The sequence below is a fragment of the Zea mays genome, chromosome 8 (genome assembly GCF_902167145.1).
Source record: "Zea mays cultivar B73 chromosome 8, Zm-B73-REFERENCE-NAM-5.0, whole genome shotgun sequence".
Lineage (NCBI taxonomy): Eukaryota > Viridiplantae > Streptophyta > Magnoliopsida > Poales > Poaceae > Zea > Zea mays.
Genome location: NC_050103.1, coordinates 73,273,410 through 73,345,049, shown reverse-complemented (window position 1 = coordinate 73,345,049; position 71,640 = coordinate 73,273,410). Strand labels below are relative to the sequence as shown.

Sequence of the window (71,640 nt, the reverse complement as noted above, 5' to 3'; positions counted from 1 at the left end):
ATCCAACTTCGATCCACCAAGCGACCCCGCTTCGGTGAGCGCATTCGCGAGGGCATATCCTGACCTTCCAGGGTATCATATGTGGTCATCTTGGGACTAACTGACAGTCGTCTCAACCTCCGGACCCACGGGTTCCGAGGAAGACGACGACCCCGACTTCGGTTGGGATTTCTCCGGACTTCGTGATCCCAGTGCCATGCGAGACTTTATGTCCGCATGTGACTACTGACTCTCTGGCTGCTCTGACGATGGCCACAGCCTTGGCGATGAGGGTTACGACCCAAGTCGCGAGTGTTTCCACATCGATCAGGGGGATCATGACAAAGGCAACCACCTCAGCATGCCAGAAGATGACAACGCCCCTATGCTTGCGTCTCGTGTTGACATCCCGCGGGAGCTAGCTGTGGTCCCAATCCCTGCGGGGGGTCAGGACACACAGCTCGAGCAATTCCGCGAGATGCAGGCCAAGCTCGACGAAGAAGCGGGGCGGCTTGTGCAGCTCCAACAAAACATCGAGCGGGAGTGGGCAGGCCGAGCACTTGCCGGAGGAGCGCGTCATCGGGCCCAAGACGTCCAGCGCCGTATCGTTGATGATGCCAGGGCAGGGCTGCCCTCGGCCTTCAGTGGGGTCGGCCAGAATCTAGCTGCAGCGGCGATGCTACTCCGAACAATGCTGGAGCCATCCACCACCGAGGGGCGGCGTATCTAGGGCAAACTAAAGGGTCTCCTGGAAGATGCCGCAGTCCGACGAGCCGAGAACTCTACCTCCCGAAGGCAAGGGTGTCCCTCGGAGCATCGCGCAACGCCCTCCCCACGCATACGGGAAGCCTCGGTCTACACTGAGCACACACGGGACGGGACGCCCGCGGCCCCAGATCGCCTCGGCGACGAGCAACACCGCGGCGACCGTCATGCCCGCCTCGAGGAAAGGGTGCGCCAAGGCTACCACCCCAGGCACGGAGGACGCTACGACAGTGAGGAGGATCGGAGCCCCTCGCCCGAACCGCCAGGTCCGCGAGTCTTCAGCCGGGCCATACGACGGGCGCTGTTCCTGGCCCGGTTTCGAGCCCCAACCATCATCACCAAGTACTCAGGGGAGACAAGGCCGGAGTTGTGGCTTGTGGATTATCGACTGGCATGCCAGTTGGGAGGGACGGATGACGACAAACTCATCATCCGCAACCTCCCCCTTTTCCTCTCCGACGCTGCCCGGGTGTGGCTGGAGCATCTGCCTCCTGCGCAGATCTCCGACTAGGACGACCTGGTCAAGGCCTTCATTGGAAATTTCCAAGGTACGTATGTGTGCCCTGGGAACTCATGGGACCTCCGAAACTGCCGCCAGTAGCCAGGGGAATCCCTGCGAGAGTACATCCGGTGGTTTTCGAAGCAGCGCACCGAGTTGCCCAACATCACCGACTCGGACGTCATCGGGGCATTCCTCGCCGGCACCACATGCCGAGACCTGGTGAGCAAACTAGGGCGCAAGACTCCCACCAAGGCGAGCGAATTGATGGACATCGCCACCAAGTTCGCCTCTGGTTAGGAGGCGGTCGAAGCCATCTTCCGGAAGGACAAGCAGTCTCAGGGAAGACAGAAGGAAGACGCCCCCGAGCCGTCCGCCCAGCATGGTACGAAGAAGAAGGCCAAGAAGAAGGCGCAAGCAAAATGCGACGCCGCTAACGTGGATCTCGTCGCTGCTGTCGAGCACAGGAACCCTCGGAAACCTCCCGGAGGGGCCAACACGTTTGACAAGATGCTCAAGGAGTCATGCCCCTATCACAGGGGTCCCGTCAAGCACACCCTTGAGGAGTGCAACATGCTCCGGCGTTACTTCATCAAGGCTGGACCCTCGGCAGAAGGTGGCAAGGACCAAGGCAACAACAAGAACGGGGCGACAAGGAAGAGGAGTTCCCGGAGGTCCGCGACTGCTTCATGATCTACGGTGGACAGGTGGCGAACGCCTCGGCTCGGCACCACAAGAAGGAGCGCTGGGAGGTCTGCTCGGTGAAGGTAGCGGCGCTGGTCTACCTAGACTGGTCCGACAAGCCCATCACCTTCGACCAAGGCGACCACCCCGACTGCGTACCGAGCCCAGGAAGGTACCCGCTCGTTGTTGACCCCATCATCGGCAACGCTAGGCTCACCAAGGTCCTCATGGACGGAGGCAGTAGCCTCAACATCATCTACACCGAGACCCTAGGGCTCTTGGGAATAGATCTGTCCACGATTCGGGCCGGTGCAGCACCCTTTCACGGGATCGTCCCCGGTAAGCGCGTCCTGCCCCTTGGGCAACTTGACTTGCCCATCTGCTTCGGAACTCCCTCCAACTTCCGAAAGGAAACCCTCACTTTTGAGGTGGTCGGGTTCTGAGGGACCTACCACGCGGTGCTAGGAAGATCGTGCTACGCCAAGTTCATGGCCGTCCCCAACTACACGTACCTCAAGCTCAAGATGCCAGGCCCCAACGGAACCATCACTGTCGGATCCACGTACCGCCACGCTTACGAATGCGACGTGGAATGCGTGGAGTACGCTGAGGCCATCGCCGAGTCCGAGGCCCTCATCGCCGACCTGGATTGCCTCTCCAAGGAGGCGCCTGATGCGAAGCGCCGCGCCGGCAACTTCGAACCGGCCGAGGCGGTCAAGTCCGTCGCCCTCGACCCCAGCAACGACGCCGACAAGAAAGTCAGGATCGGCTCCAAGCTCGACCCCAAATAGGAAGCAGTGCTCGTCGACTTTCTCCGCGCAAACGCCGAAGTTTTTGCGTGGAGTCCCTCGGACATGCCAGGCATACCAAGGGATGTCGCCGAGCGCTCACTGGACATCCGAGCCGGTGCCCGACCCGTGAAGCAGCACCTGCGCCGTTTTGATGAAGAAAAGCGCATGGCCATAGGCGAGGAGGTCCACAAGCTGATGGTTGTAGGGTTCATCAAAGAGGTATTCCATCCAGAATGGTTAGCTAACCCTGTGCTTGTGAAGAAAAAGGGTGGGAAATGGAGGATGTGCGTAGACTACACTGGTTTAAACAAAGCATGTCCAAAGGTTTCCTACCCTCTGCCTCACATCGATCAAATTGTGGACTCCACTGCTGGGTGCGAAACCCTGTCTTTCCTCGACGCCTATTTAGGTTATCACCAAATCAAGATGAAAGAGTCCGACCAACTCGCGACTTCTTTTTTCACACCTTTTGGCATGTATTGTTATACTACTATGCCATTTGGCTTGAGGAATGCTGGTGCAATCTACCAAAGGTGCATGAACCATGTGTTCAGAGAGCACATCGGCAAAACAGTTGAGGCTTACGTCGATGACATCGTTGTCAAGACAAGGAAAGCCTCTGACCTCCTCTCCGACCTCGAAGTGACTTTCGAGTGCCTGCGTGCAAAGGGCGTGAAACTCAATCCCGAGAAGTGTGTCTTCGGAGTCCCCCGAGGCATGCTCCTAGGGTTCATCGTCTCCGGGCGAGGCATCGAGGCCAACCCGGAGAAAATCGCGGCCATCACCAACATGGGACCCATCAAGGATTTAAAAGGAGTACAAAGGGTCATGGGATGCCTTGCGGCTCTGAGCCGCTTCATCTCGCGCCTTGGCGAGAAAGGATTACCCTTGTACCGCCTCTTAAGGAAGGCCGAGCGCTTCACTTGGACCCCCAAGGCCGAGGAAGCCCTCGGAAACTTAAAGGCACTCCTTACTAACGCGCCCATCTTAGTGCCCCCCGCTGCGGGAGAAGCCCTCTTAATCTACGTAGCCGCAACCACTCAGGTAGTCAGCGCCGCGATCGTAGTCGAGCGGCAAGAAGAAGGGCATGCACTGCTCGTCTAGAGGCTGGTCTACTTCATCAGTGAGGTGCTATCCGAGACCAAGATCCGCTACCCACAGATCCAGAAGCTATTGTACGCAGTAATTCTGACACGACGAAAGTTGCGACAATACTTCGAGTCTCATCCGGTGACTGTGGTGTCATCCTTCCCCTGGGAGAGATCATCCAGTGTCGAGAGGCCTCGAGTAGGATAGCAAAATGGGCAGTGGAACTCATGGGCGAAACGATTTCATTCGCTCCTCGGAAGGCCATAAAATCCCAAGTCTTGGCAGGCTTCATGGCTGAATGGGTCGACACCCAATTGCCGACAGCTCTAATCCAGGACGAACTTTGGACCATGTACTTCGATGGGTCGCTGATGAAAGCAGGAGCAGGTGTTGGCTTGCTCTTCATCTCACCCCTCAGGAAACATGTGTGCTACGTGCTGCGCCTCCATTTTCTAGCGTCAAACAAAGTGGCCAAGTACGAGGCTTTGGTTAATGGGTTGGCATCGCCGTCGAGCTAGGGGTTCGGCGCCTCGACGCTCGGGGCAACTCGCAGCTTGTCATTGACCAAGTCATGAAGAACTCCCACTGCCGCGATCGAAAAATGGAGGCCTATTCTGACGAAGTTCGGCGCCTGGAAGATAAGTTCCACGGGCTGGAACTCAACCATGTTGCTCGACGGTACAACGAGACCGCGGATGAGCTGGCTAAAATAGCCTCGGGGCGGACGACGGTTCCCCCAGATGTCTTCTCCAGGGACATATATCAACCATCCGTGAAACTCGACGACGCGCCTGAGCCCGAGGAGACCTCGGCCCAGCCCGAGGTACCCTTGGCCGCTGAGGGTGAGGCCTTACGCGTCGAGGGTGAGCGGAATGAGGTTGCGCCAAACCAAAACTGGCAGACCCCGTACCTGCAATATCTCCTCCGAGGAGAGCTGCCCCTCGACAAGGCTAAAGCTCGGCGACTAGCTCGGCGCGCCAAGTCGTTCGTTTTACTGGGTGATGAAAAAGAGTTATACCACCACAGCCCCTCAGGCATCCTCCAACGATGCATATCTGTCGCACAAGGACAAGAGCTGTTACAAGAGATACACTCGGGGGCTTGCGGTCACCATGCAGCACCTCGGACCCTCGTCGGAAACGCTTTCCGATAAGGTTTCTACTGACCGACCGCGGTGGCCGATGCCACTAGGATTGTACGCTCCTGCCAAGGGAGTCAATTCTACGCGAGACAGACGCACCTGCCCGCTCAAGCCTTGCAGACATTACCCATCACTTGGCCATTTGTCGTATGGGGTCTAGACCTCATCGGTCCCTTACAGAAGGTACCCGGGGGCTTAAGGCACCTGCTGGTCGCCATCGACAAATTCTCCAAGTGGATCGAGGTCCGACCCTTAACCAGCATCGGGTCCGAGCAGGCGTGGCGTTCTTTACAAATATCATCCATCGCTTTGGGATCCCAAACTCCATCATCACCGACAATGGCATGCAGTTCACTGGGAAGAAGTTCCTGGACTTCCGCGAAGACCACCACATCCGTGTGGACTGGGCCGTCGTAGCTCACCCAATGACAAATGGGCAGGTGGAGCGCGCCAGTGGTATGATTTTGCAAGGACTAAAGCCAAGGATCTACAACGACCTCAACAAGTTTGGCAAGCGATGGATAAAAGAACTACCCTCAGTGGTTTGGAGTCTAAGGACGACGCCGAGCCGGGCCACGGGATTCTCGCCATTTTTCCTAGTCTATGGGGCCGAGGCCATCTTACCCACAGACTTGGAATACGGTTCCCCGAGGACAAAGGTTTACGACAACCAAAGCAACCAGACTAGCCGAGAGGATTCATTGGACCAGCTGGAAGAGGCTCGGGACATGGCCTTACTACACTCGGCGCGGTATCAGCAGTCTCTGCGACGCTACCATGCCCGAAGGGTTTGGCCCCGAGGCTTCCAGGTGGGAGACTTGGTACTTCGGCTGCGGCAAGACGCCCGAGGGCGCCACAAGCTTACTCCTCCCTGGGAAGGGCCCTTCATCATCGCCAAGATTTTGAAGCCCGAGACATAAAAGCTAGCCAACGACCGAGGCGAGGTCTATAGCAACGCTTGGAACATCGAACAGCTACGTCGCTTTTACCCTTAAAATGTTTCAAGTCGTTCATGTATCTCGCTTTTCTTTACATGCATAAATAAAGTCTAACCGTCAAGGAAGGATCAACCTTGCCTCGGCAAAGCCCGACCCTCCCTCGGGGGCTAGAAGGGGGGAACCCCCTCTGCATCAAAATTTTCCTCAGAAAAGTCTTTTACCAGAACGTATTTCGCGCTTTTCGACTGCGTCGATAACAGAATCCTAAAGACGAGCGAGAGAGACCTTGAGCGGCAAGGCCGACCGAGCTGAGGGACTCCTACGCCTCTGGGATACGGATACCTCACTCATCACCTTCCGCAAAAAGTAGCTCACGCTCGGATAAGCAATTCTGCTACCGAACAAGTCCTAACGCTCGAAAACTTTTCTACTAAAAAAACTTTCGTGCTTTTCGACTATATCGATAACAGAATCCTAAAAACGACGAGAGAAAACGTAACCGGCGAGGCCAACCGAGCCGAGGGACTCCTACGCCTCTGGGATACGGATACCTCACTCATCACCTTCCGCGAAAAGTAACTCACGCTCGGACAAGGGATTCCGCTACCGAACAAGTCTTAACGCTCGAAACGAGAGAAAAGAAAACTTAGCTTTATAATCCGACAATTAAAATGTTTAGGCCTCAGCGGCCACAAAAAACATACGCATACTTAAAGCAAACTATTCCTGCAGGCTCAGACATCGGCAGGGGGAGGAGCGGCACGCTCTGCGTCATTTCCACCCTCGGCAGAATCTGGCACGGCCTCAGGCGGCGACACTGGCGGAAGGATCTCCACCTCAAAGGAGGAAGCCAGCGCCGCACTCGGGCCCTCGACGGCCGCGTCAAGCCTCTGGACCTTGGCTAAGGTAGCCTCCTCTTCGTCGGGTAAGTAGTACCCCTCGCTGACCCGCTCCAGATCCACGTCATAGTGGGAAGCGAGAACGGCGAAGGCCCACCTAACGCCATGGTGCAGCGCCCCGCGGAGTCTGTTGTGCACATGGCCGCCCAAGGCCCGCAGATGACTCTGGGGGGAGCTACCCGAGGGGACGCCGTCGAGGCCGAAGGCCTGGCAAAAGGCCGAGATAGCCTCGGACATGGCCACACGCTCGGCCTCCTTCTGCTCAGCCGCCTCGGCAAGCGCCTTGCAGTTCTTGACGGCCTCGTTAAGAGCCGTCTCGAACCCTGCAGACAGCAGGACAGTGTCCTTCAGACGCAAGAAGAAGAATGGAGACAAAAAAGTCAAAAAGTGAGCAAAACATACCTTCGGCCTGGGCACGCTGCTGCGAGGTCTCGGCTTGGGTGGACTGGGCAGACCCGGCGGCCATGGCCAGGCTCTCCGCAAGGGTCCCGGCCCGAACGGACGCCTCGGCCAGCCGCTCCGTGGCCTCAGCCAGCTGACCCCTAAGGGCCTCAGCCCGGCTCACGGCCTCGGCAGCTTGGCTCCAAGATTGGTCCCACCTCGTACCCCGGCGGCGGAGTCGGGTCAGCCTCGCTCGCGGGGGCCATCCACTCCGGCTGCGGCCCACCGGAGAGGGGACAGAGAAAACCATCGGCAACAAGGGCCTCTAGATCCTCCACAGCGACGGTGGAGAAAGGCCACGGGTCGCGAGGCGGAACGATGGTCACCTTGTCAGCCATCGCCGAACGGAGGTGGTGGAGGCGGAAGGGATGAGGTGCGCGGTTTTCTCTTCTCTGTCTATTCTCTTAGGTTGCGGAAACCAAAGCAGAAGGCAAGCGCAAATAGCAGGGTAAAGAACCACCGTCGGCCCCTCTTCCGGGTATATAAAGGCCCGGGCGGGATCCACCCAAAACTTCGCCCGAACCCGTCGCGAAATTCAAAGTCGAAGGTGAAACGGTTCTACCGTTCCTCGAACGGCTCACGCACGCGCAACAGACGCCCCACAAATCGCCCGTCCTGTCGCATTAACTCCTTGGCAGGGCAAGCGACACCTCCAGCAGGAGAAGCGGGCGCTGTTTCACCTCCGTCATGATGGCCGCGTCAAAAAAAGGTGCGCCACATTATTTAAATTCATAGCCTTTTCCTTTTCCTCTCTCTCTCTCTCTCTCTCTTGCCACAGGGACCGAGAAAGGGGATATTCCGAAAAGGATCCTTCTCAGCGAAGGAAACGGGCCCCGAGCCCTCCTACTGATCAGGGGTTCGAAGGTTGTGCCCTCCGGGGTTCGACAACCGCCCCAGAGCACTCAGGCTCCGAGCCCTTTACTGATCAGGGGTTCAAAGGCTGGCCCTCGGAAGGGTTCGATAGCCGCCCCAGAGCACGCAGAGTCAGGGATGACCCTGGGTACGTCCGTTACATGGCCGAGGCTCGGGCTACGCTCCCGAGGTACCCTAGGACATTTCCGAGACCAGCGGGAACAATTTGTAACGGAATCCCACCGGAGGGAGGCATCGAGCCCTCGGACCCTATCGAATGGGTCCGGGTCCGGCAAATCACCTGCAGGTACTTTTGGAGCACGCCTCTGGGCCACTAGCCGACCCTTATCGAACGGGGCTCGGGCGTCCACTCGGATCACCCGCTAGCAACTCACTGGAAACACCATGTTCGGTGCCCCCCGAGGGTAACATGGCGCTTTCCCCCCTTCCTCCTTGCGGAAAGGCGACGAAGGGGTGTACAATCAAAGTCGAGACGGTCCTTGCATGATCGTCCTCTCGCTCCGTGCAGGGGCTCGGGGGCTGCTCTCACACCAGGCTATGGCCGAACCGTTGACCACGTCAACAAACCAGCGTGAAAACTCGGAGCCTGACCGTGCACCCGGGCAACGGCCAGGCCGCATGAGGGAACAACAAGGCCGACCGAGGCATCGCAAAAAGAATTAAGACCTCAGAGGAGTCAAACCACTCCTCCGAGGCCTCGAGGGCTACACCCGACGGGTGCGCTCGCGCGCACCCATCGAAACAAAATACGACCGAGAAGGGCCGGTCCCCTTGCAAAAATCTAGCAGAACCTCCAAGCGAGTGCCCACACTCCCTTTGAGGCTCGGGGGCTACTGTCGGGGACCGTAATTAGGGGTACCCCCAATGCTCCTTAATCCAGCTGAAAAACATCTTCGGAACAAACCATAAACAACTGATAAAGCGTGGTTCAAGTCAAGGCCTCATCTACCAAGGGACGCCACCTCATCCGAGCCCAGCCTCGGCCTCGGGCGGGAACAGTAGTCCCAGGCAGATTGACGCCTCGCCCGAGGGCCTCCTCAGGCAGTGAGCGCACCCTCGGCTCGCCTGAAGCCCCGCTTGGGCGAACTTTGTCGTGCAGCGACCTCGGCCGGATCGCCCTACCAACCGACCGTATCGCATGCGCATTTAATGCGGAGATCACCTGACACCTTATCCTGACACGCGTGCCTCAGTCGGCAAGGTCGAAGTGACCGCAGTCACTTCGCCCCTTTACTGACTGTTCTGACAGGGAAACGGCACTGTTCGCCCCGCTCTGGCTACTGTGCCAACCACCAGGGTGAGACTAGCAACAGTAAGTCGTGACCTCTCCCAAGTTCAGCCTCAGGCGCAACAGGGAGCTCCGCCTCGCTCGATCTCAGGCCTCGGCCTCAGCCTCGGCCTCGGGAGAAGGTCTCCGCCTCGCCCGACCCCAGGCCTCGGCCTCAGCCTCGGCCTCAGGAGGAGTCACAACCTCGCTCGACCTCAGCCTCGGCCTCAGGAGAAGTCTCCGCCTCTCCCGACCTGGGCCTCGGACCGACTACGCTACAGGGGATACATCATTACCCTACCCCTAGCTAGCTGCCTCAGGCTGCGAAGGAACAGGACCGGTGTCCCATCTAAGGTTACTCCGGTAACAGGTAATGATGGTTCCCCGTGTGCGCCCATGACGTCGGTTGCTCTCAAGCCCCCTACGGAAGCAAGCAAACGTCAGCAGGATCCATGCCGCACCGCCAGTTATGCTTCTACAGGGCTCAAGGCACTTCTCCGACAGCAACGTTAGCTCGTGTACAGGGCTCAAGGCGCTTCTCCGCCAGCCACGTTAGCACATAGCTACACCCCATTGTACAGCTGGGCATCACCTTGTATCTATAAAAGGGGATGTCCAGGGCCTTCCTAAGGCACATTGATGATGTTCAGGTTCACACGCTGAAACACGTTGATGACGTGGACACACGTTAACATAGAGGGAGACAGAGCAGACGAGATAGGTAGAGACGGACGTGCACAGGGACTCTCTCTATCTCTCGCTCTCGCCCTCGCTCTCCCGCGATGCTTGTAACCCCTACTACGAGCACCCTGGTGCAAGATAATATAAGCCTCATTCCCCCGCTTGTGTTCCATCTTGCATCAACACATCTGGGCAGGGGCACACAGCAACAAATTCACTAGTCGGTTGACGGGCCTCGCGGGTCTGAAATGCCGACAACTTCATTCCGAGCACCTTCGGCTTTGTCATCAGACATTTTCCGAAGCCTCTGCTTTTTAGGTCTGAAGGTTGGATCGACATTGAGCGAATGTTCAATGACGTCCCTGTTGACGCCATAGAGATCGTTGGCTGACCATGCGAAGACATCTTTGTTGTTGAACAAAAACCTTATTAGAGTTTGCTTCTGCTCATCAGATAATTGAGATCCCAGTAATACCTTTTGCTCTGCTATATCTTCACAAAGAAGCATGGGCTTCGGCTGATCGGCCGAAGCAGCCTTCTCCCTTCTGTACTTATACTGCTCACAAGCTTCGACTTCATCTATATTATGGATTGCTTTTGAATCTATCCAGTTTCCTTCAGCCTTTCTGGCAGCTTCCTGACTTCCATGAATAGCAATAGGCCCTTTATCCGAAGGTATCTTCATGCATAGATATGTTGGATGAAGAATTGCTTCAAAAGCATTGAGTGTCCCACGACCAATGATTGCATTGTAGGGGTACTCCATGTCGACAATATCAAACACAACTTGCTCACTGCTCAGTCCTTGTATTGTTGACAAATCCGAAGGTCACTAGCATCGTGATCTTGCCGAGTGCTACGATCTGCCTTCCTCCGAAGCCACAAAGAGGGTGTGTAGCATCATGAATCTTATCCTCTGGCTCTTGCATCTGTCTGAAGGCCTTGGCAAATATAATATCCGCTGCACTGCCTGTATCAAACAGAACATTATGGACCAGAAATCCCTTGATGACACAAGAAATGACCATAGCATCATTGTGAGGTCCACCTGGGAGAAGGTAATTGGGATGTGGGACCATTTCGACTTGATGAAGGGTCCCTGCACCCCGACATGCTGTACCCTTCTCTGAGCCTCCTTCTTCTGCTTCTTGTTGGCCGGCTCTGAACATGAACCGCCTGTTATCGAGAGCACCAGCTTCGTAGCTGAAGCAGCTTCAGCTTGGTTGTTGAACGAAGCCATCAGCTCAGAAAGTGGAAGTGAGTTCACCAGAGTGAATAGTACGGGGGTACTGTTCATCTATTTATAGGCACAGGACGCAGCCTATGAGAAATTACATTCATGCCCTTTACAAATGCTTACAATCATAATACAAGCTTCCACGGGTTGATTGGTCATTTCATCTTTAAGTCGGTTCACTCCTTCGTCTTAAGATATGTCGCTTTTGAGTTACAGCTTCGGCACTGCTTTTGAGAGGATCTGCCGAAGGTGTTTCTTCTTACAGGATCTTTGGCGACGAAGCATACCCCCAACAATGGGGGACTTAATTTCTTGTGTTGGTTTCGAGATTATGTAGATAAAAATGACAATATACACCCGGACCTTCAACAATTATCCCTAGGTTGTTGCATCTCATATCGCACGAAGCCATGTATTTGCTTGCTTTATTTAAAACATTTCATGTAGGTGTCGGTGCCGTGGATGGCCACCCGATCAGACGGTTATCGGGCCTTGTGCAGATGGTGGGCTTCCCCTGAGTTTCGTGCCATTTCCGAAAGGAATAGGGGAAACCGTGGGACTGAGTCGTTCCACAACTACGGCGGTGATGGTCATGTGCGCTTGACTAAGCGAATGGTAAGTCACAGTATGTTGTAACTTTGAATTACATAAAAATGTGTCATTGTAACTTTTATGTACAGGAAGTCAAATCCGGCCGTACGCCCATGGATGTGGAGGTGTATATGCAAGGGCATAGGGGTTCTGATCCTCAGAATCCTGATGTGTTATGCACTCAGACGGCCACCGACCGTCTAGTGAGTTTTTGGTACTCTATTATGTGTTTGATATTGTTTGCAAGGGCATAGGGGTTATGCACTTATATTTGATATTGTTTGCCTCCAGGCTTCGTATGGGCAGGAGATGGTTCAACGCCATGGGCAGGAGTACGATTGGAGGAGCCAGCCAATCAACCCTCAGGCAGCATATGCTAGCGCAGGAGGACAAGCCCATGGATGGTGGGATTATTTGATTTGGATTTCAAAATTGTCATCATATGCTTGCGATTCAACTGAGCCATGAGTTACTATACTAAGTGCATGGTTCACTCATGTAGGTTGGGTATTTTTGATTCTACGATTGATTCCAGAGAGCTGAGACATCGTGGACGACAGTCCACATCGTCGTCTTCACAGTCGTCCCGTTCACGATCATCCGCCCAGGAGATAGAGCTTGCAGTGTTGCGTTAACAAGCAGAGTACCATCAACCAGTCTTGAGGGAACAATTGGAGTACCAGAGGCAACAATCTGAGTACCAGAGACAACAAGCCGAGTACCAGAAGAAGAGGGACGAGTATTATGCAAACCTCCAGGCCCAAAATCAAGCTCTTCTCTTGGTAAGTTGAAGTAACATTTTGTAGCTTATTTTGCAAAACACATGATGTGTATCTTATTTGCTCAACAATGACTTGTATATAATTTGTAGCAACTAGCCCAACAAGCGGGCGTCCCGATGCCCACCTATGGGATGCCGCCTCCGGACTTTGCACTGCCGATGCCAATGCTTGCGCCTCCACCTCCGCCTCCGTCACAATTCCCTACGGTATGTACACATATACGTGTGTGACATGTTCATAGAGGTCTTATGTGTTTAAATGAAAAACTGAGTGGTTACAATTTCATGTGCGTGTGTTATAGGGATTTCAGACACCCCCCGCTTCAGTTGTAGCACCAGGAGATGGGTCTGGTCAAGACGACGCATCGCATTCTTGGGTGAATAACCTTTTCAACACGCATAGTCCAGCAGGAGGAGGTGGCTACTCGAACCATCCAGGAGATGGATATGATTGATGTGTCATTATGTTAATTTGTGAAACACTTTGCAACACTTGTTTGCAACCGTGATTACAACACTTGTTTGTGAGACACAATGTCAGTTTGCAACAACCGTCGGACCTATATGTTGATGTTAAATTTGTGAATGTTAATATTTGTGTGAGAATATTTGTGATTGTGAATGTCAATACTTATGTGAATGTGTATATTTGTGATTGTGTATATGTGCATGAAATCTGTTTTTGTTTTGTAAATGTCAGATTTAAAAAAACAGAATTTTGTGTAATTTCTGTAATTTATTATGTCCGACGGCCTAGCGTTAGCCATCGGACATAAGGGCTGGTTATGTCCGACGGCTTTATAAACCGTCGGAGATAAAAAAACCCCGTATGTCCGACGGCCTAGCGCTCGGCTGTCGGACATAAGTCTGTGGGCCCCCACCGGCTGACCGGTAAAACGGTTGGTCTTTATTACTTCCGATGGGCAGTGGCGGCCATCGGAGATAGCTTATGTCCGACGGCGGCCGTCGGACATAATGCTATTTTCGACGCCTTACCTCCATCGGCTTAAAGCCGTCAGAGATATGTTAATGCCATCGAACATAACCTATCTCCGACGGCTTTGGCCGTCGGAAGTTGTTCCGTTTACTGTAGTGCTTGCGCGTTGAAGAGGTGTTTCTAGAGCTTCCAATGGGGTCCATGCTGAGGTAGGCCTCGCACGGCGTGATGAAGCATGCTATGTGAAGGATGGTGTTCGGGTGAAGATTATGCATCTGTAGCTCGTAGTAGAACAGGATCCCCCAGACAAACAGATGTAGGGGAAATCTAAAGCCACACTCATAAAAGGAGACGAGAACCACCACCTTATCGTCCCGCGGCACTGGAGCGCCGCCTCCTTCCTCAAGGCACCACCTAGAGACCGCCTCTGGGGGAGAGAAACCCTTTCCTCTCCAAATCCTCGAGTCGACTATGGGTTAGGGTGCAGGCAGGAAAGGAATCCATGGTACCAGCGAGGGGCGAGCGGAGAAGGAAGGAGAACTAGGGAGCACAAGAAGGCTTCAAATGAAAGGGAGAAGAAAAATGTTGGGGCACGAGTCTGCGGTAAGCGTAACCGAACAGAGGCACCCTTCCCCTCTATTTTATGTGCAGGAGAAGGAAGCCCAGGCAGTGCTTGGGAGGTGGGCCCACACAAAATTCTTGTAAAATCAGTCGCCTGCCGCCTCAGAAACCGGGCGGCAGACTGTGTGTTTTACAGGAAACCAACCGCCTCAGAGAAATCACCGAGAGAGCACGCAACGGGGAAGGCACGGGTAATGGGCAGAGAGGCACACCACTTGCGCGCGATCGTTTCACATCCCATCGGGATGCCCACGCCAAGTGGCGTAATGATGACCTCGCATTTTACCGCGTCACCACGATAATTACACCGCGCCAACCAGGTAAAAACTAAAATGCACTCCTACTTAGCATGCAGACCGAGGGTGGACCGAGCAAACTCCCAGCGAGTCGCAAGCTAGGTGACTGGCTCATAGGTCATTTGCTCGGCACCACATCCAAGGTCGTACCTCAAATTCTCCCATGGAAACTCGGCAGATGGGGTGGCCACAGGGCCCCCTTTGGTAGGCCATGCCGACCAGAGGGCTAGAACGGGATTGAATAAGGAAGGACTCAATGAGATGCCCCAGCGGGTTGAGCACCCCTAGTGGGATAACACTGCCGGAGGGTGATCGGATCTCACTTGGATAATCCTCTTGTAGCTTTATGGTCTCCCTCCCCGCGCCGACTAGGTCGAAGGAGGAAGGCCCTCCCCTTGAGAAAAAGACTTTGGGGAGAAGCCGACCTAAGGGTAGATACATGCACACAAAGGAAGGAAGTAGCAACCGGAAGGATCGCCCTTGAAGACAACGACTCAGTGTCAAAACAAATGGGCTCACGCCTAACACGGAATACCATCATGGATTGGCCCTTGAAAATGCACACAAATTGTGTAAACCCCAAAGCAATCCTCGTGGATTACTTGGGCGCACCGAGAAATTCAACTCCTCAAAAGAAAGCCTTTGCATGACCACAAGTGATCGCACATAGGCTCGGGGCCTGCTGTCGGGTACTTGGGAATGAGGTACCCGGAACAAGCCCATAAATCCATTTTCCGGTCCAGCACGAAAAAGTCCCCGTTGAGCAAGTCTGTGAGGTGGGGCGGACGACCAAGTCTCTCACCGAGCAAGTCTGTGAGGCGAGGTAGAAGACCAAGTCCCCATCGAACAAGTCTGTGAGGCAGAACAGGCGACCAAGTCCCCCGCCGAGCAAGTCTGCGAGGCAAAACGAGCGACCAAGTCCCCTGCCAAGCAAGTCTGCGAGGCGAAACGGCTGACCAAGTCTCCCGCCAAGCAATCCAGTTGGGCAGAAATATCGACCAGGCACCTGTTGGGTGAGCCTAAGCACTAGCCAGGGTCACAAGGATACGTCAACCACAACATGGCATATCGCCAAGAGCCCACGCAATAGTCGCAGACACGACTGTACGTACCTTTCATATAATAAGCATACCACGTTGTCTGATGGGACGAGGCAGCCCCGGTCCAAGGCGACCTCAGCATCGGAGCCTCCATAGTAGTCGGTATGGTAGAAGCGACATGACGAGGCGCCATACCGAATGGGCGAATCCATGCGCGCGGAAGGACAAAGTAGAGCCCACGATGACAGGACAAAGCCACGTTGTATCCACTGAGCCCCGAGGCAAAACCATGTGACCCGCCACACATTATCGCAGATACGTCAACCATGAACCCGCCACAGGAACGGGAGTGACGGGTGACGCCATACCGAAGGCACTACTTTGCACGACCAGATGAGGGGGTCTGCCACGACAATCGAAGGACTTTGTCTTCCTCTACTTTCTCTCTCTCTCTAAGAGAGACAACAATGTAAGGCCTGCCCCTTGAGATATAAAAGGGAAGGCCCCTCTTCCTCTCACACACAAGCACACCAGTTGTAACACGCTCCAAGTAATACTACGATCAACACTACACTGGAGTAGGGTGCAAACCCAAATTAGTATAAACCCAGTGTCTCAGATTTCTCTCCGAGTTCCAGCGATTCACCATTCGGAGTGAGTCCGCGCTAGCACGCCTACCGAACACAAATCTTATTGTCCCTCGGTTTCCGAAACCACGACAGGGGGATACTGAGATTTTTCAAGACGATGAACTACCGAGCACCTTTAACATAGACACTGCGATGTTGGAAGAATCCTTGATTGGAGATTGCAACAATCTATAAGTTTCCTCCCAAAGAATAAGTGTCGAGAAAGAATAAAGTTATGTGGCGTCCACTAAATCAACAAAAATAACTTAATCCTGATTTTGATTATGAATGACAAGTATGCCCTTGTACTTTATTCATATTATTTTGTATCTATAACACTATATAATCCACCAGTTTAAACATTGCAAAATGTACCCAGCAAAAGCACCCCCACACTCATAACCTCCACGAAATCTACCAAAAAATTGCACCCAGACTTAGTACATCATCAAAACCAACGGTTCAAATCGCTCGATAAAATCTTCTTCCTTACTCAAATCCAATAGCTAATTGTTGGCTCCGATTTGGGGCCAAACACTATGGGTGTATCACCTGGCGATGCCCTCTACGACAGTTGTATTTTTTTTATTTTGGCTCTTTTACGAAAGATTCTCACATATATGACCTTTTCGTTTTGATTTCAAAAAACTGACCCTTACCTCCGCGCATCATTATTGGCGCCGAGGTTACACGTTTCGGCACCAAAATAAATGGCGCCAAGATCTCTATTCTAGACGATGAGCTGGCGCTTGTGTGGCAGGGGTCGACACCATGATCATTGGCGCCGACCTCCTTTTCCATACGGTCGATCAGTCAATCTTGACCTTTGAGTTCTTAGTTTCTGATGAAACACAAACGAACGCATACACTCATCACATTCTCTGCAATCCCTCTGCCTCACTATCTCAGCTTTTTTGAAGGAAAGGCATGCTTATGTGTTGGCTACAGGCTACTCATGTCAATTCGAGTAGCAAGCTCTAGGTAGTCCTGCAACCTACTCACGTCAATTCGAGTAGCTAGCTCTAGGTCCAAGCTACTCACATCAATTCGAGTAGCTAGACACTACCACCTATGCTGCGCTGCTACAATACTACTACATGGCTTTTTTAAAAGTCATTTCAATATTATTGGCGTCCTAAAATAAATATTTCTCTTATTTCTAAAAAAATCACATAAATTCTTTTTCGATCCAGAAAATAAATACATGACGGTAGAAAAGTGGATCAGCAGAAAATCAAATAAATACTTTTAATGCACTTTTCTGATTTAGACGATCAAATAAATACTTCTCTTGTTGCCGATTGAAAGTGACATACTTGATTTGTACCATCTAAGTGGATTGCCGATTGTATTCTTCTCTCTTTTCTGGATCGGTTAAATAGATATAGAAAAATAAGCATTGAAAGTGATATAAAAAAATTTAAAACTTAAGAGTTCCCTCCGCCTTGCGTCACATATCCTGAAGGTGTCCTGCTGCTGTCCATTGCCTAGGGCGTGTCCATCGTTTTGGCCTTTTGGGCCTGCTGCACGCCATCGCCTATGAGTAGATTTTTAAAATTATGGAATATCAAAGTATATAAGTAGATTTTTAATTCCTCCAAAATAAAAATATCCCAACGGACGCTAATAGAAATCGGAAGAAGTTGAAAACAGATTTCAAAATAACCTTGCCTCAAGGTAAACATATCAAATCAACATAGCATTTGGCGGGTACAGGAACCGCTCCCTTGAGCTGCGTGCGCGTGCATGTCCACAGCACAGGGCAGTCATCCTCTGTTTCTATCCCCTAAACCGTAAACCCTATTCCTATTGTTGACGTGAACAATATAGCCACATGCACGTCTGCAAAGCTGACCCGTCTCCTAGCTGCAGCGGCAGGTGAGTATGAGGTGAATCACGGACTTGGGAAGCTCGGTGCCAAGATCCACGATGTCAAGCTAGGCGTCAAAAGTTATGGTGCCAAGGTATGATCACATAGACGCTACGTCGGCGCGCCGAGCAGAGATCTCGACGTCATTTATTTTGGCGCCGAAACGTGTAACCTCGGCGCCAATAATGATGACACCGAGTTCATTTTCCGAAATCAATCTGAAAAGAGTATATATGTGAGAATCATTCGTGAAAAGGGCCAAAATGTAAAAAAGACGGCTACAACGGTGTGAATTGTCCGTGACCTCGTTGTAGGAGCAGGTCTCCTCTCTACTTCGCTCCAGACGGTCTGTGCTCTGGGCCAAACGGTCCTCAATGGCACAGAGTCTTCTTCTTCCTCGCATGAACCTAGATCTCACCCCTTGAGGGAGAGATCTTAAGGTGCTCCAGGGTTGGTAGGCCACCCGAAGCGTCCCTAGGCAACGTAGAATCGCCTAAGGATTGAGAAGGTGCACTACCGGACACAGCTCCTTTGCCGAGTGTCTCAGACACTCGGCAAAGGCTATTTTACACTCGGCAAAGGCTTTGCCGAGTGTAACACTCGGCAAAGAACGCTCGGCGAACTGTACATCGGCAACGGCCTCTTTGTCGAGTACTTTTTGTCGGGCACTCGGCAGTGCCATTTGACACTCGGCAAAGAAAAGTCACCGTCACGGCGCCAAGTGACGGTGACGGATCCTTTGCCGAGTGTCTTCTTTGGCACTCGGCAAAGAGGCCAAATTTGCCGAGTGTCTGCTCTCACGGCCCTCAGCAAAGACGGGTCCAGTGGGCCCCACCGCCAGTCCCTGTGCCGAGAGCTCTCGTAGGCACTCGACAAAGGAGGCTTCTTTGCCGAGTGTCTAGTGGACTGGTACTCGGCAAAGAGTCCTCCAGTGGGCCCCTTTGCCAGTCCCTTTGCCGAGTGCCTTGACCACAGCACTCGGCAAAGATGGCTTTACCGGTTCCCAGGTTTCCTTCTTTGCCGAGTGCCATGGTCAGCACTCGGCAAAGATGGCTTTACCAGTTCCCAGGTTTCCTTCTTTGCCGAGTGCCAAGGTCATAGCACTCGGCAAAGCTACCCTTTGCCGAGTGTTACACTCGGCAAAGTGACCAGGAAGTCCCTTTTTTATTTGTTTTTGTTGTTCCATCCAAACAAACAAAAGATATATATCATGCGGCCTATACATATGATATCATGACCTATGATATCATGACACGTGGACAAGTTTCACGATTTTCTGACTTTGTTTGTGTTTTATACAATTTTTAAACATGTGGATGGCAAGTTCACGGCCATGTTTAGTGAGCATGTTGCTCGAAGTTTCCGGTCCGCTCCTGGAATCGGTCGTAACTTATGCTAAGTAACATGAATATCATTTTTGCATGCACGGTTTTCCAAGTTTCGAAAGACCTGCAGTTCAAATCTGAATTTTTCAAAGAAATTCAAATAAACGAACTAAATCTACTAACGATTGAAAACTCTGTTATAATTGTCCACAAATGATAAATATAGGTCTACATAGTGTAGGAACATACCACAAAAAGTTTGGGAGACAAAATAAAAAAAATAAAAATATACTTTGCCGAGTGTCTAGAGAAGACACTCGGCAAAGCGTCCTTTGCCGAGTGCCCAATATGTGGCACTCGGCAAAGACTGACGGTCGTCAGCTGTAGACGGCCGCTAACGGCCCTTTGCCGAGAGCTGTCTTTGCCGACTGTTTGACTCTCGGCAAAGCAGTCTTTGCCGAGTGCTGGGCTGTGCCAAGTGTCCCGCACTCGGTAAATAAGATCTTTACCGAGTGTAGGAATTTGCCGAGTGCGGCGCTCGGCAAAGCCGCCGTCACTCGGCAAAGAGCCGAATTCCGGTAGTGGTGGTTGTGGTATAGACTTAAAGACATTCACCCTCTTAGCAGATAACTAGAGATAGTTATCATGAAGATAGCGATGAGCTCCTCCAGAACCTATATCTTGTCCCCCACGGAAGGAACCCTATCAGGGAGGGAAGATCTAGGGTTGTCTTGGGGTCGGCAGACCACCCAAGATGCCTCGAGATGACGTGGAATCGAAGCGAGGTGAAGATTGAGATTGAGAAACTACAATTACGGATATGCTATGTCTACTCCTAAGGCATGAATGATAAAGAAAGTAAATTGATTGGTTCGATTAAAATGTGTTCGGGGTTCCCAATCCGTCGTAACCCTTTATATTTATAGGGGAGGAGGTTTGGACCTTTTCTTAGGCGTGATCCAACAGATTCCCGTGGATAGGTTAGGATGATCCCGCATGGGATAACTACTCTCGCCCGTGTTAATCTGGCCGTGGAGGCGCGGACCATCTGGGCCACATGGCTGAACCGTACGGTCATACCCAAATGCCAAATATGATGCCCAACACTATTATTGTTGAGATCATCCTCATCCCTCTTCCTCCCCTCCCCATGACCCTGTTGTCGACCATCACCTCGCACTCCCCCATCCCAACGTGGTGTGGATGGATATCACGACCCACCCGCCAGCATGGGCACGAGACCCAATGCTGCCAGCGCCACAAAGGAGAAAGGGTGGTACTAGGGCACTGCGTGGCACAACAAGAGCATCCTGAGCTGGTCTGTGGTGAGGTTGGACAGCGGCCCCGTTGACGTCCTCGAACGTCGCACCCTCGGGCGCGGACACAGTGACGTCCAAGAATGTCCCGTTTGGCCCCGCGAGGGCAAGTAGCTCGATGAGGTTTACGTGGTGCGGTGCCGACGTGGGCACCGATGTCTCGACTACTAGTGGTGTGTCCTAGGACAATGCGACCAGGAGCAGCGCCAAGCACAGCGTCGTGATGGCAAGGACGACTGAAGTTTAGTATATGTCACATCGAATGTTTGAATGTTAAATATGAGTATTAAATAAAGACTAGTTACAAAAATAATTATATAGACTAATTAATCCATGATAAGCAAATATTTACCGTGGCACTATATTAGTGAATCATAAAATAATTAGACTTAATATATTTGTATTGTTATTTAATTTTTATATATATAATTAGTTTTGTAATTAAATTGTATTTCATATTTTTAACTAACATCTAAGCATTCGATGTGATAGGTGGGAGAGGGAAAAGCTTCATCATTGCCAAACACTGCAACCACGTGACAGAGGAGCAGACGAAGCTGACATAGTGGCGAGTAGTGAAAGCATCCGGTGTGATAATTTGTGGGAAGCGTATTCACCTCCGTGGAGGCCGCATGTGTTAATATAGGCATAAAGAACCTCTGCCATGGCATACAATCATGATCCGAGATTTGTTGAGAGAGCATCCTTAATTACAGGGATAGCTACAGCCTAAATCTTCAAGGATGCAGTCCACCACAAATCTCGGTCAGGTTTGTTACAATGTGACTTGCACATACATGCATCTATCTATCTGTCACACCCTTCCTCAATCTTAACTGGGATTTCTGAGGTTGAGATTCTTCACATATTCATAATGCTTCCAGGACACCAATTGCTTCGTGAGTCCATCAGCTATCTGATCACCGGTGCTAATAAATTTGATGTGAAGCTTCTTTTCTACTACTCTTTCTCTAACAAAGTGATAATCTATCTCTATATGCTTCATCCTTGCATGAAAAATAGGATTAGCTGATAAGTAAGACTCTCCAAGATTGTCACACCATAATACCGCAGCTGGTGGAGATCGTATGCCAAGTTCTTGTAACAAGGACTGGATCCAGATAATCTCGGCAGTAGCATTAGCCATTGCCTTGTACTCAGCTTTAGTGCTGGATCTAGCCACTGTAGGTTGTTTCCGTGCACTCCATGAGACCAAGTTCCTTCCAAGGTAAATAGCAAAACCACTTGTGGACCGTCTGTCATCAATGCATCCTGCCCAATCTGCATCAGAGAAACCACTAACAAGAGTTGACATGGACTTAGTGATTTTCAAGCCCATATGCAAAGTGTGCTTGATATATCTCAGTATTCTTTTGACTGCAGTCCAATGATCAGTAGTGGGTGCATGAAGGAACTAAAAAACTTTGTTAACAACAAATAAAATATCTGGTCTTATAAGAGTGAGATACTGCAATGCTCGTACCACACTCATATACCTGGTTACATCATCACCACTAAGGGGAGTCCCTGCATAAGCTAATAGCTTTTTTGTAGTTGTCATTGGAGTACTGCACGGTTTGCAATTCAACATCCCTGTCCTTCTAAGTATATCATTACTATATTTTCCTTGTGAGAAAAGAATGTCATCTTTCATATGTGATACCTCAATACCAAGGAAATAATGAAGCTCACCCAAGTCTTTTAGTGCAAACTCAGACCTGAGCGCCCGACGTAGCCTTGTTGTCCCCTCTGGCTAGATCTAGCGACTATGATGTCATCAACATAGACAAGAACATACGTGGCCAATTCTGCCTTCTTAAATATAAAGAGTGATGTATCACCTTTAGATGGCTTAAAACCGAGTTACTGAAGCTTCACACTCAGCCGAGAATGCCAGGCACGGGGTGCCTGTTTTAGCCCATACAATGCCTTCTCTAGCTTACACACATAATGAGGGAGATTCTTATCTTGATACCCAGGAGGCTGTCGCATATAAACTTCTCCCTCTAGAATGCCACGAAGAAACGCATTCTTCACATCCAAATGCCTTAAACTCCAACCACAAGACATAGCAACAGATATCACAAGTCAAATGGTTACAAATTTAACAACTGGACTAAATGTATCTTCATAATCAAGACCATACCTCTGCTTGAAACCTTTGGCAACTAGGCGAGCTTTGTAGCGTTCTATAGAGCCATCGATATTTTTCTTGATTTTATAGACCCACTTGCAGTCAATTATATTTCGTCCTCGAACCTGTGGAACAAGCCACCAAGTCTTGTTGCTTTACAATGCCATGAATTCTTCATCCATTACTCTCTTCCAATTTGGATTCCCAAAAGCTTCATCTAGATTGTTAGGCTCACTTGTAGTGGTGAGAAGGCCATACCTTACCGTGCCATCTTTAAATTGTTTGGGTTGTCGAATACCTGCTTGCAGACGCGTTCGTGGTCACAAGACAACAGGAGCTTCAACGCCACGTGCAGCATCATGCACTCCAGGTGCACGTGTGGCCTCATGATCAACAGTCGCACTCGATCCACCTGTATCAACCTCGTGACAAACGGACGACACACCGGATCCGAAGACTCCGTGTGTGGCACGCGATGGAGAGACGGGATTCTCAGAAGATCCCGGCACTATTTCCCCCCCCCCCCCCCCATGCGCGATAGAGTGTTGACGCGGTGGATCCGGGGACACACCCTTCAGGTGTTGACGCAGGAGAGGCAAGTGCAGTAGTTAGAGACGTCACAGGTGGTGACCGGACATCACGCTTGCCACACGTTGATTGCGCAACAGCTGGCGCAGAGTTGAAAGACGATACACCGGATCCTCCGAGTGGCAGACGAGCCACATCAACTCCGCGTAGGACATATGAAATACCACCATTTTCGGTAGGAGTTTCGGCTGATTTTTCCTAAAATATTTGATCAACATTAGTAGCACCTGCAGATAGGACATCAGGCACATGATCATGTATTGACATACTCCCGGAAGAAAGAATAAGCAGGGATTCACTGGTAAATCGGGCGCCAGCATTGGAATGAAGCTTGGAGAATGGAAAAACATGCTCATCAAAGATGACATCTCGAGATATATATATATATATATATATATATATATATATATATATATATATATATATATATATATATATATATATATATATATATATATATATATATATATATATATGCGACCAGTGGGTATATCAAGACATTTGAAGCCTTTATGAAGATTACTATACCTAAGAAAAACACATTGCTTTGAACGGAAAGCAAGTTTATGGGTATTATAGGGACGAAGATTTGGACAACATGCGCAACCAAACGTGCGGAGCGAGTTATAATCAATTTGTTGCTGGAAAAGTTTGTTTAGAGGCGTCATGTTTTTGATCACATGACTTGGAATCCTATTTATCAAATAGGTAGCTGTTAAGAAGGCTTGGTCCCAAAATTTTAATGGCATGGAAGCTTGTGCCATTAAGGTGGGAGCTCATGTGAAGTGTAAGGCTTACCAAAGAGGATGGTTAAAGCTGAGCATTGCTTTTAAAGTTGGCCAAAATTTTATTAGCGGTTACTAAGTATAAGTAAATACCAACCCAATTAACTAGTAGAACAAAAGTGATAACAACACCTGCGATGCAATGCATATGACAAATTGAATTTAGTTCCATAAGTTAATCATGTGAGTGTTCGAGCTGCTCATGACCGTGAGCACGGCTAGTATACCAGTTTTACACTCTGTAGAGGTTACGCATCTTTACCCACAAGTCATGTTACCCATCTGCCAAGGGATCGCGACTTCCCATACACCTCTACCGAGGAGGCGAGGCAGGGTAACACTACGAGGCCTTTACAAAGTTCCACTAGTTTCAGAAAACCCGCTATAGTTTCTAGGAAGCTCCAATGCAGGGACCCCTCGCCTGACCACCATCGTAGCAAAATCAACCCAAGGGCCTCCCTACACTAACCACTCCCCTACTGCCATTGCCCCTTTCGGGCAAGGTAGTCCTCCACTAGCTTTCCTGATTAGTCAGCCAAGGGCGTCCCATACCACCCTTGTGGTAGCACTGTTTTCCCGGGTGGTTCTCCATGTTCCAATTAACATAATGATCTTATCATGAACAGTAAATAAAAAACTGATAATAAAAGTGTGATCATGAATAATGTATATCTCTATACCCAAAACCACATAATGCAATAACAGGTACTACCCAAAAAATCAGTGGTAAACAAGGTATAAAGACAGCCAAACTAGGGTAACCTATTGGGTCCCATCAAAATTAATCTATGCAGATCATTATGATTAGAACATGATTGGGTAAAAAGAAGTGATCAATAGCACAACTTGCCTAGGACTTGAGATTCCAGGTATTAACTTGCTCTTCAGGTGACTCGTAACCTCGCTGCTAGTCGTAGCAATACAGACAAACATGGTATAGGCAAAATTAACATCACATCAATCATAAGCACAAACTGAATAATAATGATCTACGCGTTGTAACTAGATCATGGGTTCTAGAATCGCTAAATTCGGAGCTACGGCTATAAAGTTATGCTTTTTCCGATGTTTCATGTGCTTAAATAATAAAACTATATTTCATTAGTGTAAGTTATATGAGAAAATATATAACTATCTTTGCTCAACTTTAATCTAGGTTATTACTTGATTATGGGTTATCTTTTAGTCAAACTATATCCGTAAGATTAGAATATTATATTAATGTTACATAGGCTAATGCAATAAACATAGATTAATCAAACTAGTTTCCTAATTATAAAAAGTATGTGATATGACAAAACTAAGGCTATCAATGCGTAGGTATTTTTATTATGAGACTATCGCAACTTGAACGGGTCAAATCAGAGTAAAAACGGAGAAGATATGAATTATGCAAGATTATGAGTTTTTTTTCTACTAAGAATCACTTTTCTAGATTTATTTAAATGATTTACTAAGGTCTAGGAGCGTCGGGTACAAAATTCTGAGAGAGCGTAAAACTAAGGACTTGGATGCAAGGATACATTTACCTATGTGCACAACGGGTTAACTACGAAAAAGAGCAGGGCTCTTTATGAAAATCACCCGCCGAAGAGGTATCGACCAATCCTAGCCGTCCGATCATCATCACACCGCACAGATCTTATCAGCCACGCGCCTGAATCGGTACGCCCCCCTGACCGCACGATCCCAGATGAACACACCAGATTCAAAGTGTGCCAAATCTAACCTAGCTCGCCCACACAGCGATCAGCGGTCAGGATACGAAGTTCAAATCCAGGCCACATGCACACGGATCAATGGTCCAACTCGACCATGTTTTTCCGGTCACCAGCCCCGGTGGCGCGCCCGACAACGGCGGTGGTGCCATGGCCGCAGTCCATCAAATCTCCACCTAGAAGTCCTAACCTCGACGCGGATGGTGCAACACGAAGAGAACGACTAGGCGCTCGAGGCAATGGGACCCATACCACAGCTCGCGCCCCCAAACACACCAGCCACGGCAAAGTGGGGTTTCGTGGCGGTGCACGAGCTCCGGTGACAAATTCGTGTCGATCCCATGACCCAGCGCCCAAAATTTATCTCGCCCATCTTCCTTACATCACCACAAAGCTCCATGGCACGAATATGGACCCTGAACGGCGGCGTACTATGGTTTTGCCCGCGGCGGACCCGCTGTATTTCTTCAACCCCACGGCAACGGCGCCCAAGGTATTCCTGAAGTATGGCCCGAGGGGGCATGGTTATATAGTCGCGGGGAGATGCAATCAACCGAGAATCTCTACGATTTGGTTGAGGAGCCCCTGGATTTTGTGCGACATTGATCGGCAATAGCATCACACCGAAGTCCGAACACGGCGCGAGATGGACGGAGCTCCCGACCTGATGACCCCACAAGCCAGTGAGACCAAAACGAGGCGTGGTCGGGAGACGATGGTAACTGGGTCCCGCATGGCGGTGAACGCGACCGTGTGAAGAGGCTGATCGAGATGGCCCACCCGTCAGTTGGCGCACAAGCGCGCGAAGCGACTGACCCGCGGGTCCCGCCCGTCGGCGCGGACGCGCGACCGGGTCAGTTGGGCCAGTACCAGGTGAAATAGGCCGGTGTTTGGGAAAAAAATGGCCCACGCAGGGTTTTCTCTTTCCTTTTCTTTTTCCAATTTTCCTTTTCTATTTTCCTTTTCTTTTCTCTATTTCCAATTCATTTCAGATTTAAATTTCCCAATTCCCAAATGTCAATCATATTCCTAATTAAAATATAACAAATATTATTTCCAATATTATTATTTTCCTTATCATCTATTTATGGGAGGAATAAATGGTTTCATAAACGTTTTCTTTCTCATTTTCTACTTTATGTTTTTATTTAGAATTGGCGGTCAAGTTTATGTTTTCCATAAAATACATCACCACAAATTCATCATCTAGAGATCAACCTTTTCTTTATCAATTTATTAGTTACTTAACTAATTAATATTATTGTTTGAATATGAGGAGGGAGAACCCTAATAGATTTCAAAGGTCTTCAAAAATTCTCACCACACTATTATATATATTTTTATCTCTTTATTTTATTAATTCATGATATATATTTTTTCTACCAAATTTTGGGCTTTACAAATCCTACACCCTTACAAGAAATCTCGTCCTCGAGATTTGTAAGAAAAAGGATATAGGAGGTTTCGTTTGTATTTTACTTCTAGTTTTCAATTGCTTTTAGGTGACTAGGATAGCATGGGTAGCTTATAATCATGTTTTAGCTATTGGTAAGAGAATTGGGGTAAGAAAGATCAAGATGGGTACAACAAAAAAATTTGGCAAGGGCAGACTCCATCATGCATAGTGGGTCTTGATTCATCTGATGATCCAGCTTGGTCTTTGAAGACTTGAGTTGGTGCTTATCCTTCCTTGATGGGGTTGACCTTTTTCCTTCTTCGGCTTAGTCTCATTGCTTCGGGGTTAGTGTATATCATTAGGATTGGGGAATATGGTTAAGATAGATATGGATGAGATAGACTACATGATGTTGGTCAAAAACTTGTTTGATGTTAGGTGGGGATAGACAGATTATGCAATCCATTATGACTCTATTGGTTGGGTTAGCTCTTCTGCTCATGGTTGAGTTGGTCTAATATGCTAAGTTAAGTTAACACCTGGCTAGTAGGGTCTAATCTCTTCTACCAGTATCACTAATCTATTTAAGTAGACCACATTAGATTAGTTTAGTAGATGGCTCTGAGTTAAATGAGATTAGTCAGAATCTGGTTTGGTTGTTTTTCTTCTGAATGGTTTGGATAGGTTATGTAACCTATTATGTAGGTCAAGTTGTTGGGTATGGCCAAGTTGATCCAAGTCACCAATTTAGGCATAAGTGAATTAGGAGTGTGGCCTTATCTTTTGTACCAGCATTAAGTAACTCACTCTAGATTAGATAATAATAGATTAGATAGAATCTAGATTAGGTTGGTATGACTAGATTAAACTAGTTAAGATCTGATTAATTTATTTAGGGACAAGTAGGTAGATGTGGGTAGGATGAGTTATGATAGTTGAAAATCTTGGGTGCTTATAATTTTATGTCGGTCTATACAGATTTTTGCAACCCAACGCATAAGTCAAGTTCTTGTATATGGCTGAGCTGGTATAGGGAACCGGTTTAGGTTAATCATGTTTATAGGAGTAGGGTCTAATTTATGCCACCAGTATTATCCAACTTGCTTAAGCAACTTATATTAGATTCTATAATCCTATTTAAGAATATCATTTAGTTAAGCATATCAAGCTGACTTTATTTCTATGGAATTCTATATATTTTTTTCTAAGTGGAACTTCCAATTAGTATATTTTTATACACTTAGAATTCTTCATGCCATTAGCAGGTGTGGCATAGAAAACAAGGGTACATCAGATTTTAGCTATTAGGTGAGTGTAGAGCAGATTTGGAGAATAAGGAAGAGTTAGGTAAGGGAGACTTTTATTCCAGATGGTGGATCTTGATTCATCTGAAGATCTGTTTCTACTCATATCCTTCATTGTCGAGATTAACCTTCGTCTTGGGTCTGATTTAGGGACCATCGGTCGTGGTGTTAGATGCCTTTATCTGAGTTGGGATAACAATTGCGGGTACATGGGGTAGGTAGGTTAAACAGAGTTTTACTTTGCTTTTGGGATAAATGGGTTGGGCAACCTATAACATAGGCTAGGTCGTGGTTTCACGGAAGAGTTGGTCTAAGATACCAATTTAGGTTTAAACCCCATTTATCAGAATATGGTCTAATTTATGTTACCAGTATTAACTAGCTTGTTTAAGTAACTCCCTTTAGATTGGATCATATTATATTAGGTAGGGTCCAGATTAGATTGGATATAACTAAATTAGACTAGTTTAAATTATATAGATCTACCAGGGTAGGATATATATTATTAGGATATGTTAGAATCTTTTGAGATAGGATGGATTATATGGTGTAGGAAGGTCAGAATCTCTGTTAGGTTAAAACAGAGGGGTTATGCAACCATTAGATGGTTAAGGTAGTTGCATGAGGCCGAGTTGGTCTGTCGTTCTTAATTTAGTGCATAGTGAATTAAGTTAAACATATTTTATAGGAGTAGAGTCTGATCCATTTTATCAGTATTAACTTTCATGTTAACTAACTTACATTAGTTTAGCTCAACTTGAGGTTAGCCTTCGTTAGGTTAGATTAATTTGTCACATTAGATCAGATCTAAGTTATATTTGTGTGACTAGATTAAACTAGATAAGGTCTCATTATTTTGGGTTAGATCCTGGTTGTTACTTTAGGATGAGATAAGTAAAGTGGTTAGGATACGATGATTCCTTCAAAATAAGATGAATCTATTAAGATAAGAGAGAGTCTTTTAAGATAAGATGGATCTATTAAGCTTAATATATTTTAGTGGGGGATAATCTAAGTTGTCTAGTTACCTTATAGACATAATAATAATTATTATTATTATTATTAATATTATTATTATTATTATTATTTTGCCTATGTGTATATGTAGATGAAATTGCGAATATTACTCCACAACCCATCACACTCAATCAAAGATCCAAATCAGACAAGTATCATAAGCACAAACATTCAAGCACGTAGATAACTATAAAAATAGTTTTGATTTGGTTCCTAGGATTATGTTTCCTATTCCTAAAGGACACTTTAGGTACAAGATTTCAAAGTGTGAAATCCACATTTGTCTTTAGAAAGAAGAGGTAAAAAATATCAGAGTAAAGCGGAATAGATGAGAAAAGATTAAGAAAATTTTAGAAAAGAATCAGAGTAGCAAAGGTAAGTAAGTATTGGTTGTCCAGTTCTATCTAGGTTTCGTCCTACAGTCAACATTACTCTGATACCACTTCTGTCACATTCGGATTTCGGGGGCACCAAGACCCGGGCACGAAATAATCACCAGGTGTGCTGGGACCAAGTCTCACACATATGATGAATAGTGGTACATAAACGAATGTCACATCTTTACTATATAATAAGAGTTCTATACAAAATAAAAAATTAATTACATCATAAGGAGACAACGATCCAGCAACCCAAAGTTGACTTGGAGACGACGACCTAGACCTCTAACGAACTCGTCACAGCATCCTATGTGCGCCTCATCCTGCGGTACCTGTTCTAGACCTGTGGGGGTGAGACAGCAAGAGTGAGCTTACATACGTTCATCGCTCAACAAGTTGTGGGGAGTAATGTGCATGAACTCGCCAAAGGTGGGAGCTCATGTGAAGTGTAAGGCTTACCAAAGAGGATGGTTAAAGCTGAGCATTGCTTTTAAAGTTGGTCAAAATTTTATTAGCAGTTAATAAGTATAAGTAAATATCAACCCAATTAAGTAGTAGAATAAAAGTGATAACAACACCTGCGATGCAATGCATATGACATATTGAATTTAGTTCCATAAGTTAATCATGTGAGTGTCCGAGCTACTCATGACTGTGAGCACGACTAGTATACCAGTTTTACACTCTATAGAGGTTGCGCATCTTTACCCACAAGTCATGTTACCCATCTGCCAAGGGATCGCGACTTCCCATACACCTCTACCGAGGAGGCGAGGCAGGGTAACACTACGAGGCCTTTACAAAGTTCCACTAGTTTCAGAAAACCCGCTATAGTTTCTAGGAAGCTCCAATGCAGGGACCCCTCGCCTGACCACCATCGTAGCAAAATCAACCCAAGGGCCTCCCTACACTAACCACTCCCCTACTGCCATTGCCCCTTTCGGGCAAGGTAGTCCTCCACTAGCTTTCCTGATTAGTCAGCCAAGGGCATCCCATACCACCCTTGTGGTAGCACTGTTTTCCTGGGTGGTTCTCCATGTTCCAATTAACATAATGATCTTATCATGAACGGTAAATAACAAACTGATAATAAAAGTGTGATCATGAATAATGTATATATCTATACTCAAACCACATAATGCAATAGCAGGTACTACCCAAAATTCAGTGGTAAACAAGGTATAAAGGCAGCCAAACTAGGGTAACCTATTGTGTCCCATCAAAATTAACCTATGCGGATCATTATGATTAATAAGAACATGATTAGGTAAAAAGAAGTGATCAAGGGAACAACTTGCCTGGGACTTGAGATTCCAGGTACCAACTTGCTCTTCAGGTGACTTGTAACCTCGCTGCTAGTCATAGCAATACAAACAAATATGGTATAGGAAAAATTAACATCACATCAATCATAAGCACAAACTAAATAATAATGATCTACGCGTTGTAACTAGATCATGGGTTCGAGAATCGCTAAATTCGGAGCTACGGTTATAAAGTTATGTTTTTCCGATGTTTCATGTGCTTAAATAATAAAACTATATTTCATGTATAAGTTATATGAGAAAATATATAACTATCTTTGCTCAACTTTAATCTAGGTTATTACTTGATTATGGGTTATCTTTTAGTCAAACTATATCTGTAAGATTAGAATACTATATTAATGTTAGAGAGGCTAATGCAATAAACATAGATTAATCAAACTAGTTTCCTAACTATAAAAGTATGTGATATGACAAAACTAAGGCTATCAATGCGTAGGTATTTTTATTATGAGACTATCGCAACTTGAACGGGTCAAATCGGAGTAAAAACGGAGAAGATATGAATTATGCAAGATTATGAGTTTATTTTTCTACTAAGAATCACTTTTCCAGATTTATTTAAATGATTTACTAAGGTCTAGGGGCGTCGGGTACAAAATTCTGAGAGGGTAGGGTTTAAAGCGTAAAACTAAGGACTTGGATGCAAGGATACATTTACCTATGTGGACGGCAGGTTAACTACGAAAAAGAGGAGGGGCTCTTTATGAAAATCACCCACCGAAGAGGTATCGGCTAATCCTAGCCGTCCGATCATCATCAGACCGCACAAATCTTATCAGCCATGCGCATGAACCGGTACGCCCCCTGACCGCACAATCCCAGATGAACGCACTAGATTCAAAGTGTGCCAAATCTAACCTAGCCCGCCCACACAGTGATCAGCGGTCAGGATTGAGCCCAGTCGAGCCGGTACGAAGTTCAAATCCAGGTCACATGCACACGGATCAACGGTCCGAGTCGACTGTGTTCTTCCGATCGCCAGCCCCGGTGGCGCGCCCGACCACGACGGTGGTGCCATTGCCGCAGTCCATGAAATCTCCACCTAGAAGTCCTAACCTCAACGCGGATGGTGCAACATGAAGAGAACGACTAGGCGCTCGAGGCAATGGGACCCATACCGCAGCTCGCGCCCCCAAACACACCAGCCACGGCAAAGTGGGGTTCTGTGGCGGTGCACGAGCTCCAACGCCAAATTCGCGTCGATCCCATGACCCAGTGCCCAAAATTTCTCTCGCCCATCTTCCTTACATCACCACGAAGCTCCCTGGCACGAATCTGGACCCTGAACGGCGGCGTACTATGGTTTTGCCCGCGGCAGACCCACTGTCTTTCTTCAACCACATGGCAATGGCGCCCAAGGTATTCCTGAAGTATGGCCCGAGGGGGCATGGTTATATAGTCGCGGGGATATGCAATCGACCGAGAATCTCGGCGATTTGGTTGAGGATCCCCCGGATTTCGTGCGACATTGATCGGCAACAACATCACACCGAAGTCTAAACACGGCGCGAGATGGACGGAGCTCCCAACATGATGACCCCACAAGCCAGTGAGACCAAAACGAGGCGTGGCCGGGAGACGCTCGTAACTAGGTCCCGCATGGTGGTGAACACGGCCGTGTGAAGCGGCTGATCGATGGCCCACCCGTCAGTTGGCGCACAAGCGCGCGAAGCGACTGACCCGCGGGTCCCGCCCGTCGGCGCGGACACGCGGCCGTGTCAGTTGGGCCGGTATGAGGTGAAATGGGCCGGTGTTTGGGGAAAATTGGCGCACACAGGGTTTTCTCTTTCTTTTCTTTTTCCAATTTTCCTTTTCTATTTTTATTTTCTTTTCTCTATTTCCAATTCATTTCAGATTTAAATTTCCCAATTCCCAAATGGCAATCATATTCCTAATGAAAATATAACAACTATTATTTCCAATATTATTATTTATTATTTTCCTTGTCATCTATTTATGGGAGGAATAAATGGTTTCATAAACATTTTCTTTCTCATTTTCTACTTTATGTTTTTATTTAGAATTGGAGGTCAAGTTTATATTTTCCATAATATACATCACCACAAATTCATCATCTAGAGATCAACCTTTTCTTTATCAATTTATTAGTTACTTAACTAATTTAATATTATTGTTTGAATATGAGGAGGGAGAACCCTAATAGATTTCAAAGGTCTTCAAAAATTCTCACCACACTATTATATTTTTATCTCTTTATTTTATTAATTCATGATATATATATTTGTTCTACCAAATTTTGGGCTTTACATGTGTTCATGTTTGCGTTCAGCGGATCCATTCTGTTAAAGAGTGTGAGGGCAATAGACATGATGAGCTATGCCAATCTTACTAAAAAAGGAATTTAGGCGCTCATACTCTCCTCCCCAATCCGATTGGATGGCTAGGATTTTTTGTTGAGTTGTCATTCAGCAAGTTGTTGAAACTCATGAAATTTATCAAACACCTCAGACTTGTGTTTAAGAAGATAAATCTAGGTGAATTTGCTATAGTCATCAATGAAGCTCACATAATACTTATAATTCCCAAAAGAATTAGTGGCATGCCCCCATACATCCGAATGAATAAGTTCTAATGGAGACATAGATTTACTCAACGATCTTTGATAGGGCAATTGATGGCTCTTAGCCATTTGACAAGAATCACAAACTATGGTTTCTCTCGAGTATAAGGAACAAGGTAATTTATTGCTACCGAGTACTTGTTGAACGACATCAAAAGAAGGATGGCCTAGGCGGCTGTGCCACATCTCTAGGGACGGCAAACTACTGGATGCAGCAAAAGCTTGTTTATTTTTGAAGGCAGTCGCAGGCATAGGGTAGAGTCCTCCTCTACGCGTTCCTTCCAGTAGGATTTTCTTCGTGATGCTATCCTTAATAAGAAAGAAATTTGGATGGAACTCAAGGTAAGCATTTTTATCTGCAGCTAGTTTATGAACAGATACAAGGTTTTTTGCAGCACTAGGAACATGTACACATTTTTAAGATGAATTTTTCTTCCAGACGCATGATAGATGACATGACCAATGTGTTCAATGTCCATAGCTGATCCATTTGTCATGTGGACTTGATCACCACCATGATAGCGGTCACGGATCACCATCTTGTCCATCTCTCTTGTGACATGATCTGAGGCACTAGTATCTGTGTACCAGTTTGAATCTACACCATACTCACCATAATTGGCGACGTTGACGCTCTTGTCTTCAGGGACAAAGTTCTCATCAAAACGGTGCTAGCATTCGGATGCTGTGTGGACGCCCACCTTCTTGCAGATCTGACACTGGACCTTCTGCTTGCCGAAGCTAGAGTTGTTGTTGAAGTTCCCGCGTCCCCGCCCACCGTTGCCACGGCCACGTGCACCGCGACCACAGAACATGTGCCCGCCTCCATGACCCCGTGAGGCCAGGTTGACAGAGAAGCTTGACGAGGAGGATGACCCTTGATAGAGGTTCAGGCGTTGTTCGAAGGCGAGCAGTTGCGATGTGAACTCAGTGACGCTGATCAGATCAACACGTCCGAGAGCGGCGGAGATGACCGGATTGTAGTCGAGATCGAGGTTGGTGATGATGAAGGAGATGAGTTTTTCATCATCAAGTGCTTTGCCTGCAGCTGCTAATTCATCAACATACACTTTCATCTTACTGACGTATTCATCGATGCTCATGGTCCCCTTCATCGTGGTAGCTAGGGCAATATGTGTGTTCACTACACGCGCCCTGGTTTGTGACGCACAAAGTTCCTCTAGTGCCTTCCAGAGAGACACCGAGGTGTTGTAGTGAGAGACCTGCTTCATCATCTCCTTAGAGAGCGAGTTGACGATGTAGCCAAAAACTTGTTGGTCTTGTGCTAGCCAGGTTGCATAAGCCGGATTTGGCTCCTTGTCCTTGTCGGTACCCTCGATCGCCATGGTCGGGGCAGCTTTGGATCCATAGATCAGCCCAGTAAGCTGGGCGTCGCGGATGGCAGGCAATACCTGCAGCTTCCATAGGGTATAGTTGTTCTCGGTCAATTTCTGTGTCACGGGATGGCCTAGCACCGAGGTCAGGAGACCACCCGCGACGAGGTTCGTCGCCATGGCGATTATTCTTGGCAGTGGATAGAGGTTGCCTCTGGTACCATGTGATAATTTGTTGGAAGGGTATTCACCTCCGTGGAGGCTGCGTGTGTTAATATTGGAAGAAAGAGTCTCTTGCCATGGCATACAATCGTGATCCGAGATTTGTTGAGAGAGCATCCTTGAATACAGGGATAACTACAGCCTAAATCTTCAAGGATGCAATCCACCACAAATCTCGGTCAAGTTTGTTACAATGTGACTTGCACATACATGCATCTATCTATCTATTTCACATCTGGGGTTGGCATTTGGTTGTCAGTGAGCCGGTACTTGGTAGGTAGCATATTGTCACACTTATTATAACTGGTCAATCGAAAATAACACGATTTTTGAGAAATGTTTTTTCTGTGATGGTGGTGGTGATCAACGTTCCAACACCTCCCTTGTGTTGCCACCATCGACCCATCCCCCTCCTATCTCCTCCTCGTTACCGTAGCGTACGAGGAGTCAGTACGAATAAGCCGGTATCGATTAAAGCTGTCTATTTAGACTGCTGTAGCTATAATTCATAGAGATAAAAACATTATAAAAGCAATAGAAGCCAGTACGGATTAAAGCCAAACGGACAGGCTAGTAAACGTGCATCGTAATTGATCTATGGTGATAACCATCTTGTGTATGTCTAGAACTAGGAATTGCTATATGGTAATAACCATCTTGTGTATGATTAGGACAAGGAAAGGTGGAGATATATTCTAATACATGCATATCTACCATAATAAAGAGTTATATTCTAACAGACACAACCATCAATATCCTACCAAAAGATGATATTATATTGCTTTAGAAACTTCAAAATGGGTATAGGTGCTGCACACTACAAATTTGGTCCATCCTTCATTGTTCTGATGGAGTCGGTAAATGGGCCGAATTTTTTATATTTTAGCCCTTCCTCGGAAAAAAATTCACGTTTGGACCTTAGAAAATTTTAATATCATTTTTGGACCCTTTGCTCGGCGCCATAGCCAATGGCGCCGAGGTAACACAGCTCGGCGCCATAGTCTATGGCGCCGAGGTGCGTGCTACGCTGGCCCAACCTGAACGACGTGGCACCAACGTGGTACCGAGCTCGGCGCCAAGATCTATGGCGCCGAGCTCGGATATGTAACAGCAAAGTATGTCTAGCTCAGTCGGTAGAGTGCAAGACTTTTAACTTTGAGGTTGTGGGTTCAAGCTCCATCGTGGACGTATTTTTTTTATCACTAATTTGTTTTTTGTTGTCTATATTTTTCGTTTATGTCGCTGATTTGTCCGTCCAGATTTATTTTTCATCTAGTTTTTTTGTTTTTGTGACCGATTTATTTATTCATCTAGATATTTTTTGTTTTTGTTTATTCAAACTGCGTGACGCAAGTACCATGCACATAAGTAACCCACCCTATGGAAGTACAAAGTACTTTATAAAATCATCAAGTCACTGTTTATTTATACCTTGTATATTTATATTTTGGACTCTAATTATAATCTTTTTGTTTATTAAGTATATTTATATTTTGGACTCTAAAACTCCAATAATCTAATGTATTCGAAATTATACTTTTTAATATTAATTAAAATTTATCATTGTACATCACTACTAATGTAAGATTAACACAATCATTTGTTTATGATATAAATATTTTTAACATTTTAAATGGTGTACTTCAGTTTTTAGTATATTATTTAATGTTTAAAATCACTTGTAATTAGCGAGAGGACGGAATCAAGCTTAAGCATGTGGGGTTTACAATGCACCAAGGGCTAGACGGATTATTCAGTACTATTAAACAAAATGTAATAAACAAATCAGTCGCAAAAGCAAAAACAAATCAAGATGAGAAATAAATTTGGACGGACAAATCAGCGGCATAAACGAAAAAAACCACGATGCACCATAGCTAAACCGGTGGTCGCTAACCAATGTAAGTACGTTTCCTTAAGCTTAATAAACGAAAAAAATATGGACGGATAAACAAATCAGTCACAAAAACAAAAAATCTGGATAAGAAATAAATCTAGACGGACAAATCAGCGACATAAATGAAAAATCTGGACAACAAAAAAAATCAGTGTCAAAGACAAAAAAAAGTATGAAAACATGCCTATCATGGGGCTTGAACCCACAACCACAAGGTTAAAAACCTTGAGCTCTACCAACTGAACTAGACATGTTTTGTGTACATAACAGAGCTCGGCGCCAAGATCTATGGCGCCGAGCTCGGTTCCATGTCGGTGCCACGTCGGTGCCACGACGTCCGTTTGTGCCAGCGTAACACGCACCTCGGCGCCATAGCCTATGGCGCCGAGCTGTGTTACCTCGGCGCCATTGGCTATGGCGCCGAGCAAAGGGTCCAAAAATGACATTAAAATGTTTTAAGGTCTAAACGTGAATTTTTTTCCAAAAAATGGCTAAAATATAAAAAATTCGGGCCTCGCGAAGCATCCACCAATGGCATGGAATGGCATGACATGGCACTGCATTGGGGAAGCTCCGTTCTGTTCCGCCCCGCCCCGCCCCGAAGCAGCGCGAAACGACACACGCGAGCTATCCCGACAGTAGGAAGCGAGACGGGGCCAGTAGGAAGCGCCAAGCAGCAACGCAGCGCATCCACTCGTCATCGGCAAACCAACACCCCCGGCCCGGCCGCGGGCGGCTGCGCTCACACTCCACTCCCCTGACGGCCTGACCCCGCGCGCACAAGCAACAGCAGCCCGATGGCCGCACCGTCCTCCGCCGCCACAGCCTGCTTCGTCTCCCCGCTCCCGCCGCCTCGCCGCCCGCGTCATTTCCTCAGGCACCTCGCGCGCGCCGCCGCCGCCGAGCCCACGCCCGCCTCCGCCTCCTCGTTCGCCCTCCCGTCGCCATGGCCGTGGGCGCGGCGGCTCCGCGACCTGGTCCCCGCCGAGGCCGCGGGCCGGCTGCTGTCGTCGGCCGCGGGCTCCCTCATCGTCGCGCTCGCCTCCGCGTCGCTCGTCCTCGGCGACGCCGGCGCGGCCTCCGCGTTCGTCGTATCCACGCCGCGGAAGCTGCAGGCGGACGAGCTCGCCACCGTGCGCCTCTTCCAGGAGAACACACCCTCCGTCGTCTACATCACCAACCTCGCCGTCAGGTGGGCCTCCCCGCCCCGGTTCCGTGCCTGCCACTCCCGGCTCCCGTCCAGTGAGCCGTTGTGTGTCGGGAGCCCTCACTTCATCCCGATTGCAGTCAGAGGCTGGATGAGGCTCTAATCTCTTCCGCATGCTGCGTGTGTAGGCAGGACGCGTTCACGCTCGACGTGCTCGAGGTGCCGCAGGGGTCCGGGTCCGGCTTTGTCTGGGATAAGAGCGGCCACATCGTCACCAATTTCCATGTCATCCGTGGCGCGTCAGACCTTAGGTTGGTCGGGACTCCGGAGGGCTTCATGCTTTCCTTCTACGTTTTCTTAGCCGTTTGGTTGTGCTCAAATCGAAGCTTGTCGATTCTTGTATTAATGGTTAGGGTCGCTGGTGTTTCATTAAAATATGGTCTAGCCTTCCAATAATTTCAAGTGGACAGAGCGGGGAGAAAGGAGTTGTGGTGCTTCAATGTGTTGTTGGTAAGCTGGGGCAAAGCAGTTACTGATCGGCCCCAGCAAACTACAAACAGGGCCCATTAGTAATGCTTCATTGTCAATTTGGCTCTCCCTACAAGACCTAGTCGGAGCAAAATTAGTATGTCCAAAAGGGCTTATATTTTAGTGCAGCAGAAGCAACATGACACTTGTTCTACAGCTTCACTATCTGGCTGTTAGAAGTTATGGGATGCATCTGCATTACCGAAAGGTTTAGAAAAGATACTGCTTGCTCTACAAGTTCCTTGCATCCCAATTTCGAGTAGTAAATACCTAATGCTACACTTGGATATTTCAATGCAAAAGATCTAATTATTCAAGTTAACAACGCAGAATGTTCTTATTTATGCTAACCAAATCTTTGTGTGGTAATGCTCTGCGGTTGTGCCCGTCTCACTGCTAATGTCTAATGATCTCGACTGGGATCAGACACAATTGTAAAACATCCATACATGTTTCTTTCTTTTTTTCAATGGCTTTTGTATGTTGATGATGCCTAGATATGTATAGTGGCAAAGCGAAGATACAACTGATAGTTTTATGCAGGGTCACACTTGCTGATCAGTCAGTGTATGAAGCACAAGTTGTTGGATTTGACCAGGACAAGGATGTTGCTGTTTTGCGTATCGAAGCACCAAAGGATAAACTAAGACCTATACCTGTTGGTGTGTCAGCAGACCTACTGGTTGGTCAGAAAGTATATGCCATTGGAAACCCAGTGAGTGCTTACAACACCTTTCTTTTTATTGTGTCGCTTATAATATAATCAGATTATGTGTACAGCACAAGGTGGTCGAGTTGTAGTTTAGAAGTTAGAATTACATGTGGTGTCTTAAAACCTTTGGTTGTTCTTCTAACTTTTATGTATTTGGTAGTAGTATGTCATGTACGGCCGCACTTACAGGCGCCGTCGTGACGCCAGGAGGGCTGCAGATCGCGCAGCCAAGGCAGGCGCCACAATCAGTGGCTAAGTTTAGAAAGATAAGGATTAGTTTCCCTCTTGCATGCCTTAATAATAGGAGGGATTGGTTAAGATTAGTTTCCTTTTCATATGCCTTAATAATAGGAGAGATTGGTTAAGATTAGTTTCCTTTTCATATGCCTTAATCATAGGAAAGGTTGGTTGAACCAGAGGCTATATATATGCCGTGTAATAGGCTGGGAAATAATCAAGAAAGATCAATTATCCAAAACTGCTCTTCTCCCTTGCCTCTCTCAAGCCACCGGTGAGGAATCCCTCACGGTGAAGGTCTGGAGCGCGACTACGAACTGCGTAGCCGCGGTCCAGCGACGTTGGGCGTCGAGGCGCTTGACAACCTGGTATCAGCGTCACGTCGATCCTCACCCACCCGCCCTTGCCCTCCACCATCCCCTTCCACGCCCACCGCCTCCACCGACCACTCCATCACCATGGCTGAGCCCACCATCAAGGACCTCATGGAGCTGATGCAGTTTTTCCAAACCGAGTTGGCTGCCGTGAAAGCCACCATAAAGGACAAGTCATCCTCGTCGTCCACCGACGGCGGCGGCGAGCGCGAGGATCCCCCTCGTGTGGATTGGCCCCCCAGGTTCCAGAAGCTCGACTTTCCCCGGTTCGATGGCACCACCGACCCGATGCTCTTCATCAACAAATGTGAATCCTATTTTCGCCAACAACGCACCATGGCGGAGGAACGCGTGTGGATGGCCTCTTATAATCTGGAGGACGTCGCGCAGCTGTGGTTCATCCAGCTGCAGGACGACGAGGGCACACCATCCTGGGGGCGGTTCAAGGACCTCCTCAATCTTCGCTTCGGGCCACCACTCCGCTCAGCGCCCCTGTTCGAGTTGGCGGAGTGCTGCCGCACCGGGACCGTGGAGGAATACTCCAACCGGTTCCAGGCCCTGCTGCCGCGCGCGGGTCGCCTCACGGAGGGCCAGCGCGTCCAACTCTACACAGGCGGTCTCCTTCCCCCGTTGAGCCACGTCGTTCGCATCCACAACCCGGAGACACTTGATGGGGCCATGAGTCTCGCCCGTCAGGCCGAGCAGCTGGAGTTGGCACGGGGACCGCCACCGGCCGCCAGGGGAGCCCCTCGCGCTCTTCCCCCAGCGTCGGCGCCCAAGCAGCCGCTGCTCGCCCTCCCTGCACCACCCGCGGGCGCGCCCCAGCCGCGACCAGAGGGTCTGCCCTTGAAGCGGCTGTCACCGGAGGAACAGGCGGAACGGCGCTGCCTCGGCCTCTGCTTCAACTGCAATGAGCCGTACACCCGCGGCCACAACCGTGTCTGCCGCCGCATCTTCTACCTCCATGGCGTCGAGCTCACGGCCGCTGCCGAGGAACTCGCAGGGGACGACCCGCAGGACGGCGCCCCTGTCTTCTCTCTCAGGGCAGTCACTGGCATGCCCATCTGCAATTCCATGCAGGTGCGGGCCACCCTAGGCGCCACCACCCTCCTCGCGCTCCTGGACACCGGCTCCACGCATAACTTCATTGGGGAGGATGCCGCCCGCCGCACCGGCCTGCCGATCCAGCCGCGGCCGCACCTCACGGCCACTGTGGCCAACGGTGAACGCGTCACCTGCCCAGGAGTCATTCGTCACGCCCAGGTCATCATCGAGGGCGAGCCATTCTTCATCGACCTCTTCGTCATGCCGCTCGCAGGGTACGACCTCGTCCTGGGGACTCAATGGATGGTCACCCTTGGTCGCATGGTGTGGGACTTCGTCGGCCGCTCTGTCTCCTTCCTGCACCAAGGCCGCCAGGTCTCCTGGTCGGACGTCGCCGACCGTCAGCATCCCCTGCTCGCCGCTACCACGACACCGAGCGCCCTCCTTGAGGAGCTCTTGCACTCCTTCGACGGGGTGTTTGCTGAGCCGGCGGGTCTGCCCCCGCAGCGAGCTCGGGACCACGCCATCGTCCTCAAGCCAGGCTCTACACCTGTGGCGGTCCGGCCGTACCGCTACCCGGTGGCGCACAAGGATGAGTTGGAGCGGCAATGCGCCGCCATGTTGGCCCAAGGCATCGTACGCCGCAGCGACTCGGCGTTCTCCTCACCGGTTCTGCTGGTCAAGAAGCAGGACGGGGCTTGGCGGTTTTGCGTGGACTACCGCGCCCTTAATGCCCTCACCGTCAAAGATGCCTTCCCCATCCCCATCGTCGACGAGCTCCTTGACGAGCTGCATGGTGCGCAGTTCTTCACGAAGCTGGACCTTCGCTCCGGTTATCACCAAGTCCGGATGCGGCCGGCTGACGTGCACAAGACGGCGTTCCGCACCCACGACGGCTTCTACGAGTTCCTGGTGATGCCGTTCGGATTATGCAACGCCCCGGCAACCTTCCTGGCGCTCATGAACGACGTGCTCCGGCCATTCCTCCGTCGGTTCGTTCTTGTCTTTTTTGATGACATTTTGATTTATAGCAAGACCTGGGCAGATCACTTGCGCCACATCCGCGCCGTCCTCGACGAACTTCTCCGCCATGTCCTCTTCATCAAGCGATCCAAGTGCATCTTTGGGTCCCCATCGGTGGCGTACCTAGGCCACGTCATCTCCGCCCACGGTGTGGCCATGGACCCGACCAAGGTGCAGGCCATTCACGACTGGCCGACACCTCGGTCGGCGCGCGCGGTGCGTGGGTTTTTGGGCCTCGCTGGGTACTACCGCAAGTTCGTCCATGACTACGGCAAGATTGCAGCACCCCTCACCGCGCTGATGAAGAAGGAGGGCTTCTCCTGGAGCGACGAGGCCCAGGCAGCCTTCCAGGACCTCAAGATGGCCGTGACCTCGGCTCCGGTTTTGGCGCTGCCGGATTTCACCAAGGCCTTCATCGTTGAGTGTGACGCATCCACACATGGCTTTGGGGCGGTCTTACTGCAAGAACATCATCCGATCGCCTACTTCAGCAGGCCAGTCGCCCCTCGTCACCGCGCGCTGGCAGCTTATGAGCGGGAGCTCATCGGGCTGGTGCACGCCGTGCGACACTGGCGGCCGTACCTGTGGGGGCGCACGTTCCTCGTCCGCACCGACCACTACAGCCTCAAGTTCCTCCTCGACCAGCGCCTTTCGACAATCCCGCAGCACCATTGGGTGGGCAAGCTCCTCGGCTTCGACTTCTCGGTGGAGTACAAGCCGGGCACCACGAACACCGTCGCCGACGCGCTGTCTCGGCGCGACACCGACGCGGAAGGCTCGGTCTTGGTGCTGTCCGCGCCCCGCTTCGACTTCGTCGACCGTCTCCGTCAGGCTCAACTTCAGGATCCGGCCCTAGTCGCCATCCGGGATGAACTCGCGGCCGGCACAAGGGGCGCACCATGGTCGCTGCTCGACGGCATGGTGGCATACGCAGACCGGCTGTACATCCCGCCAGACTCCCCACTGCTGCTAGAAGTGGTGGCCGCTACGCACGACGACGGTCATGAAGGGGTGCAGCGCACTCTCCATCGCCTCCGCCGCGATTTCTTCTTCCCCGCCATGCGCCGTGTGGTCCAAGACTTCGTCCGCGCCTGCGCTACGTGCCAGCGCAACAAGTCTGAGCACCTACACCCGGCGGGCCTGCTGCTGCCCCTGCCCGTTCCCCAGGCCGTGTGGTCCGACATCGGCTTGGATTTCATCGAGGCGCTGCCCCGTGTTGGGGGTAAATCAGTGATCCTCACCGTGGTCGACAGGTTCAGCAAATATTGTCATTTTCTTCCTCTGGCTCACCCCTACAGTGCTGAGTCTGTGGCCCAGGCATTCTTCGGCGAGATCGTTCGCCTCCATGGGATTCCTCAGTCCATGGTGTCGGACCGGGACTCCGTGTTCACCTCGGCGTTCTGGAAGGAGTTAATGCGCCTCACAGGCACCAAGCTGCACATGACGTCCGCCTTCCACCCGCAGTCCGATGGCCAGACGGAGGCGGCCAACAAAGTCATCGTCATGTACCTCCGGTGCTTCACTGGGGACCGGCCCCGTCAGTGGCTACGTTGACTACCGTGGGCGGAGTACGTCTACAACACGGCGTACCAATCATCACTCAGGGACACTCCTTTCAAGGTGGTTTACGGCAGGGATCCTCCCTCCATCCGTTCTTATGAGCCTGGCGATACCCGGGTGGCGGCGGTGGCCAAGACAATGGCTGAACGCGAGGAGCTCCTAGCGGATGTTCACTACCGTCTGGAACAAGCCCAGGCCGTCCAGAAGAAGTTCTACGACCGCCTGCACCGACCGGTCTCCTATATCGTGGGCGACTGGGTGCTGCTACGCCTGCGTCATCGGGCAGCCTCCTCCCTTCCCCACGCGCCCAAGGGCAAGCTGAAGCCGCGCTTCGTCGGGCCGTATCAAGTCACAGAGCTCATCAATCCGGTGGCAGTTCGCCTAGCGCTACCTCCGCGTGCCAAGTTGCACAATGTCTTCCACGTCGGCCTTCTCAAGAAGTTCGTCGGCGCCCCACCAGCTACACCACCTCCTCTTCCACCCACTCACAATGGGGCGGTGATCCCAGAACCGGAGCAGGCTGTTCGGTACAGGTTGGCCAGGGGTATTCAGCAGGTGCTCATCCGCTGGAAAGGGCAGGCCACTACTGATGCTACATGGGAAGATGTCGCCGACTTCCGCGACAAATTTCCCCATTTTCAGCTCGAGGACGAGCTGATCGTCGAGGGGGGGAGAGATGTCATGTACGGCCGCACTTACAGGCGCCGTCGTGACGCCAGGAGGGCTGCAGATCGCGCAGCCAAGGCAGGCGCCACAATCAGTGGCTAAGTTTAGAAAGATAAGGATTAGTTTCCCTCTTGCATGCCTTAATAATAGGAGGGATTGGTTAAGATTAGTTTCCTTTTCATATGCCTTAATAATAGGAGAGATTGGTTAAGATTAGTTTCCTTTTCATATGCCTTAATCATAGGAAAGGTTGGTTGAACCAGAGGCTATATATATGCCGTGTAATAGGCTGGGAAATAATCAAGAAAGATCAATTATCCAAAACTGCTCTTCTCCCTTGCCTCTCTCAAGCCACCGGTGAGGAATCCCTCACGGTGAAGGTCTGGAGCGCGACTACGAACTGCGTAGCCGCGGTCCAGCGACGTTGGGCGTCGAGGCGCTTGACATAGTATTCCTGATATTTTCCTTATTCTAACCTTGAATCCTTGATCAATCATAAACATTTGCAAAGGCCAACTGCTGTTCTTGTTTCATTAATATGATGCCTAAAGGTAGTAACATGCTACAGTTACGACAAATGATGATATACAACAACAACAAAGTATTTTAGTCCCAAGCAAGTTGGAGTTGGCTAGAGTTGAAACCCAACAACAAACAATAATACGGTCTTATAAAAATGTTGTGTATAATTTATGTGTCCGCACTCCATAGACCTTGTGCAAAGATATGATCTTAGCTTTGCTAGGAAAATGATTGAACTTCAATTATACGGACGAGTTCTTTTGATTGTGAGTACATTGCAGACTTATCATCAATTTACCCATAGTCTTAAACATGTATTACTTTTTTGTGTTTGCAGTTTGGCCTTGACCACACTCTTACAACAGGTGTTATCAGGTGGAACATTGTTCGTTAAGTTCATTCATCTTTGCCTGATTCATATCAGAATGAATGCACTGAGACTCTCTGTTTTGCTATTTCTGCTGATGCCCCTCCCTAGTGGATTGCGCCGAGAAATCAGTTCAGCTGCCACAGGACGTCCTATACAAGATGTGATACAGACTGATGCTGCTATCAACCCTGGTAACAGTGGTGGTCCACTCCTTGATAGTTCTGGAAACTTGATAGGTGTAAACACAGCTATATACTCGCCCTCGGGAGCATCATCTGGTGTTGGGTTTTCCATTCCGGTCGATACAGTATGCACATTTTTAGACTCTGTTTTCTAAAAAAATCTGTTGACAGTAGCAGTTCACTAAGGCCAGTTCCTATATTCAGTTTATTAGTTCGTTTCCACCCTTCCTTGCGGTTAACTCGCAACACATGCCTTGACGACAGCACGAATAATAACTGTTTTCAGGTTGGGGGCATTGTGGACCAACTTATAAGGTTTGGCAAGGTGACAAGGCCTATTTTGGGAGTAAAATTTGCCCCCGATCAATCTGTGGAGCAGCTTGGATTAAGTGGAGTGCTTGTCCTGGATGCTCCTCCAAACGGACCAGCCGGCAAAGCGGTGAGATGCCTCCTGTATTGATTGTTCATTCTCTGTGCCTAGCAACCATGGGAAAACCTCGGGCAATTATTGATTAATCAATGCACTAGATTGTTAGGAGTAGCTTCCACCGAGTTTCCATGTGTGTTTGGAACCAAGGACACAGCTCAGAATACAAGCTGGACATGAAGAAAAAAAAACGATCTTCCTCAGAGAAAATTTTCCTTCTGTTCTGTACCTTTCGTCTAACATGATAGTAGCATTTCTAAATCCCGTACGTCTTCGCATCAGACCGCTACTGTGGCTAAAAGTTCCACTTGTCATGTTATTTTACCAGGGTCTGCAGCCAACCAAACGAGATCCCTATGGTCGGCTTATCCTGGGTGACATAATTACCTCTGTGAATGGCACAAAGGTGACAAACGGAAGCGACCTGTACCGGATACTGGATCAGTGTAAAGTCGGGGAAACGGTAAGCTTTTGGGTTTTCTTTGACCTATATATATAAATAAATAAATACATGCTTGCAAATTTTTTTGACGTGCTTGATAGTTGCTAAGACTCTGGACTGCGTGGTGTGTAAGGTGACCGTGGAAGTCCTGCGTGGCGATCATAAGGAGAAGATCCCCGTGGTCCTCGAGCCGAAGGCCGACGAATCATAGCGAACCCAGGTTCTTCTGTACCATAGCCTGATCAGTTTGTCACTTTGGGACAAGACAAGAGGCGGGCGTCTTAAGCATTTTCGCCTGGTGTATTTTCTGCAGCAGACGCGCAAATACACAAGGGCGCGTGTCCTAGCATTTTCGCCTTCGTTCGCTGTACATAATTCCTGCTGGTCTGCTGGAGAAGAAGGGGGGTACTATCCAGGTCGCCGCCCGTAATGCCGTCTCAGCATTTTCTGTGTGTGTGCGTGTGTGCTGTAGCATGTCGGCATCCTACAGTGCTTTAGAGTTTATAGATAGATGGCCTACCCTTATTAATACGAGATGTTGATCAGATGACCATCCATCCAGGGAAGGGAAACTGCGGGTAGAGGACCAATGAGCTTACTGATATCACGGATCACCTAAACCTTTTTGACCAAAAAAAATACGTGCTGACTTTCTGCTGGAGCTGGCAGTTGGCATCGCTGCAATCCTAGGTGGGATCCCAGAACACAACAGGGATCAATGCGATAGCTATGCCCTGACGATCGCTGGCCTGGGTTTACTTACTGTCCTACCTACATATATATGGAGCTTGTCGTCGAATTCGAAAAATCCATCCAAACAGTTGCGGACAACGACGAGAGAGGGGTGAAGGAGATGTCTCATTACGCCGGACAATACGTCTATCTCGGCGAGGAAGGGATGTGAAACTAGTTGGCGTTTGTGGCCACAGTTTTGCTAAAATTTTGCACCAGAAAAAATCTCGGAAATGACTGCGGAGAGGAAAATCTCGGAAAGCAGCGAGTACGAGTACGGAGAACGTGCACGCGGTGTTTCTTTGATTTTCTACGCCATGTTGTGCTCCCTAAGTTAAGAAAAATGCACTTAATAACTGCTAAATTTTTGCTAAACTTTAGCACTTGACAGAGCTGTTTGGGTACAAGTATTAAACTTTAGCACCACATTTCTATTGGCCACCCATCAGATGACCATCCATCGCGTCTGCCAAAGTTCCGCAGCTCGATCTTGTCTTCTTCGCTACACATATCGACCCATGCATCTCTCTCTCGTTCGGCACTCGGCAGGCGGTTTCCATCCACCGACCCAGAGCCTCTACTCCGAGGCTGCGTGCCGCGACGAACAGAGGAGCAAACCTGCAACTGATCTGATCAAGAACACTGCACACAGGTAGGAGGCCGTCTAGGACAGACAGGCACAGGCTCGCGCGCGCGCCATCGTTTTTGGGTCGCGTGACGGGTCCGCGTCTGGCATTAACGTCCGGCGGCCGGGCTTGTAGCCTTCGATAGCCACCACACTGCTGTAGCTGCAGGCTTCGGCTTCCTAATCACGCCGCCGGCCGTGGCCGTCCCCCGGGCCACCACTAGATTAATGGCGGCGTTTGAGAGCCACGCATTCGGATCCCTCGCTCTCGTCAGCGGCTACTGCTAGCGCTAGCTACGTCCTAGTCCGAGCGCTGCTTGACTGCTTCGTTCGGTCGACCTCGGCCGCCGCCTGCGTAGCGTAGCTGAGGCCACCGATCGAGGGACGGCCGGCCGGAGACGATCGACTCATCGGCATCGCCGGCTAACCAGCTTGCGACATGAGCGACCAACGAGGGTTAATTGCTTGTTTGGTGTAGCACGCTGCACGGGCCACCATGGAAAACGACTCCAACTAGCTTCATATTAAAAAAAAAAACAAAGAGAGTAGTATGCCGAGGAAACTGAGACCGGATAGAGTCGCTTATAAGTTGGGGCGCCGTCGGCTATTTATGCGCCATTTTTCTCAGTGGTGGTTAAGCAGTCTAGTCACCTCTGAGATTTTCGTACTGCAATACGTCGTCAGGCAACTAACAGCAGGTCAAGCTAGGACACACGACGAGTATGTATGTAGTCATGGAGCAGACAGGTAGAGAGCATCGCTACGCTAGCAGCTAGCTACCAACTCGGATCAATCAAAACAAACAAGTCCAAGAGCATTGTCTGACACGGCCTTTTCCATTCCTTCTGAACAGCCTACTGGCATGCATAATCCAAATGTATATACACACATATGCATGTACCACACCTTCCTCTACAAGCAAAACATGCATGAAGCAAAACCTAGGAGGGAAATGTGCTGGGTAATGGATGGACTGCACGGCTGACCGGCTATGACAAGTATAAGCTGCCATCGAGCCCACTGCAGTACGCCAGTAAACTGATGATGGTCAAACCATTACCTCTGGGTGTACAGTACAATAGTGCATATATCATATCAGAACGGGAGGTAGCTCCGGCGGAACACGGCGGCGTTGGCGAACAGCCCGACGAGGTCCCGCTTGTACGGCAGGAACGACCTGCGGCGCGCGCCGCCACCGGACTTATTGTCGTTGACGTAGCAGCTCCAGGCGTGGGGGGCACCGGCAGTGGCACCACCTCCGGGCGCGGCGACGCCTCGCCCATTCTGGCTCCGGCGCCCAGAAGAGCCACCGCCGGCACTCAAGAAGACGAACTTCTCCTTGCCGTCGCTCTGGCTCCGCCCGACGGCGAGCCGGGGCCGCCACCGGAGCACGGACCCCGTGGAGCCGCTCTTCTTGCACCGCGCCGGCGACGCCGCCGCCGCCGACCACCCGGGCGACCACGGGCAGAACGTCTCCGCCGGCACCGAGTCGTCGTCGTCGTCCGCGGGAGCTGGCAGCGGTGCCGGTGCCGGATCCCTCCTCCTGTCCACCGCCAGATGCCGTCCTAGCGGCACCCGCGCGGTGGCCGTGTCCGGCTCCGGCTCCGGCTCCGCTGGATCAGCAACCCGCGGCGGGGACCTCGGGCGCCCGAAGACTGGGTACAGCAGCGGCGGCCCCACGAATCCGCCGCCGGCGCCTGCAGGTAGTAGACGGGGAGGCGGATGGGCGGCGGCGAAGGTGAAGTCGTCGTCGCCGTCGTCCAACATCGTAGCGCTCCTGGGCTCCCGCATGTCGTCGCTACTGCTCGCGTCCGGTCCCCGTGCTCGGACGCCGACGACGCAGCAGCGTTTGGTCCCCATGCATAGTCGTGAGGGTGCGGTGGCTGGGACGCTCCTCGGCGCCGGCCGGGGCTTGTTTTTATACGCGGCGGATGGCGGCATGGCGCTCGATCGCGTCGAGGCGCCGGATGCCATCGGCTGATGGCACGCATAATCCAGGCCGCTGAATCGCTGGTCGCGGCATCGGACAACCTTAATTTAGGTGTGTGCGCGTGCGTTACGTACGTTATCCTTCTCGCCGATGGCCTGACAGTGGTTATAGGGAACCGGGGTCGTTTTGGATCAGGTTTTGAAGCGAGATACTGACGTCTCTTCCTAACGTTACTTAACTGGAGTGCCATGTAGAGTTACTGCGCGCGACATATAGTATATTATAAGCCCGGGCTTACAATAACTAATGAAAATATTGGCCCAACCGTGCCATCCGGTTCAGCCGAATCAGGTGAGCGGCTATAAAAACAACTCAGACCGCCAGAGATTAGATTTTAGGGGCGGTGACGGTTCCCTCGGGCGTGCGAGCGATGGAGACGGTTCCCTCGGACGTGAGCGGCGGCGATCCCGAGGCCAGCAGCGGTGCCGCCCCGAGACGGGCGACCGGCGGCGCGCCCTAGGCCCAGTGGCGATGGCGGTTGTGCGATAGACTTCGACAATCCTAGTGGTGGCCATGGAAGACGTGGATCGCTCCGGCGGACGCGCAAGGTGCGGTCGTCTCTAGCGATGGCAGCCACGCGAGGCGTGGGTGGCTCTGGCGTCCTTCGATCTGGTGGCTTCGGCCACGTCCTTTGATCTAGCGGCATCGTGATTGTCCTACGGCGCGGCAACGAACTATCCGATCCATGTTTATGTCATCGATGATTATGTTTTATGTCTTTTATTTATACTATTTATACATTCCAGTGATGATTTTTACGACGATGAATACCATTTTTACGTCTACCATAAAATTGTCCATAATTCCCGCGGAGGCTCCTAGTTGAATCGATATTATATTTTCTTATCAATTATACTACATGTTATATGTATTTATGCGACTTTATATAAGAATTTATGCTCTGCATTAATTATGTCATCTTTTTTTTCATGTGTGTAATGGAAACGAAAATATCATCTAAAATTTATGCGCATGCAATGGAAACTCTCACGATCTGCCATAATTTTTGGATTTGTATAAAAATAGAAACTGCATGCATTCGACTCCTATAATTTTTGGATCCACTAAAAATAGGATCGTGAATATAACGCACCAGAGTTATCAACCTCTCTCACATGGCTCAGTAATTATGCTCATAGTTGAGGGGTTTTACGTTCAAAACTTAAGGTTTTTACGCTCGAATCTAGAGATATGTCTACCCGTTTACCACATTGCAATTTTTATGCAGCGTTCCGTATTGCATAATTATCAATACAGTGTAGCATAATTAGTATCAGTATATATCATAAACTGGTTGTAACGAGCATAGCTGCATGGTTGTTAGACCAATCTTATATTTATGTAGGAAATATAACATTTAAAATTAATATTTTATTATTTCCATGCATGCTTATCAATTTCCATTCATCACACGTTACTGTCATCCTAAATTTATGCACATGTAGTAGGAAACAGATTTTTACGTAGTGTACCGAATTGTATAAATACATATACCGTATAACATAATTAATATTAGCAATTATCACAAACTGCTTCTAACGAGCCTAGTTGCATGATTGTTCTAGTGATCCTTTATTTATGGAGTCATCCAATTTGTGCGTGCATGCAATGAAAACTCTCACGATTTGCCATAATTATGGGATCTACCATAAAAATAGAATATGTATGCATGCGCCTGCGCATGTGCACGCGGTCCAGTGGCTGGGCGGGTTTTTTATGCTATTTCTGTGAAATATTTACACAAAAAAAACAAAACCTTAATTTATTGCTTGCGTCCCGTGCTGGAGATTGGTTGTTGGATCGGGAGTTTGACTTACACGTGGGGGCAGTTTTGACCTGGTGCATGGCGGAGAGATGCACCCGATAGCTTGGTGTGGGACGTGGGTGGGCAAGCCGACACGGTCCAGGTCGGGGCAGGGGCGAAGCCAAGGGTTTTTGTTGGGTTCAGCTGACCCCTATAAAATTTGGAAATACTACACAAATATATTGTTATCTAGTGTATTTAGATGATGATTAGTAAATGTGACCTAATAACTTTATTGTCTAGCTTCACCGGTGGTCAGTCAATGCTTCCTCTAACTATATTTTGCTGAACCAAACAGATCACAGTACTGGTTGCTCTGGAACAGGTAGCGGCATAGTAAATGAGTTCCGTTTCCGTTCTTGTACGTAATCACCGAACTCGAGTCAATTACACGGACACAACCACGTCAAATCTCTACCGAACACGAATTAATAAACAACTTGTCGCTAAACCAGTTGAGCAACCTAGCTGTGCAGAATGCACCCAAGTCCACAAACAACATCAAGTTCTATGCCAAGCATCATAGAATACATCATAGGTATGACAACACAGAACATGTCATAAAACATCACTTATATCTCGTACAACATAGAAAATTAAAAAGTAACAAAATCAAAGAACATAAAAGAAAACAAGAAAATAGGCGTAACATAAAAAATAAAATCAGCAACGTGGCCCACAACGAGAGGGGGGGGGGGGGGGGGGTGAGATTGTCGCTCATTATAGGCTGCGTGTTCTTCTTCCATTGCTATATATCATTGTTGCTCCTGCAAAACCAAACAGGGAAGAGCCACAAACGCCAAGGTGGTGATATGGCAAGAGACAATAATCGCCCCCTCCCTAGGGGTGGATATCGAGCTAGCTCGGCTCGGCTCGACCGAGCTCGAGCTGGCTCGTTAAGAGAACGAGCTGGCTCGGCTCGACTCGTTAAGCAACCGAGCCAGAGAACCAGCTCGGCTCGACTCGTTTGCGAGCTCGAACTAGCTCGTTTAGCTCACGAGCCAGAACAAAAAATAGTATACATGTATATATACAACAATATAATCAATTGCTAGTTAATTTCATACTAATTTAACACTAGAAAAGACTAATAATACTCATAATTTTATATATCACATCATTTAAACCCTAAACTAACATAGTTCATCACTTATTAATTTAGCCAATACAAGTATATGCTTTGTTTTACAGATAAATGCTAGCTCATTCGAGCTAACGAGCTGGCTCGAGCACGTGTCGAACTGGCTCGTTAACGAACCGAGCTGAGATGTTAGCTCAGCTCGTGATAAAATTGAAACGAGCCGAGTTGAGCCGAGTCGAGCTGGCCACGAGTCGAGCGAGCTCACGAGCTACGAGTATTTTGTGCAGCCCTACCCCTCCCCGAGCTGCACGAACGCAAGGGTGCACGCTAGAAAGGCCTGCCAGTCCGATCCAGCTCCGAGTCACCACTGACACACAGGCCGAGGCCCGCGAGCCTTCTCTAGCTACGCCTAAGAGGGCCGCCGGGCCCAAACTAAACTAGGCGCGAAAACGTGCCGTGCAACCGACGACAAAGCTCCAGCCTCCAGCACGAGATCTACCCCGCCAGCGGCCAGCTCCTACCAGGCTGCGGAAAGCAGCAAGCAGCCACGTCCACGTCGCGTCCCGTCGGTCGGCCGGCGCACCAGTATCTCTTGAGGGGAGGCGTAGATGGTCCTATGCTCTAAACCATATAAACTCTAAACCCTAAAAATCCGTGGCATAAGGTAGAACGAGCCGTGATCTAGCGCAGGAGCGACTACTCCTCTGCGTATATCTAGACGGTCTGTGTCTGGTGATCGGACGGTCCACGATGGCGTAGATGGTCTTTTTATTCGCAGCAGATCTAGATTTCGTCTCCCGGGAGGTACCCTATCGGGGAGAAGAAATCCTAAGGTGTGTCTTGTCGTCGGCAGAACATCCAAAACGCCTTTAGTCGACGTAAAGTCAAAGAGAAGTGAAGATTTAAAGTAAAACAAGACTAAACTAGCGTTAAACTAGAACTACTTCTAATGCAAAAGGTAAAAACGATAAGTAGACTTGATTTGATCGATTTTGGGGGTTCCATTGGCTGTAGCCCTTCATCTATATAAAGGAGGAGGTCTGGACCCGTTACAAGTCGTTTCCTAAGTTAATCTCGTAGATTTAGCTAATAATTTCCGCAAGAAACTCGAAATCTTAACTGATCATGCGCACACGTGGACCGTCCGCGCCACCACCGCGGACTGTCTGCTGCCCAAAGATGGACTCAACATATTTCCCTCTGCTTTTGGTGAAGGTTGACGAACCAAAAGCATATGCACTAAGCCTGATGTAAGTCACCGACTTTTTCAATCCAATATGGAGACCATTCAATAGAGCTCAAATGCATAAAGGCTATTTCAGATTGCATTTTCTCGGCCATGACCATTTGATCAATGGATCAAAAGGTATAGAATGAAGGTGCCCCCAGCCTAAATAGACAAAGGGACTATGCATGTACCATGGGTTCATCGTCGTACCATTCTATATTTGAACATGACAATATATCGACGATGAGTAGGAGGGTGGAAAGCATCCTAGCATCACAGGATGAATAGGCGATGCTTGTTGTGTCGCCTTTTGGGCTGTTTTGTTCGGTCGTTTTGTTTTAGCGGGTGATCGGGGTTTCTTTGTCGGCCGATCGCGTAGAACGACCTTCTTGCCAGCATATTTGGCGAGCAATTGATCGAAATTAGGGTCAAAATTTACTAGCCGACCATGTGTGTTATGTTTGTTTTGCCCTTGCATCTCTTTCTTACTTGCTTTGTGTGGAGGCTGATGCCTCTGGCCATAGGCGGACTGTCTGGCTGAGTTAGTCGGACCGTTGGCATAAGCATCGGACCGTCCACGCAGGTGCCAGACGGTCTGCGGTGCTCGAGTCAAGAAGTTTTGCTCGGCTACTCGATTGAGCCTGCCCTCCGACGCCTCTGGACTTGTTAGTCTTTCTGTCCGGAGCTTTCCAAGCAATTTTTTCTTGTGATATATATGACGTGCGAGGATCGCCAATGACGATGTTTTTGCCTTTACCTTTATCGACCACTTCGGGCCGATCCAAGATATTTTTGCATGTGGGTTCTATTGTATTGACATGAAATGGTTGTGTGTCCACTTGCATCTCCTGAAAAGCCAATCGGCCCTCATTTATGGCCGATTGTATCTGTCGACGAAAAACATTACAATCATTGGTAGCATGGGAAAAAGAATTATGCCACTTACAATAAGCACGTCTCTTTAATTCATCCATAGGAGGAACAATATGAGTTAATTTAATGTTGCCATTTTTAATAGCTCGTCAAATATTTTATCATATTTGGCAATATTAAAGGTAAATTTAATCTCTTCTTGCCGATTCTTTTGAATCGGCTGTAAAGAAGAACATGCAGAAGATTTGGCCTTTGTTGGCCAAACAAGCTCAGCGGTATATACATCTTCGGATTCATCATCCGAACTATCACGCTCTACTAGATGTATAGTACGGGCGACTGATTTTAATGTCTCTTTAAATCGGCTTCCACAAGCCAAAGTCCGCTGATGTAGCTGAGCTATTGAAAAGAACTGGGCGACATCTAATTTGTCTCTTAAGTTGGATAGCAACCCATTAAAAGCCAGCCCTGCTAGTTCTTTATCTGCGACATGAATCCGAAAGCATCGGTTTCTAGTGTCCTGGAACCTCCGGCTATAATCATTAACTGATTCTTTACGTCCCTGTCGGACTGAAGCTAAATCAGATAACCCCAATTCATATTCCCCGGAAAAGAAATGCTCATGAAATTTACTCTCTAAATCATTCCATGAATTAATGGAATTAGAAGGTAGGGCGACGTACCATGCAAAAGTGGTACCAGTAAGGGATAAAGAAAATAAACGAACACAAAAAACTTTCCCATCAGCCAATTCGCCTAGGTGTGCTAGGAACTGACCTATATGTTCGTGTGTGCTTCTACCATTTTCACCAGAAAACATAGAAAACTCTCGTATCCTTTCCCCTTGTGGATATGGGACAGTGTCAAACCAGTGATCATATGGTTTTTGATATGATTGCCCCACTCTTGCTACACTAACTCTGAGCCTATTTCAAAATAATTCAGCCATCTCTTTCCCAATTTTCTCCATTGCGTCCAGTGGCAGATCACCAGACCTTGTTTTGTGGGGCTCATTTGGTCGGGCGTTGCTATGCCGACCTTCTTGCCATGACCGATCAATAATGTTGATCGGCCTATGATCATATGGTGTGTTGTGGTTTAAATATGTAGGGGCAGAACGTACTGCTGCTGTGGTGTGTAATAATTTGGTGCATAGTGTGCAACAGTAGGTTCCGCGTAAGTGTATCTGGTCTGTCCGGTGGTAAATTCGAACTGGCCGGTTGTGTTCGCTACTATTGGGGCGCCACGCGGTGGTCCTGGTGCGGCCCCGAATCCGGCAGGGAAAGCCGGACAGTCCGTGTAAGGGCCGGAATGTCCGGGCAAAAGCTTGGACGGTCCGACCATGTCTAAGGGCACTGATATGCCAAGCATAAACGACGGTGGTGGTATTTGCCCTAAATATGAGTTCATTGACATACCATATAATGGTTGGGGCTGTGAATCCCATTTGTTGCTGATGTATTAGGAATAGATATCATGTTACTAGTTTCATATGATGGAAAACTAGGAGCAATAGACTTCTCCAGCACACGTGTTAATTTTCTAATTGATTCTTCTAACCCTCCAATTTGTTGTTTCATTTGATCTTGCTGCTTATCTATATAATGTTTAATAGATTGGATGTTGTCGAGTTTACTTACGTTGGGAACTTGAAGCGAAGATAGAAGAGACGCGATGTTGATCTCTCCATGTTTGACAAACTTCTGGTGGCGATCTTGAAAGGGAAATGTGCCATTGGGCCATTTCTAAGTATTTTGGTGATCAAGTGCCAACACAAATGGTTTAAGTGTGAAACTATGCCAAATGGTGGAAGAAGTGCAAATCAACACATAGGTATGATTCTAGACTTAGTACAATGGTTTTTGTGTACTAACATATTTGTCTAAGTGCTAGAATCAGAGAAAAGACAAAAGAAAAAAGAGTTGGCTGTGTACAGCCAACTGCTGCTCAGTCTGGGTGCACCGGACTGTCCGGTGGTGCACCGGACAGTGTCTGGTGCGCCAGGCTGGCTGTGGTGAAAAGGCTGCTCTCGGGAATTCGTCGGCGGCGTACGGCTAAAAATTACTGGACTGTCCGGTGGTGCACCGGACAGTCCGGTGAGCCAACGGTCGACTGCGCCAACGGTCGGCCGCGCAATCCGCGCGTGACGTGTGGCCGAGCCAACGGTCTCTGATGGGGGCACCGGACAGTGTCCAGTGCGCCAATGGCTCCAAATCTTCAACGGTCGGCTGCGCCAAAATAGGAAAGCTATCTGCACCGGACAGTGAACAGGGGATGTCCGGTGGTGCACCAGACTGTCCGGTGCACCACCCGACAGAAGGCAAGGATAGCCTTTCTGGATTGCTCTCAACGGCTCCTAGCTGCCTTGGGGCTATAAAAGGGACCCCTAGGCGCATGGAGGAGAACACCAAGCATACTTTGAGTATTCTTAATCATTCACACTCCGTCTTTGCGCACTCGATTGACATTCTTAGTGATTTGAGCTCCGTTCTAGTGGTGAACTTTGTGCTATTCATTTGAGCTCAAGTCTTGGCTGTGTGTGTGTATTGCTGTGGATTTGTGTGTGTGTTGCTTCCCTCCCTTACTCTAGTGCTTTCACTTTGATCCTTATTGTAAGGGCGAGAGACTCCAAGTTGTGGAGATTCCTCGCAAACGAGAAAGAGTAAAGAAAGAAGAACACCGTGGTATTCAAGTTGATCATTGGATCACTTGAGAGGAGTTGAGTGCAACTCTCATCCATTGGGACGCCACAATGTGGAATAGGCAAGTGTTATACTTGGCCGAACCACAGGATAAATCCTCGTGTCTCTTGTGCTTGTTCTCACTGTGTCTATTGTGTTTCACAAGAGCTCTCCTTAGCCACTTGATTTCATTGTGCTAACTCTTAATCAAGTTTTGTGGCTTTAAGTTTTAATCTTTTACAGGATCACCTATTCACCCCCCTCTAGGTGCTCTCAATTGGTATCAGAGCCGTTCTCTTCACAAAAGGGACTAATCGCCCAAAGAGATGGATCCTAAGGGAAAGGGGATGGTGGTCAACGACAATGAGAAGGAGTCCATCTTCAACGAGCCGAGGGACGACAAAGCCAATGACTCCGGCTCGAGTCAAAAGAAGAAGGATGGAAAGAAGAAGAGGCGCATCAAGAAGATTGTCTACTACGACAGCGACAAATCTTCCTCTTCTCAAAAGGATGACGAATACGAGGAGAAAAAGAAAATGGTTAACTCGAACTTTTCTTTCGATTATTCTCGTATTCCGCATAATTCCAATGCTCATTTGCTTTCCATTCCACTTGGTAAACCTCCACACTTCGATGGAGAGGACTACGGATTTTGGAATCACAAAATGCGTAGCCACTTGTTCTCTCTTCATCCAAGCATATGGGAGATAGTAGAAAATGGAATGCAATTTGATAGTTCGGATAACTCCATGTTTATCAATGAACAAATCCATAAAAATGCACAAGCTACTACTGTTCTTTTAGCATCCTATGCAGGGAAGAGTACAATAAGGTGAGCGACTTGGATAACGCCAAGCAGATTTGGGACACCCTCAAGATCTCGCATGAGGGGAACGACACCACCATGCTCACCAAGATGGAGTTGGTGGAAGGAGAACTAGGAAGGTTCGCGATGATCAGGGGAGAGGAGCCAACTCAAACGTATAATAGGCTCAAGACCCTGGTCAACAAGATAAGGAGCTATGGGAGCACGTGATGGACGGACCACGACGTCGTCCGACTTATGCTAAGGTCCTTCACTGTCCTTGATCCTCATCTTGTAAACTCTATTCGTGAGAATCCTAGGTACATCAAGATGACGCCCGAGGAAATACTCGGAAAGTTCGTAAGCGGGTGAATGATGATCAAGGAGGCAAGATATGTTGATGAGGCGTTGAATGGCCCAATGCCGATCCACAAGCCTCAAACCGTTGCTCTCAAAGCAACAATTAGCAGGGAGACGCTACCTAGCAAGGTGGCGCAAGTTGAGGCGGCCAGGCTAAATAAGAATGAAATGGCCCTCATCATCAAGCGCTTCAAGACGGCGCTCAAAGGTCGCAAGGAGCATCCCAACAAGAGCAAGACGAAGGGAAAGTGCTCCTGCTTCAAGTGTGGTAAGATTGGTCACTTTATTGCTAACTGTCCCGATAATGATAGTGACCAGGAACAAGGAAAGAGCGGAAAGTGGGAAAATAAGAAGACCTACAAAAAGGCGAAGGGCGAGGCACACCTTGGAAAGGAGTGGGATTCGGATTGCTCCTCGTCCGACTCCGACAATGAAGGTCTCGCCGCCTCAGCCTTCAACAAGTCGGCTCTCTTCCCCAACAAGCATCACACCTGCCTCATGGTTGTAACGCCCCGAATTTTTTAGTTGAATTTTTTCTTTTCTTCACTCGCCAAATTCGGGCGTTACCCTTTCATTTTCCCTTTTCCCCTAGCTAAACCTTGACCTTTTCCAAAGTTATAGCGGGTTTTGGCTTTAGATCTCATGTAAAGCAAAACCCTAAAATGCTTTATTTTGTTTGCCGCACCATGCCGAGCTATGCATTTATTTTATTTGGTTGAGATTGTGGAAATCACTCATCTAAAATTGAAGAAAAGGAAAACCTTTTCCTCTCTCCCCTCCCCCCTCCTTCCCCATTTCGGCCCAGCCGTGCCCCCCCCATTGGCGCGCGCGGCCCAGCCGGCCTTCCCCCCCCCCCCCCCCCCACTTTCCGCGTGGGCCTCGCGGCGGCCCAGCCGTGCCCCCCTCCCCCGACGTGGGCCGCCCCAGCCGGCCCAGCCGCGCCTCCCTCCCCCTTTGGGCCCAAGCGGCCCAGCCGCCCCCTTCCCCTTTTTTCCAAAATTTCCCTCCCCACGGGCCCCGCCCGTCATTCTCCCTCCCTCTCTCCCTCTCCCTAACCCTAACCGTCGCCGCCGCCCTAGCGCCGCCGCCGTCGCCGCCCTAGCGCCGCCGCCGTCGCCGCCCCTTCCCCCGCGCCGCCGCCGCCCGCCTCGCCCACGGTGAGGCCCTCCCTCCCCCTCCCCTCTTCTCCCTCCCCTTCCTCCTCCTTCCCCCTCTCGTCGGCGCCCTCCCCCGCGCCGTGGGCGCGCTCGCCCCGGCCCCGCCGCGACCACGCCGGCCGCGCCCGCCCTCGCCTGGCCGGCCTCGCCCCGCGCCGCCCGGCCTCGGCCGCCCCTCCGGTGAACCGCCCCGCCCCGTCCGCTAGGCGCCCCGGCTCGGCCGCCCCGCGCCCACCCTCGCCCGCGTCGGCCCCGCCGCGCCCCGGCTCGGCCGCCCCTCCGGCGAGCCGCCCCGTCCCGTGCCCGGCTCGGCCGCCCCCCGGCGACCCGCCCGCCCCCGTGCCCGGCTCGGCCTCCCCCGCCACGCCCGTCCCCGGCGAGCCCCGCCCCGACTCGGCCGCGCCGTCCCCGCCCCGGCGTGGTGGCCGGCCGTGTCCTCGCCCCGCCCGTGCCTCGCCCGCCGTGTCCTCGCCCCGCCCGTGCCTCGCCCGCCGTGGTCCGTGGCGTCCTCGCTCGCCCGTGCTCGCTTGCCCCGGCGTGCTTGCCCGCTCGCCCCGCCATGCCTTGCTCGCGTTGTGACGGCCCCGGCGTGGCCTCGAGCTCGGCCCAGCGTGCCTATGGCGCGCGGCCTTGAGCTCGGCTAGCGCGCGGCCCCGACGTGCGCACAGCTAGTTCGCGGCGCGTGCGTGCGGCCTCGCGCGCGTGCCCGCGTAATGCGCAGTGGCTTGGGACGACCGTCGTGCCTTCGTATCCCCCCCAGACGTCCCCGTCTACCCCCCTGTATCCTATGCGCGCTAATCACGTTGTTTATATTAATAAGATAGGAGTCTCGATTTGGAAATTGGTTACGTTAGTTAATTTGTATAGCTAATCATCTATCTCATTCAATGTTAATCTACTAAAAGTGGTCACGTTTACATTAGTGCATGTAGCTAATCCTTTTGTTAGAACCAATTGGAACTAGAGCACGTAACGTCTAGTTATTCGCCTACCCGTAACGCGCCTCGAGCATAAGCTTTAACCCTCGCGAGACCTTTCCCCGCCTCTTTCTAACCATGGTAAATTCATTATCGTATGTGATATTCTATGCATGTTTAATCTACTTGTTCTCTTGTATGGTGTATTGTTGGTTTCCTAATTTCAATGGATGGATGTATGTATGTATGTAAAGTGCACAACCTCTGCAGAGTGTTTGAAAACTGATATATCAGCCGCGCTCGCGGTTATGAGCGGCCAAGGGAGCTCCAGTGATTAGTGGTACTTGATCAGAGACACTTTGGTTTATAGGTGGCAATGAGACTGATGGTTTTGGTTATGACTATGGTGCTGGTAAGTGGTATTCTTTCCGTTTGGAAAGGGTACATCGGGCTAATAACTTGGGTTAATGCTAAAACCTAGCTTTCTATTAGTAAATAATAATCTGACCAACTAAAAGCAACTGCTTGACTTATCCCCACATAAAGCTAGTCCACTACAGCCAAACAGGATACTTGCTGAGTATGTTGATGTGTACTCACCCTTGCTCTACACACTAGGGATGGCAGTTGGACCCGTGGGTATGGATACCCGCGGGTTTCGTACCCGACGGATATGAATATGGGTAGAAAAACTCACCCGCGGGTCCTATCGGGTCGGATACCCGAAATACATCGGGTCGGGTATGGATAAAATACTTAACCCATGGATATCCAGTGGATACCTGAAATATCAATATACATCTTTAAAGGTGCTACATCCACTAAAAATGTGCTACATTCACTAGAAAAACTCACCCGCATGTGTTGTTGATTAATGAATATTAATTTGTGTTGTGTTAATAGTCAACTGTAATGTAATCGAGACCAATGAGACATTGACAATGTTATGACTGTCAACTGTCATGAACTCATTAATCTTTTATTCTCTGTACTCAAATTTAAATTTATTGGATGTGATAATTATGAGTTGAGATATTGTATTGACATGTAGCCAAATATAGTCATTCTCGTGTTGCATTGGTGCTTAGATAGAAACTAAAATATTTTATGCATTTATTATAACACTGACCGAATGTTATTTAGTCTACAACAATAACATATCCACTGGATACCCGATACCCGGTGGATACCCGATGGGCATGGGTACGGGTACAGTTTCTCGCCCGATTGGCTTGGTGGGTATGGATATTTGTAGAAGTCTCGGGTACAATTTCGGGTCAGGTATTATTATACCCAAACAAAATCCGACCTGCTGCCATCCCTACTACACACCAAACCCCCCCATCCCCAGGTTGTCAGCATTGCAACCACTGCTCAGGAGAAGATGAAGATGTGGAAGGAGACTTCCAGGAGTTCCAAGACTACGACGAGTTCTAGGCGTGGGTTAGCGGCAACCCCCAGTCGGCTGCCTGTGAAGGTCGCGTTTATCTACGTTTCTTTTCCGCACTTTGATTTATTGTAAAGACTATGTGGATGTCTCAGACATATGATGTAATCGACTATTATTTCCCTTTTTAATACTATTTGAGCACTGTGTGATGATGTCCATGTTATGTAACTGCTGTGTACGTGAATTGCTGATCCTGGCACGTACATGGTTCGCATTCGGTTTGCCTTCTAAAACCGGGTGTGACATAAGTGGTATCAAAGTCGTGCTGACTGTAGGACCGCTAACCTAGAGTAGAGTGGTCATTCTAAGGACTATAGACCTCTGTCCCTGCCTTGACTTTGATATCCCTTCAAAAGTTGGTCATACCGACCAAAACTATGTTCTACTGTATATTATACCTTGCTGAAAATTGTGTTTTATTCTAATCCTTCATTTATTTATGGTTCATTACTTGCTGGTCATATTAATTCTGTTCTCACTCTTTTGCTTGCGGCGTCTTTTGTAGATGGCTAGTCTTAGACACACTGCACGAAAGTCTGTCATCCCCTTCTTACCCTCCCGCCTTGCTGAGCGTCCGCTTCGCCGTCCCGTGGCTGGACAGTCCAGTCACTTGGAGAGGCTGCACTACCGCCTGCATGAGGAGCAGGAACGTCGACGACAGGAGCAGTAGGGCTCTTCTTTCTCGCTCCAGCAGGAGATAGAGTTCGTGAGGAGCTGCTCCCCTGTGCTTCCCCTGGAGGCGCCCCCTGCACCACCACTGGGCGCCCCAGCCTCTGGAGTAGCTGCTGGAGGAGACCCAAACGACGGAGGTGACGACGACAGCTCGAGCCACGACATCGACTTCTCTGCTGACCAGGAGCCGGAAGGATGAGTTGCTCGACCCATCACTCGCGACGCTGCTCGCGGGTGTCACTTCCATGATGCGCTCGACACCCTGCTATGTCGGGCACTTAACCGGCGTACCTGGTCCATCGAGTATCGCTGTGTGGTCTACCAGCATAGTCGCGGGGTCTACCCGGACCGCTGGGACGCGACCTGCTTGGTGCGCCGCCCGGAGAACAGTCTCCAGGGTGCTGAGGTCTGCTCAGAGCACTATTCTATCTCTGAGCGGGACTCAGCTGAGGCGGCCATGCAAGATGCCGCACGGCGTGCGCTTTCGCACTACTGCTCGGTTCTTAGTGGGGTAGCTGATGGTCTCAACCTGAAGTATTACCCCCGCCGTCCATCTGGCAGCACATGAGGCGTGATTGTCTCACCTGTCGGTGAGGACAATCCTAGGTTGAGCAGCACAGTCAACCTAGCCGCCGTGCTAAACACGGAGCTGGACCATGCGCTAGACAAGCTGAGTAGGGCTCATGCTGAGATCGCCCTGCTGCGGGCTGAGCGCGCGGAACGTCGTCACCTGGATGATGGTTCCCCCGCTCCCGTCGGGACTCAGCACCCGTACCGCTCACCTCGGCGTGGACGCCAGTCTTATGGCAATCCCGACTGCAAGACCAAGATAAATCTAGAACCATAACTCGTTAGAGTTGGATCTTGTAATTAATACAAAATATATACGTAGAAGCTACAGTCTTAGCGTTAGTCTCGCTTTTAGTTAGTCTTAGTTAGACATGGTAGTTTGCTATATCCTGTGCATTTATGTTTGTCATGATGAACTATGTTTGATTTGGATCTTTGTAATGACTGTCACCAGAGTGTGGGTATCCCCTGCATTTTGGTTTACCTATTATGTTAATGGAGTTAGTTATATAGTTGGGAAACCTTTTATTCCACTTTCCTCTTTATCTGAGAAGCTGTGTTGTCTGTGTTGGAGATCAGTGAAGATGCTCATCTGTTCAGTGCTGTCGAAGGATTCTATACTCTTTTCTTATGCTGCAAGATTTGTCAGATCAGTTCTGATGTGTGGTTGCATTCTGCAGATGTCAGAGAACAGGCGCAGAGGAGGAAGGCATGCTCAGCAGGAGCGAGCCGCTCAGCAGGATGAGGTGCCTCCGCAACAGCACCTGCCGCCTCCGCCCCCGATGTCGATCGAGCAGATGTTTCTGATGCAGACTCAGGCAGTTCAAGCCATCGGTCAGACTCTGGCCGCCATTTAGCAGCAGCAGCAGCAAGCACCACCTCAGCCTCAGATGCCTCAAACGCCTAGGGACAAGCGTGCTGAATTCATGAGAGGTCATCCACCAACGTTTGCTCACTCTTCTGACCCCATGGATGCTGAAGACTGGCTGCGCACTGTGGAGCGGGAGTTGCATACCGCTCAGTGTGACGACAGGGAGAAAGTCCTGTATGGTCCCCGTCTGTTGAGAGGAGCAGCTCAGTCATGGTGGGAGTCTTATCTCTCCACCCATGCTAACACCGACACCATCACCTGGGAAGAGTTCAGAGGTAGCTTTTGTCAGTACCATGTTCCTGCAGGTCTGATGACAGTGAAGAAGGAGGAGTTCCTGGCCCTTAAGCAAGGGTCGATGTCAGTCAGTGAGTATCGAGACAGGTTTCTGCAATTGTCTCGCTATGCTCCTGAAGATGTCAACACCGAAGCCAAGAGACAATACTGTTTCCTGAAAGGCTTGGTTGACCCTCTGCACTATCAACTGATGAATCATACCTTTTCGACGTTCCAGCACTTGATTGACAGAGCAATCATGACAGAGAGGAAGCGTAAGGAGATGGAGGATCGTAAGCGCAAGATCAGTGGACCCCAGCCTGGAAGCAGCAACCGTCCTCGTTTCTCAGGCAATCAACCTCAGCAGTTCAGGCAGAACCAGCGTCTACCTCAACAACAGCAGTTCCAAAGGCAGTATCCTCAGCACCAGTATCAGAACCGTCAGGGCAATCAGTCAGGAGGTTAGTTTCAGAGGCAGAATCCGCAGGCACCTCGTCTTCCTGCCCCAGCAAACCAGCAGAACAGTCAGGCAGCACCAGCTCAGGTTGGAAACAGGGCATGTTTCCACTGTGGAGAGCAAGGCCACTGGGTGATGCAATGTCCGAAGAAGGCAGCCCAGCAGCAGTCAGGCCCCAATGCCCCAGCAAAGCAGAATGTGCCTCAGCCTGGAGCAGGCAACCGCTCTCAGCCGCGTTACAATCATGGAAGACTGAATCACTTGGAGGCTGAAGCAGTTCAGGAGACCCCCGGCATGATAGTAGGTATGTTCCCAGTCGACTCCCATATTGCAGAAGTGTTATTTGATACTGGAGCAACGCATTCTTTCATTACTGCATCATGGGTAGAAGCACATAATCTTCCAATTACTACCATGTCAACTCCCATTCAAATTGACTCAGTCGGTGGTAGAATTCGAGCGGATAGCATTTGTTTGAATGTATGTGTGGAAATAAGGGGGATAGCGTTTCCCGCCAACCTCATAGTAATGGGTACTCAAGGAATAGATGTCATCCTGGGGATGAATTGGCTAGATAAGTATCAGGCAGTTATCAGTTGTGATAAGAGGACAATCAAGTTGGTGTCTCCACTAGGAGAGGAAGTGGTGACCGAGTTAGTCCCGCCTGAGCCAAAGAAAAGAAGTTGTTATCAGATGGCCGTTGATAGCAGTGAAGCATACCCAATCGAGAGTATCAAGGTTGTGTCCGAATTCCAAAGATGTGTTTCCAAAGGACTTACCGGGTATGCCACCAGAGCGGAAAGTTGAGTTTGCCATAGAGCTTCTTCCTGGAACCTTCCCTATCTTTAAGAGAGCTTACAGAATATCTGGGCCAGAGTTGGTTGAGCTTAAGAAGCAGATTGATGAGCTGTCAGAGAAAGGTTACATCCGGCCAAACACCTCGCCTTGGGCCGCCCCGGTCCTATTTGTGGAAAAGAAAGATGGCACCAAAAGGATGTGTATCGATTATCGAGCTTTGAATGAAGTCACGATCAAGAACAAGTACCCCTTGCCCAGAACAGAAGATCTGTTCGACCAGTTGAGAGGAGCCAGTGTGTTCTCCAAGATTGATCTGAGGTCAAGTTATCATCAGCTCAGGATCGACCTTCGGACATTCCGAAGACGGCATTCATTACCAAGTATGGTTTGTATGAGTTCACTGTGATGTCTTTTGGTTTGACCAATGCGCCAACCTTCTTTATGAACTTGATGAACAGTGTATTCATGGATTATCTTGACAAGTTTGTGGTGGTATTCATTGATGACATTCCGATTTATTCTCAAAGCGAAGAAGAGCATGCAGATCATTTGAGGATGGTATTGCAAAGATTGCGAGAGCACCAGTTGTATGCAAAGTTGAGCAAATGTGAATTCTGGATCAATGAAGTCCTGTTCTTGGGTCACATAATCAACAAAGAAGGATTGGCTGTGGATCCGAAGAAAGTGGCAGACATTCTGAACTGGAAAGCGCCAACAGATGCTCGAGGAATCAAGAGTTTCATTGGAATGGCCGGATATTATCGGCGATTCATTGAAGGGTTTTCGAAGATTGCGAAACCAATGACAGCGTTGCTAGGCAACAAGGTTGAGTTTAATTGGACCCAAAAATGCCAGGAGGCCTTCGAAGCGCTGAAAGAGAAGTTGACAACAACGCCTGTCCTAGTCTTAACTGATGTGCACAAGCCCTTCTCGGTGTATTGTGATGCTTGTTACACTGGTTTGGGATGCGTGTTGATGCAAGAGGGAAGAGTTGTGGCTTACTCGTCCCGACAGCTGAAGGTTCATGAGAAGAATTACCCAATCCATGATCTAGAGTTGGCAGCAGTGGTTCACGCACTGAAGACATGGAGGCACTATCTGTATGGACAGAAATGTGATGTTTACACAGACCACAAGAGTCTGAAGTACATATTCACTCAGTCAGAGTTGAATATGAGGCAGCGAAGATGGTTAGAGTTGATCAAAGACTATGAGTTGGAGATTCACTACCACCCAGGTAAAGCGAACGTAGTGGTAGATGCTTTGAGCAGGAAGAGTCAGGTCAATCTGATGGTCTCTCATCCGATGCCTTATGAGTTGGCCAAGGAGTTTGACAGGTTGAGTCTCGGATTTCTGAACAACACGCGAGGAGTCACCATTGAGTTGGAACCTACCTTGGAGCGAGAAATCAAAGAAGCGCCGAAGAACGATGAGAAGATCAGTGAGATCCGGCGACTGATTCTAGATGGCAGAGGCAAAGATTTTCGGGAAGATGCAGAAGGTGTGATATGGTTCAGAGACCGCTTGTGTGTTCCCAATGTCCAATCCATTCGGGAGTTGATCCTCAAGGAAGCTCATGAGACAGCCTATTCGATTCACCCTGGCAGTGAGAAGATGTATCAAGATCTGAAGAAGAAATTCTGGTGGTACGGAATGAAGAGGGAGATCGCAGAGCATGTGGCTATGTGTGATAGTTGTCGGCGGATCAAGGCAAAGCACCAGAGACCAGCTGGATTGCTACAACCATTGCAAATTCCTCAGTGGAAATGAGATGAAATCGGTATGGATTTCATAGTCGGATTGCCTCGCACTCGAGCCGGCTACGATTCCATTTGGGTAGTAGTGGGCCGCTTGACCAAGTTAGCCCACTTCATACCTGTCAAGACCAACTACAGCAGTGCAGTATTGGCAGAGTTGTATATGTCTCGGATCGTTTGTCTTCATGGTGTGCCAAAGAAGATAGTGTCAGACAGAGGAACACAGTTCACCTCTCATTTCTGGCAGCAGTTGCATGAAGCCTTGGGCACGCATCTGAATTTCAGTTCAGCATATCATCCGCAGACAGATGGTCAGACCGAAAGAACCAACCAAATTCTTGAAGACATGTTGAGAGCCTGTGCGTTGCAAGATCAGTCCGGATGGGACAAGAGATTGCCTTATGCAGAGTTTTCCTATAACAACAGTTATCAGGCCAGTTTGAAGATGTCACCATTTCAGGCGCTTTATGGAAGGAGTTGTAGGACTCCATTGCAATGGGATCAGCCTAGAGAAAAACAAGTATTCGGGCCAGACATTCTGCTGGAAGCTGAAGAGAACATCAAGATGGTCCGAGAAAATTTGAAGATAGCGCAATCAAGGCAGCGAAGCTATGCAGACACAAGAAGAAGAGAGCTGAGTTTTGAAGTCGGAGACTTTGTCTATCTGAAAGTGTCACCGATCAGAGGAGTCAGAAGGTTCGGAGTCAAAGGCAAGCTAGCACCCCGCTACATTGGTCCGTACCAAATTCTCTCAAGGTGTGGAGAAGTGGCCTATCAGCTCAGTCTGCCAGAAAATTTGTCTGTTGTGCATGATGTCTTTCATGTGTCTCAGTTGAAGAAGTGCTTGCGTGTGCCGGAAGAGCAGTTGCCAGTGGAAGGTCTTGAAGTCCAGGAGGACTTGACCTACGTTGAGAAGCCAACGCAAATCCTTGAGACCGCAGACAGAGTCACCCGAAGGAAGACCATCAGAATGTGCAAAGTCAGATGGAATCACCACTCTGAGGAAGAAGCAACTTGGGAGCGTGAAGATGATCTGATGGCTAAATACCCTGAGCTCTTTGCTAGCCAACCCTGAATCTCGAGGGCGAGATTCTTTTAAGGGGGATAGGTTTGTAACGCCCCGAATTTTTGAGTTGAATTTTTTCTTTTCTTCACTCGCCAAATTCGGGCGTTACCCTTTCCTTTTCCCTTTTCCCCTCGCTAAACCTTGATCTTTTCCAAAGTTATAGCGGGTTTTGGCTTTAGATCTCGTGTAAAGCAAAACCCTAAAATGCTTTATTTTGTTTGCCGCACCATGCCGAGCTATGCATTTATTTTGTTTGGTTGAGATTGTGGAAATCACTCATCTAAAATTGAAGAAAAGGAAAACCTTTTCCTCTCTCCCCTCCCCCTCCTTCCCCATTTCGGCCCAGCCGCCCCCCCTTTCCGCGTGGGCCCCGCGGCGGCCCAGCCGCGCCCCCTCCCCCGCCGTGGGCCGCCCCAGCCGGCCCAGCCGCGCCTCCCTCCCCCTTTGGGCCCAAGCGGCCCAGCCACCCCCTTCCCCTTTTTTTTCCAAAATTTCCCTCCCCGTGGGCCCCGCCCGTCATTCTCCCTCCCTCTCTCCCTCTCCCTAACCCTAACCGCCGCCGCCGCCCCTTCCCCCGCGCCGCCGCCGCCCGCCTCGCCCACGGTGAGGCCCTCCCTCCCCCTCCCCTCTTCTCCCTCCCCTTCCTCCTCCTTCCCCCTCTCATCGGCGCCCTCCCCCGCGCTGTGGGCGCGCTCGCCCCGGCCGCGCCCGCCCTCGCCCGGCCGGCCTCGCCCCGCGCCGCCCGGCCTCGGCCGCCCCTCCGGCGAGCCGCCCCGACCCGCCCGCCCCCGTGCCCGGCTCGGCCTCCCCCGCCGCGCCCGTCCCCGGCGAGCCCCGCCCCGGCTCGGCCGCGCCGTCCACACCCCGGCGTGGTGGCCGGCCGTGTCCTCGCCCCGCCCGTGCCTCGCCCGCCGTGGTCCGCGGCGTCCTCGCTCGCCTGTGCTCGCTTGCCCCGGCGTGCTTGCCCGCTCGCCCCGTCGTGCCTTGCTCGCGTCGTAACGGCCCCGACGCGGCCTCGAGCTCGGCCCAGCGTGCCTATGGCGCGCGGCCTTGAGCTCGGCTAGCGCGCGGCCCCGACGTGCGCACAACTAGTTCGCGGCGCGTGCGTGCGGCCTCGCGCGCGTGCCCGCGTAATGCGCAGTGCCTTGGCACGACCGTCGTGCCTTCGTCTCCCCCCCAGACGTCCCCGTCTACCCCCCGTATCCTATGCGCGCTAATCACGTTGTTTATTTTAATAAGATAGGAGTCTCAATTTGGAAATTGGTTACGTTAGTTAATTTGTATAGCTAATCATCTATCTCATTCAATGTTAATCTACTAAAAGTGGTCACGTTTACCTTAGTGCATGTAGCTAATCCTTTTGTTAGAACCAATTGGAACTAGAGCACGTAACGTCTAGTTATTCGCCTACCCGTAACGCGCCTCGAGCATAAGCTTTAACCCTCGCGAGACCTTTCTCCGCCTCTTTCTAACCATGGTAAATTCATTATCGTATGTGATATTCTATGCATGTTTAATCTACTTGTTCTCTTGTATGGTGTATTGTTGGTTTCCTAATTTCAATGGATGGATGTATGTATGTTTGCACTCGCATAGAGAACGATCCGGTTGAAGAGCCCGAGGAACTCGCAGGAGAAGCCCCTGAGCAGCAGTCGGTTGGTGGAGGCAAGTGTCCCTTGACCTATCTCTGTCCTATTCATTCTTTAATTCACCTCCCACATTACACATTTATGCCTAAGGATTGACTAGCTTTGTTATCCATGTCCTTGTTTACTATTCGGGTTGGATTATTATTGTTTAGCTTTATGCTATTGCTCAAACTCTAATCAATGAACATGATGAGATTATCTATGATACGCTGTTTTCCCTTCTCTTATTATGATGTTGTACTTGTGGCCTTTAAGGGGGCTCGAGCGGTTTCTCGAGTGCCTCTCCGTAAGGACCTGTTCTATGGATGACCGCCCGGGAAAACAGTGCAACCATGAGGGTGGAATGGGATGCCCTTAGCTGAATAATTAGAGGATCCGGGGTGTAGTTCGCTTAGCCGTTGTGCCGTCTATGGGGCTCGGTGTATGCGGCTCGCTCTGCCAAGTTTGGGTTCGCCCCTTGGGGAGGAGTGCGGTGCATTTAGGAAACCTAACGGGCGGCTACAGCCCTGGGGAATCTTTGTAAAGGCTACGTAGTGATGCCCTGCTAGGCCACCTAGGTAGTGGTCAATGGGGAGTAGCTCTCTCCGGGCAGAAAGGGAATCACGGCTTGTGGGTAAAGTGCACAACCTCTGCAGAGTGTTTGAAAACTGATATATCAGCCATGCTCGCGGTTATGAGCGGCCAAGGGAGCTCCAGTGATTAGTGGTACTTGATCAGAGACACTTTGGTTTACAGGTGGCAATGAGATTGATGGTTTTGGTTATGACTATGGTGCTGGTAAGTGGTATTCTTTCCGTTTGGAAAGGGTACATCGGGCTAATAACTTGGGTTAATGCTAAAACCTGGCTTTCTATTAGTAAATAATAATCTGACCAACTAAAAGCAACTGCTTGACTTATCCCCAAATAAAGCTAGTCCACTACAGCCAAACAGGATACTTGCTGAGTATGTTGATGTGTACTCACCCTTGCTCTACACACCAAACCCCCCCATCCCCAGGTTGTCAGCATTGCAACCACTGCTCAGGAGAAGATGAAGCTGTGGAAGGAGACTTCCAGGAGTTCCAAGACTACGACGAGTTCTAGGCGTGGGTTAGCGGCAACCCCCAGTCGGCTGCCTGTGAAGGCCGCGTTTATCTACGTTTCTTTTCCGCACTTTGATTTATTGTAAAGACTATGTGGATGTCTTAGACATATGATGTAATCGACTATTATTT

At 49.5% G+C, this 71,640-nt stretch overlaps 2 protein-coding genes and 1 non-coding gene across 7 annotated transcripts; 1 reads left to right on the top strand and 2 right to left on the bottom strand.

The window, feature by feature from the left end:
• Positions 1-34,819: 34,819 nt before the first annotated feature.
• On the bottom strand, positions 34,820-34,958 carry LOC111590017 (small nucleolar RNA Z247). Its single transcript, XR_004852311.1, has one exon. It is a non-coding gene; the product is annotated as a small nucleolar RNA Z247 (small nucleolar RNA).
• Positions 34,959-37,945: 2,987 nt separating this feature from the next.
• On the top strand, positions 37,946-47,263 carry LOC100279259 (uncharacterized). 5 transcript variants are annotated; one of them, XR_004851780.1, is made up of 9 exons: positions 37,951-38,566; positions 38,710-38,832; positions 39,593-39,764; positions 45,525-45,562; positions 45,666-45,864; positions 46,026-46,178; positions 46,495-46,629; positions 46,710-46,828; positions 46,925-47,263. XR_004851780.1 is itself a non-coding variant. In XM_023300765.1 (9 exons), exons 1-8 carry the CDS (start codon positions 38,172-38,174, stop codon positions 46,817-46,819), a joined length of 1,293 nt encoding a protein of 430 aa, XP_023156533.1. In that variant the 5' UTR covers positions 37,951-38,171; the 3' UTR covers positions 46,820-46,828; positions 46,925-47,263. The 5 variants fall into 5 exon arrangements, 4 of the variants coding, with proteins under 4 accessions (NP_001337211.1, XP_023156533.1, XP_023156532.1 ...); XM_023300765.1 differs by having other exon boundaries at positions 46,742-46,828; XM_023300764.1 differs by having other exon boundaries at positions 46,742-46,828; positions 46,922-47,263.
• A 1,560-nt stretch (positions 47,264-48,823) lies between these two features.
• On the bottom strand, positions 48,824-49,993 carry LOC100275692 (uncharacterized). Its single transcript, NM_001149718.2, has one exon. It carries the CDS (start codon positions 49,937-49,939, stop codon positions 49,061-49,063), a length of 879 nt encoding a protein of 292 aa, NP_001143190.2. The 5' UTR covers positions 49,940-49,993; the 3' UTR covers positions 48,824-49,060.
• Positions 49,994-71,640: the final 21,647 nt, after the last annotated feature.

What these genes read in the sequence shown, in the direction of transcription:
- LOC100275692 (NM_001149718.2), bottom strand. Translation starts at nt 49,939, where the DNA reads ATGGCATCCGGCGCCTCGACGCGATCGAGCGCCATGCCGCCATCCGCC.
- LOC100279259 (XM_023300765.1), top strand. Translation starts at nt 38,172, where the DNA reads ATGGCCGCACCGTCCTCCGCCGCCACAGCCTGCTTCGTCTCCCCGCTC. An exon ending in ATCACCAACCTCGCCGTCAG is followed by an intron (nt 38,567 to 38,709) that starts GTGGGCCTCCCC and finishes CTGCGTGTGTAG; the next exon opens with GCAGGACGCGTTCACGCTCG. An exon ending in ACGGACCAGCCGGCAAAGCG is followed by an intron (nt 46,179 to 46,494) that starts GTGAGATGCCTC and finishes TTATTTTACCAG; the next exon opens with GGTCTGCAGCCAACCAAACG.